Source organism: Pipistrellus hanaki, assembly GCF_964339955.1.
Source record: "Pipistrellus hanaki genome assembly, chromosome: 6".
Classification (NCBI taxonomy): Eukaryota; Metazoa; Chordata; class Mammalia; order Chiroptera; family Vespertilionidae; genus Pipistrellus; species Pipistrellus hanaki.
The window spans coordinates 63,545,942-63,616,090 of record NC_140508.1 but is presented as its reverse complement, the minus strand read 5'-3'; the positions used below and the strand labels follow the sequence as shown (position 1 = coordinate 63,616,090).

Genomic DNA, 70,149 nt, shown 5'->3' with positions numbered 1-70,149 from the left:
TTGGGTCTTCCCCTGCTGAAATCAAGGCCCTGGCTGGGGCTGTGGTCTTATTTGAGGTTGGGCCCTTCTCTAAGCTCCCTGGTTGTTGTCAGTCCTGCAGTCCTTGCAGCTGTAGGATTGAGGTCCCCATTTTCTTGCCGGCTGTCCATAGGAGAGTCTATGATTCTAGAGGTCACCCTCAGACCTTCATCATGCACGCGATGCTCTACCAACAGGGAAGTTCACTCCTTTACAGCTAGCAGGAGAGCCTCTCTCAGGTTGGTAGAAAGGACAGAGTTTGTTAAAATGCAGTGTGGCCACAGGAGTGATGGCCCCATATATCTCTTTGCCATATAATGTAACCTAATCGAGGCAGTGGCTATCCCATCCTGTTCACAGGCCCTGCCCATCTTCCAGGGAACACTATTACCCAGGCAGTATGCCCCTGGGACGGGAATCTTGGGGCCATTTAGAATTCTTCCCACCATAGTCTGCAGATGCCTCGGCATCCCTGAGGGCTTCCAATCAAGAGCCCTGAACTCTTCATTAATTATGAATTTTGCCTAGCAACCATTGCCAAGCAACAACTCTTCAGAAAGAGATACTCAAAAATGTTTGGTTACTTCACCGTAGGGATGCGGGAATGTGGGTCAGTGGGTTCTGGGCCCAGGACTCCATGCGGACGATCCTCTGTCCAGGCGACTGGGTGTCAGGAAGTCTGGTTGGTTCGCTGACCAACTGGGTGAACTGGGCAAAGTCACATGACCCCTCCAGATGTCAGGTTCTGGTCTGTCAAACTGGGATCACATCTGAGCTGCTTTTCTTGAAAGGATGCAGGAAATCCTAGCTGCTTGGATCAGGACATGTATACTTCTAGAGCCCTCAGATGCTTTGGTGACATACAGGAGGAGCTCTGAGAGGGTTTCCCCAGGGGTACTAAGAGAACGGTTTGGTGCTACAAGGAATGTTCTTCCATTCAACACTCAGTCAGCACCTGCTTTATGTCTGTCCTGCTGCTGGGCCCTCAGGCCCCAGGAATCCTTCACGCTGTCACTTATTTCTTCTCTCATTCAATGAATTGCTACTGAGCACCAGCTGCGCGTCAGGCACTGGGGCACTGTCACATTCTAGTGAGGGGCATGTGTAGAACAAAATTAACAAATAATTGTATTGTATATCAGATGGTAAATGTTCAGTGAAGATAATTAAAGCCAAAAAGGGGGAGAGGGCATTATCAGGGAGACTGGAGGAGGTGGTTATCATTTTAAATGGAGTGGTCAGGAAGGTCTCAGGGGAAGAGAGAGCATTGAGTAAAATCCAGAAGAGGGTGAGGGAGCAATGCATACAGGGCAGGCATCTGAGGAAATAACTGCAGGGGAGAGAGTAAGTGCAAGGGCCCTGAGGCGCAGGTGCCTTGCCTGCAGGAGCCGGCCAGGGCTGCAGACATGCCCACAGCACATGTGAAAAGAGCTTCTGTAGAAAGAGCCCCCGGACAGCCTCAGGGAGAGCTGAGCCTCATGCAGTCAGCAATGGCCCAGGAGCATCCATCTCAGCTTGAGAGGCAGCACCTGACTGGTTCCTGCTGTCACGCCGGCCCTCTCTGCACTACATACCACAAAACAGCTCGAGTGAGCTCCGTAAAATGCACGCTCCGTCTACCCCGCCACATCCCCTGACAAAAAGCACCTACCAGCCCTGACTGGTTTGGCTCAGTGGATAGAGCTTCAGCCTGCGGACTGAAGGGTCCCAGGTTCAATTCCGGTCAAGGGCATGTACCTTGGTTGCAGGCACATCCCTGGTGGGGGGTGTGCAGGAGGCAGCTGATCAATGTTTCTCTCTCATCGATGTTTCTAACTCTCTATCCCTCTCCCTTCTTCTCTGTAAAAAATCAATTAATATATTTTTTAAAAAGAAAAGCACCTACCACTTCCCCTGGTTAAAGTGCAGGGCCCTCACCATGGCCTTCACATCCTACTCTCAGCCTGGCTGCACTGGGACCCGGGCAGCCTGCACCTGCCATTATTAGCCTTGGGCTGTAAGGGCGGAGGCGCCCCTCCCATCAAGACTACCCAGCAGACCCCAGGTGGGAAGAAAGTTGTTCAGTGGGAATGGAAGAGAGCTGGAAACAGATCCACACGTCTTGGAAGCTTGATTTACTAGTATAACCAACGTGACCCGGCAGGTCAGAGGGAAGCGGATGGACTAGTCAAACAACAGGATGTGATCACTGGTGATCCAGCCATAGGAAAGGCATGAATAAAGTGAGGAGCCTGCCTCACACCCTACACAAAACCCAGGGAATCAAAGGCTTAAGTGTGAAACTACAAGGAAACTCTATGGGACAACAGCTTTATGACTCTGGGGCTAAGAGTGAGGCCTTCGACAAACAGAAAAAAGGAAAAGATGAAGTCAGTTATATTAAAATAAAGAATTTCTGTTCACCAAAAACCCATTTAAAAAAAAAAAACGAAATCACCAGTCACAAACTACTAGAAGGTATTTGTATCAGGATTCATATTAAACATATATAAAAGACTCAGAGTCAATAGAGCAGTGTAATAGAAAAACGGGCAAAAAGGTATCAATTAGAGTCTAATTATTAGACATTTCACAAAAGGAACATCTAAATGACTAATACACCTTATCAGTAACCTGGGAAAGTCAAGTGAAAACTACAGTAGAATCCATTTCACACGCACCAAATGAGTAAAACATAGAAAATGGGGAGGGAAATCAAACATTGGTGGGATGTGGAGGAGAAGGCATGCTCTCGGGCTAGCAGGGAGTGAATGGCCATGGTCCCTGGGGGAATGGTCTGCTGTGATCTGGAAAATCACACACAGAACACTGCCACTGGCGACTGCGCTTCTTGGGAAGGAAGCCAGGAGCACCAGGGCTGTGTGGGCTTTCATCGCAGCCCTGCTAACATCACCGAGAGAACGCGGCCGAGTGTCCGTGGATGTGGGATTGGATATGGGATTCGTGGGCCATTCATACAGCAGAGGCCTTCCCAGGACTGCCCGTGCCATTGCCTTACAGGAGCCTACACTGCACCTCCACACCAACACCTCCAACCCTGGTGCTAAGGAGAGGCGATCACAGAAAATGCACAAGTGTGATTCCATTTATGTAAGTTCAAAACTGGGCAAACCAAACAGTATGTTGTTTAGGGGCGAAACCATCAATAAAAGAAAATACACCTTCTAGAACAGGGAGTTACTTTGGGGAGTCGGGTCTTAGAGGTACTTCTTTTTTTTTTAATTTTAAAAATACTTTTTTAAAAATGACAATAAATAAACATGGCACTATTAAAAATAGTACAGCTCATTATTTGGAAAACATGTAATTTTATGTCTCTAACATCAAGAAAATTTATGTAAAATTCTCACAGTAAGTTTAACAAGTGTCTTTTTTTTATTTTATTAATTTCTTTATTGATTAAGGACATATTTGTCCTCAATGCCCCGTTCCAATCCCCCACCCCACCCCACCCCCCTTGTGCCCCCACCTCCCTATTGTCCTTGACCACTAGGGGAAATGGTGAACAACATAGACTGATGAACAAGAACAGACCCAGAGATAAGGAGCCATGGGTCAGACTGCTGGACCTCAAAGGGAGGGTGGGGATAAAAGGGAGAAATCAACCAAAGGACTTATGTGCACACATATGAGCCTAACCAGTGGTCAGGTACTTCTTTTTAAAAATATAATTTTTTTATTTATTTCAGAGAGGAAGGGAGAGGAAGAGAAAGATAGAAACATCGATGATGAGAGAGAATCATTGATCGGCTGCCTCCTGCACGCCCCACACTGGGAATCAAGCCCATAACTCAGGCATGTACCCTGATTGGGAATCAAACTGTGACCTCCTAGTTCATAGGTAAAGCTCAACCACTGAGCCGTGCCAGCCTGGCTCTCATTAAGGTACTTCTTAATGACTATCCATGTCACCTTTGGTAACTGATGAAGTGCATAGGCATTTGCTTTGCTGTAAATGTATATGTACACATACATTTTACACACCCTCTAATGTGTGTGACATGTTACGTACTTTTACAAAAGCAATTTAGAAGAAATAGTATTATCATGTGTATGTGATATATTGTTTGGGAACCTTCAACTCTGCTGGAGAAAGTAAGAAACAAATGGGGTGAGTGAAATTCAAGATGAAGCATAGATAAGTAGTTAATGATCCATGACACATGCCAGAGAACACAGCACAAGTGTGGTAGCCATAGATTAAAAAGAGACCGAAGAACCAGTCAGGCACTAAGTATCCGTGATACTAAATATGCAACACTGAATATACATGATACGCTAAGCCTATGAGTCACGTCATGTTTGAGAGGTCTTCAATTGGTCACCCCCTGGTGACAGCCATTCAGGACCCTCTTGTCCTCTTCCAAAAGCCCATAGCTGTGCCCTGGCAGGCTGCTCACTGGCGAGTTTGCATGTGAAGCTCACAGCCAGGCACGCTTGCTCTTGCGCTGCTGCCAGAGAACGCGCATGTCCTTGGCCCCAGGAGCCTTCTGTGTCAGACCCCTGACTTGCCTCAACTTTGGCCCTTATAATGCCCCATCGGTGGGAGGGAGCCTGGGCCCTCACCCCTGCACCTACCCTCTTTATCCACCTGCTTCTCGCTGTGTGTTTGGGCATCGGAGGTGGCCCATGTAGACTCCTGGGGGTCCTGTGAGGGGCCCCGTAGCCTCTCCATAAATTCTGGTTCTGCTGAAACCGGTTTGGCTCTGTGGTAGAGCGTCGGTCTGCGGACTGAAAGGTCCCAGGCTCGATTCCTGTCAAGAGCATGTACATTGGTTGCAGGAACATCCCGGTAGTGGATGTGCAAGAGGCAGCTGGTCGATGTTTCTCTCTCATTGACGTTTCTAGCTCTCTATCTCTCTCCCTTCCTCTCTATAAAATATCAATAAAATATATTTTAAAAAAAACAAACAAACATAAATTCTGGTTCTGTTCAAATCAGCGTAACTGAAGGTCCCAAAGTCAGAAACACCGAAGGCCCACTCCCGGAGCCTGGCTCATAATAGAGAAGCGTCCAAGTTTGCACACCCCGCTCTGAGGGAACATAAGAAGTCTGGGAGAACCAAGCTGGGTACAAGCGACAAGGCCTGAGCTGTCCATGTTGATGGGGCCACTCGGCTGCCCACGGAAACAGACTCTTAGTGCTGGACTCCAAGATGGCACATACCAGTAAGTGGCTGGAGGAAGGCAAGGAGACCTGGACTTCTTGCCCGGTGGGACGTATTTAGCTTGTTGGGATGTTTCAGGGCATCTCTGGAGCCCCAGGCATGGTGGGGAGTTGGTTGGGGAGGGGGTGTGTGTGAATGAACTGCAGTGTCAGAATGTTTGGATAATGAGCTTGTCATCAGGGGCCTCGGAGGGGCAGGAAAAGGCTGGATCAGCTTCAGTGGGAGCCGGGGAAGTTCAGCACACAGGGCCAGTATACCGTGAGGGGCAGTGTATGGGGCATCGTTTTTCCATCTGGGAGTATACTCAGATCCTTCCCTCTCCCGGAGCCTGGCTCATCCCACAGCAGGAAATGGTGTCCTAAGTGACCGAGGGAGACGGCCCAACCAGCTGGCCAGCATCTTGGCAGTTTGACTCCAGCACCTGACAGACATGAGGACCTTGGAACCACCAGGGCTTTTGATTTCAAGCAACAGAAACTCCATGAATTGATGCCCAGAGCTAGCAGCCGGCTCTCCAGGAGGCCTGGAGGACAGAGGGAAGGGGAACAGAGCCAAAATCACAACCTGAAGCAACTACATAGGACGGTCCGAAATGAAAACGTATCACCTAAAAGCAGTTCGTGTCAGGGAGTCACATCCTAGGCTGGTATTTTCCCCCGACAAAGGTCTATCTTCACTGAGCCTGTCGGTTGTCTTTTTCCCCATCTATGGTGACATACCTGATAACATACCTTTGGAATATCAAAGTAATTTCCTTTTTCCCCAGATCTTTCGAAGCACAACCAATGCACCAGAGCAGAGACCACAAACCCCTCATTGTTACCATTATCATGTTAATTATCAACCGTTAGCTATGCTATACCCACCATGTAAAAGAAGCAGGTGTCTATGCCTCTTACTTTTTATCCAGCCCCAGAGATGTCCCCGCCTTGCTTTCTAGCACCAGTGGATTTCATGAAACCCCCTTACCTCTTCCCTTTGATTCTGATGTATATATAAAACAAGTGGTAAAACTGCCACATTTCGGAGCATTTTTCTCAGTCCGCTGAGATTTTGCTTCCCGGCAATTGTTGTCAGTTTGGCTTAAATTGACTCATAAAAAAATTCTTACAGGTTTGGACCGTTCTTATGTTGACACAATACATAATTTTCTATTGTTTACCTGACATACAAATTCAACTGGGTGTCCTTCACTTCAAAAGCAACCTTCTGCTTAACAAACCACTCCGAGCTCCCTGGCTTAAAATTGCGAACATTCATTACCGTTCACAGGCCCACAGGTCGTACGCTTAAGGTCAGCTGGTGTTGGAGGGCCGGGACAGCTGGCCTCCACGGCACATGGCCTCCCGTCCCCCAGCTGCTGGGCCCAGTTGTGCTCCTGCAACCCCAGGAAGAGAACGCCTCGAGGTCTCCTGAGGCCCAGTCTCCGCACCGGCACACCAGCACTTCAACCACCCACGCTTTGTGGACCCCGGTGAGCTGCAGGGGTGGGGGAATGGCCCTGCATCCTCTTGGGAAGAGCAGCACAGGCCGTAACGGGGAGAAAAAAGAGCCACTTTTGCAATCAATCTCCCTGGCAGCCTTGGAACTCCCCAGTGCTGAGCCCGAGGTGGCTTCTTCATGGGGTGTGGAGTGAAGTTTGAACCAGAGTTCTGAGGGCAAGTCAGAGTTGGGAGCATTGTTATGGAGGAGAAATGGTCCTCAGTGTAAGGGGCACAAGGGCTCTGCTGGGGGAGGAGGAGGAGGAGAGGGGAATGATCAGGGTCCTGCAGATTCCTGGAACAGGCTGTGGAGACAGCTCATCCTTCCTTGAATGGGTGACAGCTGTTCATCTGCAGGAGAAATGGTGCCGATGCCCCTGGCTAAAGACGGCGAGGATGGCCACATAACGGTGTGGGCCATACCGGTGCAAAGACCAGGCAGCCATTACCACCCAACAGATAGTTCCCTTCACTGCTCTGGGGGCAGAAGACACAGTAGGGACCAAAGGCAGGAAAAAGCCCTGCCCTCACAGGGCAACAAACAAGACAACTAAAATGATGGTGCTGGGTGCGTGGGAGGAAACTGCAGCAGGATGGAGAGCGGGAGTCAGTGTAGGGGTAATGGCCATTGCAAATCACAGGATGGAAGTCTCACTGAAAAGGCAGCCCCTGAGAAAACAGGTGGAGAATTCAGATCCGCAAACCTTAGAATGACTAGGCCTCGATGCATATGGAGCTTCTGGAATCCAGTGGCCATAACCTGGGACCTTATACCAGGATGGCAGACCACATGTCCTCATGGCAGCCCCTCCCTGCAGATCTGCCAGCCCCCTCTGCACAGGCTGTGGGGACATAGCTTCTCCTGGCTTCAACTCAGTCTCTAGGCGGGAGGCGTTTTGAGAGTCATTTGCTATGGGAAGTATTTCAATTGGCAGGAATTCAGAAATCAAGAATGACTGCCTGTCTGCTTTCAAACCCCTCCTCCTCCCACACTGAAGGTTAATGGGCCTTTAGCAGGTGTGCTGGGAACACACCCTGGCTGAAGTGGCTCTGCAGCTTTGCAGCTCCTTCCAAACCCGGGACTCCCCACCATGAGTGATGGGTCAGGGGTTCATGTCCTTTCCACTGATGTCCAAGCAGGATCCCCAGGTTCCGGTGACCTCTGTGGGTGGAGGCAGAAGGGGGCAGTCTCAGCTAGTAGGAGGTTAAATTGAGGAACATTCCGACCTCTCACCAGCTCTGAGCAGATGCCCCTGATACCAACTACTGGGTCCTGGTGGCAGAGAGACGATGGAGGGGCTTCTATAAGTAAACCAGAGCCGGGGACCTGCTAGAAAAGAACCTCAGACGGTGAGACAGTCCAGCAAGGAGTTCCTTTGTAAGCTCCTCCCATAGAGTCTGGGGCTGGGGCTGTAAAATTTCTTGACAACATTCAATCCCTGGTTTCAGATCACCCACAGAAATAACCATGATCCCCTGGATGGCAGGCTCCACTGAAATATTATTCTCACTTAAAGAGGAAGGAAATTCTAGCACATGCTACAACATGGATGAATCTTGGGGGCATCATGATTAAGTGCAGTAAGCCAGTCACAAAAAGACAAATACTGTATGATTCCACTTATATGAGGTCCCTAGAGCAGTCAAATTCATAGAGACAGAAAGCAGAGTGGGGGGTGACAGTGGCTGGGGTGGGGTAGAATGGGGAGAATGGAAAGTTGTGGTTTGGGGAGAAAGTTCTGGAGATGAAGGGTGGCGATTGTTGCACAATCAGTGGGGATGTACAAAATGTCACTGAACTGTATACTTAAGCAGGAGTATGAAGGTAAAGTTTGTTACGTGTATTTTACTAGAGTCTTTAAAATGTAAAAATGAAGCCAAGTTTATCACCAGCTAACAGATTCAAAGGAGCTTGTACTTTGTATTCCTGGTGATTTCAGAGTTCCTTTATCTCTGTCTTCCCCAAGCACTGCCTTGCCTGCCAGCTCCAATTTCTCTCCCCTGGATTCCTTCCCACACCCCTGAACCTATCATCAGACTTCTCATTCTTCGGCTAAACGCTGAGCGTTTGAAAGACAACACCGGGTAAGTGAAAAGATAACCCATAGAATGAGAGAACATTTTTTTTTTTTTCCAAATTGTATGTTTGATAATGGACTTGAATCTAGAATATTTAGAGAACTTGTATAATTTAATAATGAAAAGACATATCACCAATTTTAAAACGGGCTAAGGGTCTGAATAGAGGTTTCTCAAAAGAATGTATATAGCCAGTAAGCTCATGACAAGATGCTCAGCCTCACTGATCATCAGGGAAATGCTAATCAAAACCACAATGAGCCGAAACCGGTTTGGCTCAGTGGATAGAGCGTCAGCCTGCGGACTGAAGGGTCCCAGGTTCTATTCCAGTCAAGGGCATGTACCTTCGTTGCGGGCTCATTCCCTATGCAGGGGTCTTCAAACTACGGCCTGCGGGCCACATGCGGCCCGCAGAGGAGTCTGATCTGGCACGCCAGGTTTTTTGGGCAGTGAGCTCAGCCGAGGTGTTACAGTAGGAATTAGTAGTTCATATAGTCCGGCCCTCCAGCTCTCTGAGGGACCGTGATCTGGCCCCCACTTTAAAAAGTTTGAGGACCCCTGCTATAGGGGATGTGTAAGAGGCAGCTGGTCGATGATTCTCTCTCATCGATGTTTCTCTCTATCCCTCTCTCTTCCTCTCTGTAAAAAATCAATAAAATATATTAAAAACAAACACAATGAGATACTGCTTCACACCTACCAGGCTGACTATAACCTAAAAGACAGGCACCAGTAAGTCCTGAAAAGGATGTGGAGAAAGTGGAATCTTCAGACCTGTCTAGTGGGAATGGAAAATGGTGCGGCCGCTGTGGAAAACAGTTTGGTGGATTCTTCAGCTGCCAGACAAAATTCCCATATGACTCAGCAACTGCACTGCTAGGTGTCTCCTCCAGAGAAATGACGCATACATCCACATAAACTTCTGTACACAACGGTTCACAGCAGCGCTATGCCTAACAGTCCGAGAGAGAAAACAACTCAAATGTCTTTCAACTGATCCCCTTCCTTTCCTCATCAATACCCATCGCCTTTGTCTCATCTGAACACTATTTGGGTTTCTGCCCAAATCACTGCTTTCCGAATAGCTGTTCTTTTTGTCACGAATAAATGCTTGTTGTCTCTCACTTTGGCCTTTTGTTTTCAGGTTAACAGCACAATGGAATGTTATTCAGGCATAAAAAAGGAATGAAGTGCTGATCATGCCACACACGAAAGAACCTTGAAAACGCTTTGCGAAGGGAAAGTAAGCAGACACAAAAGGCCCCATGCTGTGTGGTTCCATGTGTATGAAATGCCCAGAAAAGGCAGCTCTCTGGAGGTAGAGAGTAGATTAGTGGGGCCAGGAACTGGGGGGGAAAGGTGAAAGCGTTTTCTCTTGGGGTGATGAAAATGTTCTAAGGCTGAGTGCAGTGATGGTGTACAGCCATGCGGATGCTCTACAGAGCACTGACCCGCACACTCGGCACGGGTGACTACAGCTCCATGAAGCAGTTAGAACACAAGACACAGAGCGTTTTCTCTCTTCCCAGTTCCACCCAAACTCCCATGTCCAGATCCACCACATCCTCAGAAAACCAAGAACCCTGGTTAGCAGAAAGCAGTCTTCTCAGAAGCAGTTAGTGTTAAGTCAGACACACACACACACACACACACACACACACACGCGCGCGCGCGCAAACGCACACGCACATACAGAGGCATGCACAATAAAAAAGCATATTCTTTTATTCCTAGAAGATTGGTCTGGTCCTGCTCTGTCAAATAGAAACATAACATGAACCAGAAATGCAATTCTATATTTTCTAATAGCCATGTTTAAAAGTTACAAGTAAAAGGAACAAGTAAAATGAAACTTAATGACATAGTTAATCTTATCTATCCAATATACTGTATTATCATTTCAACATGTAATCAGTATAAGTAACTGTAATGAGATATTTTTCATCTGATGTGTATTTTATTTTGTGTGTGTGTGTATGTGTGTGTGTGTTTTCTTCTTTTTCAGATGTGTATTTTACACTCGCAGCACCTCTGAGTTCAAAATGGCCACATTCAAAGCTCTCAGTAGACAGTGGCCATCTCACTGAACAGAGCAGGTCTGCATCCTTGAAGCTGCACATGGCAGATTGATTTGAGCAAAGTCAGGGGAAGAAGGAATTGGTTTGTCTAATGCCGTGGTCAGCAAGCTGCGGCTCTCAAGTCACATGCGGCTCTTTGGCCCATTGAGTGTGGCTCTTCCACAAAATACCACACAGCCTGGGCGAGTCTATTTTGAAGAAGTGGCGTTAGAAGAAGTTTAAGTTTAAAAATTTTAGCTCTCAAAAGAAATTCCAATCGTTGTCCTGTTGATATTTGGCTCTGTGGACTAATGAGTTTGCCGACCACTGGTCTAATGTAATTATTATAAAAGCCAGAAGAGAGCTTGTCTTTAGGGACAGCTGCATCTTCCTCTCCCCTCGGACTTCTCTCCTCTCCCTATCTCCTCCCCTCTCCCCCTCTTTCTCTTTATTTCTCTCTCTCATTCCTGCCTCTTTTTCCTCTCTTTATCACCTCTGGGCTCCACATTCCTGTGATCTGGCTGCACTCCTGGGCAGGCTTCTAAAGTGGCTTCTAAAGCTTAGCTATTGGTTTACAAGCTCATCAGTAAAGGAGCATTCTCTCTTTTCAACAGTTTCAGGTGACCTGCTGAGCCTGGCAGGAGGAAGCAGGCTCTGATTGGGGTTAGGTGTCAGCGGGGGCGGGGCCGGCTGCCCAGCGTGGGGAGGAGGAGCAGTTCCCCAGACCCAGGCAGCGGAGCCCACAGACCTCCCGGGGCACCCAGCCAAGCACAGTCTCTCGGGCTGAAAATGCACACAGCTCCGCTCAGGTGTTTCTGGCCATGCAGCCTCTCAATTGTCTGTAATTCATCCGATCTTGCTCCTAAGCTTCAGCCCCACTGGGAAATAGGAACCAAACCTTACACTTTAAAAAATATCTCAATCTCATGCTATGTAATATTTATTTTGTTTTAACACAGTTTCCGCTGTAAAAAAAAATGTTGTGTCTCAGTCACAACTCAACTTCCTAACAGGGCTCTTCCTCCCTTTCTTCCTTCTTCCCAAGATGACACTGGGGTCTAGGGGAAAACTCAGCAGGCTTCCTGCCGCTGGGAAAGTGGGGGGCCCTTCCTCTGTCAGCCTGGGGGGCCAGGGGAGAGCATCTCACCACGCAGGCCACTCCATGCAGCCGGCAGCTTGAGCCCTGCAGAACCATCAGCATGGGCCATGGTGAGCGCTTCTCCCTAGCGTTGTTCGGACAACAGCCCTGCCCCCTGCCCCTCTGCCCCAGCCTCGGTCCCTGGGCTTGGGGACACGCCCTGCTGCTCATGCTCCCTCCCCCCAGTAGTTTCCTCTCCTGTCTTTAGACTTTCTGACCCCTAGCCTGCCCTTGGTGGCAGGGGCTCCTGAGTGGTCTCTGCATCTTAAAACTGCTTCTGGCTCTTGAGGTTTAGAAACCCCCCTTTGCACCAAAACCGGTTTGGCTCAGTGGATAGAGCATCCGCCTGGGGACTGAAAGGTCCCAGGTTTGATTCCGGTCAAGGGCATGTACCTTGGCTGCAAGCACATCCCCAGTGGGGGGTGTGCAAGAGGCAGCTGGTTGATGTTTCTCTCTCATCGATGTTTCTAACTCTCTATTTCTCTTCCTCTCTGTAAAAAAAAATCAATAAGATACATTTAAAAACAAACAAACAAACAAAAAACCAGCCTTTGCTCCTGTCCATTGGCTCACAGAGGAAGAGGGCGCTTTGGCCAGAGTGATGGGAGAGTTCCTTCGCTCCGGATCGTCATTCCCCTCCAGGTCCCAGTGTTAGGATTTACAGGCAGGAAAACACACTGCACGCTCCTCAAACATGCTTCCCGTTACTCTTTTTTTTTTTTTTTTTTTTTTTACACGTAGGTTATCATACAATTCTACCGTCAACCCTGACAGGCTGGTAGAGTTGTTCTTCCATATTACAGATGAAGAAACTGAGGATGAGGAAGAGACCAAGGCTTGCCCCATCACACAGAACTAAGCACAAGACCCAGGTTTCCAAGCCAGGAATGCCCCTTGCCCCTCTTGCAGACTGCTGGCTTAAAGATGCATTTGTATCTTGAAAATTACTTTTAAATCGTTCCAGCAGGAGAAATGAGACCTCTCTCGTTCTCTTTCTTGGACTGAAAGGGTTGCTGCACCCTCCCCTCTGTCCTTTCAGGCCATGCAAACATACAAAGAATGACAGGAATGTGGCACACCTGTGTGGGGCTGTTGCCAGAGAGACCAGGCCCGCAGGGAGACAGATGCTGCCCTGCTCACACACACACACACACACACACACACACACACACACACAGACACACACATGGGGAGGGGGCACTGCTGGTGGCTGGGGGAGGGCCCTGGGGGCATCCCCTGGAGGTGGCTGGAAGCCAATGAAAAAAAGGGAGAAAGGTGCAACTCAGACCCACAGGGCAGGAGCAGGGACTCACACTGGGGCGGGACCACCCTGCAGGTCCACTGGTGCCAGGCCTTTGAAATATGTGGGCTGCCACCCGCTGGTGAGTATTTTCGGCAGGACAGACCTGACCTTCACTGAAACTGGGGACTCTCCAGGCAGCAGCCCCAGAGGGAACTTCACAGCAGGGAGAGGCAGAGGGCAGAAGCCATGGCCACCCCAGGAAGGAGCTTCTGACAGAAACGGCATTGCTGGCTCAGAGGAGCTGGGCTGCCAGACAGTGCTGGGGTGGGGGTGAGGGGAGGAGAGTGGCGGGGGAGGGGGATTGATTGCAGGGCCCTTCCCTCCTCCCACCCCCGCCTCCTAGGGCGGGCTGCCAGCGAGGGAACCGAAAGCAGAGGGTGCAGGCTCACTGAGCACACAGCGGGGCTGCGTCTGGGTCCTGACTGGCACTCGGTAACTTAATAGACAGAAGGGCTTTATGTGTTCAACCCCCTGTTGCTAAAACTTTATCTTACTTTTATCTTACTTTTACTCCTACTGCACTATTTTTTTCAATCACCTATTTATGGCAAGCGATACTGGTCATCCACTTAGGATAGTGCCAGGAAGTTTCCCTTTCAAATAATTCCTTCAGGTTAGAAAGGAGAGAGTGTATTGGGAAGAGAGTTCCAGGCTGCTGGGAGGACCCCCAGTGGCCCAGGAAGCGAAAGAGGTGAGGCCAGGGGCCTGCCTACGTGGTGGGCCACCCAGGGGTGTGACAGGAGGGCATGGCCATTGCTGGTCCTGGCCGGTGCCCCTGGGGCAAGGGCCTGCTCCCTGGACATGGATCCTGAGTCCAGCCAAGCATCTGGAGCCAGGACTCCAGCCCCTAGGCCAAGGAGCACGTCACACACTGTGTCTGTCCCGAAGACAAAAAACGCTTTTTAAAAAAATATTTTTAAATTGACTTAAGAGAGGAAGAGAGAGAAACATCAATGATGAGAATCATTAATTGGCTGCCTCCTGCACGCCCCCCACTGGGGATCGAGCCCACAATTCAGGCATGTGCCCTTGACTGGAATTGAACCTGGGACCCTTCAGTCCGTAGGCCAGCGCTCTCTAGCCACTGAGCCAAAGCAGCCAGAGGAAGAAACACTTTTTAAAACAGCTCCTAGGTCCTCATCACACAAGCCCATCTGTGAAAATGCAGTTTTGAGGCAACATCTGATATGCAAATATTAATTTTATTAGTGCAATAATGACAAGGTGGTTAAATAAAGAAAAAAAAAAGTCATTATTCATAAAAACAGTCTCCTGAAGAGAGAGGTGTTTTTGAAAGCTGGGCTTGAGGACATTTCACCCGGGGAGCCCCGAAGCCCAGCAGGGGCGGGAACACACAGGACCACCCGGGGCTGGGTCACAGCTTCCAACTCCCACATCAGCGTGTGCCTGGTCAGGGTGGGGATGCCAAGGGATCTTCCTGTGGGAGCTGGGGCTTCAGGCTGGGAGGTGGGACCCAGGCGAGGATGGCAGCCAGGGGTGTGGGGTCGCCAAGTCCTTGCAGCCATGGTGTGTGGATGAGACCACCAAGGCCGAAGGGAAGAGCCGAGTGCTCCTGCTGCAGAATATCCTGTGGCCCTCTTGTCCACACAACACAGCTCAGACGCTTTAATTTATTATTATCGTAAAAGGTGGTGATATACACATAATGTAAAATTGAACATCTTAACTGCTTATTTATTTTTTATTTATTTATATTTACTTATTTATTTATTTGTTAAAGATATATTTTATTGATTTTTTACAGAGAGGAAGAGAGATAGAGAGTTAGAAACATCGATGAGAGAGAGACATCGATCAGCTGCCTCTTGCACACCCCCTACTGGGGATGTGCCCGCAACCAAGGTACATACCCTTGACCGGAATCGAACCTGGGATCTTTCAGTCTGCAGGCCCGATGCTCTCTATCCACTGAGCCAAACCGGTCTCGGCATGTTTATTTTTTAATTTCACATGAGGATATTTTTTTCCATTGCTTTTCAGGTAGAGTGAAAAGGAGAGAAGAAAGGGAGGGAGTGAGGGAGGGAGGGAGGCATCAATGTGAAAGAGACATTGACAGTTGCCCTGACTGGGGGTGGGTAGTGAACCTGAAACCCAGGTACATGCCCAGCCCAGGTATGACTCAAGCCACTGCCACTGCCAATCCAATGGTGGATCAGAACAAGTCACACAGCTCTGTTTTCAGAAAGTCCACGTGTTCCCACAGAATAGCACCATCTGATGGGCTTTAAGGGCTCCAGGAAGGCCTCAAAGGGGTACGTTGGGGCCAAGGTCGCAGGGAGTCTCCCAAATGGTCTCTGGCCCTCTAGTCCCATGGCCTCCAAATGCTAACAGAGCCCACCTCCTTGCTTCCCAAAGAGCTCGTCTACTGCTGTTCAGGCTGGAGGCCCCTGGACCCATCCTGGGTCTGGACAGCTGCTGCCTCTCCTCACACAGTGCCACCTGCCTCCTCGCCCCATTGCTCAGGCAGGCCCGTTCATTCGGCTCAGGGAGCGCTCTTCTGACCACCGTGGCCGGCCCCCCTCGTCCCTCAGGTCTCCACACCACTGGCCTCCCCAGCGGCCTACCCTGCCCCCCTGGCTGCCCTCACATGCGATTTCGATTTCTTCACGCCTGTGACCCAGATGCAGTTACCTTGGTGTTTATTCAGTCTGGCCTACTATTTGATGCCGTCTGCCGTCTCATCACAATGCAGTGGAAGGTGCTGGATCGCGGGCTAGCCTCACCCTCTGCCACCCGACACCCCCATCCACATGCCCTGCAGAGGCAGACAGGCCCCGTATTAATAGCTGATGGTTTGAATTCCCTCGGTGAGCCCCGGGGTCGGCAATCAGAAGGCGCCTGCCTCCTTACCGCGCTGTGCCAGCTGCATAATTACACTTGATCGCTGCACGGTGTGCGCTGATTGCAGCAGAGATGATCGCCGGCTTTCCGGCTGGTGGGCTGGGGCCCTGGCAGCCTAACGAGGGTAATTGAGGCAGAGCTGATTGTACCAGAAAGCTGGAGGGGACTGAGCCACGGGAACAGGCCACGTCACACCCCAGACCGGACCGCATTTGCTAAATTTGCTTCTGATGCAATTTCATGGTGATTATCCTGATTTCTTTTTAGTGATTGAGCCTGGCGCTGAGCGTGATGCCAGGGCCGGCTGTCAGGGCGGGCCCCGTTTGGGGCAGGAGGCATTAGGACGCACGGCCTGCTGTCAGAGCTCACGGGGGGAGCCAGTGTGGGAAGGCAGGCGGGAGTGCTGCCAGGCTGCCCTGGGAACCTCCCTCCTGATCCCTGGGACCTGCTTTCGGTCTGGCCGCCCCTTACCACGGGGCAGCCTTGGGCAACATCTGTGTGTCCTCAGCATCCGTCTATACGTTGGGGATAATAGCCCCTGTGAGGTCCAAACCAGTTGACTCACTGGCCAAGCTTGGACAGTGGCTGAACTACAAGTGAGCAATCAGCCTCTGTCATTGTCACTGTCTAGTGACAGCCTAAAGATTAATCAGGTAACAGAGCAGAACCAGATATGACTGTTGGGGACACATCACACGTGTGTCCTCCAGACCCCGGCTTGCTTCATCCCAAACGATCACATCTGACTCCCTGGGCAGGAAGGGCCATCCCTGTTGGGCCACAGAGAAAACGGGACCACAGCCAGCGAAGGCCGCACAACACCTTCACCATCGGAGACCTATGCCATCATTCCCATGGGATGGAACAGGGTTTGTGCTGGGAAAGGCCAACATCCCCAAACGGGCTTTCTCTGCTGCAAGGCTGCAAACAGAGCTCCTGGCAGAGAAGGCAGGGCATGCAGTGTTAGCCCCTTGCTGTTCAAGGTGGAGTCCAGAACTATGGCCTCAGGTCCCCGAGCTTGCTGGCCACAGGCATGGGGACTGCCCCGGGCCCTCTGTACCAGAGCCTGCATTTTAAAAGGCCCCCAGGGAACCACTTCTCTGAGCCACGGGTGCACAGCCCCGCTGCACAGGAGCCCCTGGGAGCCTCTGAAAAGCACACTGCAGGGCCCCCGGGACCACAGGCTCCGAAGGTTTCCAAGGGCCTCCAAGGCCCAGACACCTGCAGGCTCTTCGCCACGGGAGCAATGCAGTCCCAGCCTGGGCAGCACCCCCGGGGGGCGGCTGGAACCCTGGAGGCCAGTTGGCTCCTGTGGCCACCAGTCCTGGCACAGCTGACACTTCTGAGCAAGGATGTGCCTGCAGTGTTTGGCACATGCCACCCCACACCCCTCTCAGCAAGAAAAGCCCAGAGCCATGAGCTTTAGCAAAAATGTTTAATCTCTCCTTAATGTTTGTATTTACAAGTACTAAATCTGAAGAACAGTAAAATAGGAAACGACCGTGTATTTACACAATCTGTGGGCCGAGCGCCCCTGCAGCCACACTGCTCCTGGGAGAGGCCATGGCAGGGGCGGCTCAGGCCGCCGAGGGATTGCTCCTTTTGGGTGGGGGCCCTGTGGCGGTTAAGGACAGCTAATTGTGGGCTTCGTCTTAAAAATATCTCTCTGTAAATATATCTATTCTAGCGTGTGTAGCACCAACATGAGCCATCACATCCAGAACTGGGAGAACCAGGGCGGAGGCTCTCAGCAAGGTCAGACCAGGGAGGGGGGGACACCCAGGGCCCTCCGTCTTGGGGTGACCCTGGCTGCTCCGCCCTGGGTCAGGGAGTGCAGGGCAAGCTCGAGGTATATTGAGAGGCCAGGCTCCCAGACCAAGGCATGAGCCGTCCCCGGGCACTCCTGAGACAAGAGTGGGGAAGGCTGGAAGGGACAGCCGGAGGCAGGACAGCCATAGCAGCAGCGCCTGGGGGGGGGGGGGCGGTGTCCCTGCACAGCACTCCGTGCTGCAGCCCAGACTCCCTGGGGCTGGGCCTGCACAGGGGTGCTCCACCCCCGGGCTCCTGCCAGGGCCCCACCCCCCAGACCAGTGCCAGAGCTCAGGGTCAGAGCCCCTGGCAGGACAATGCTTGGGAGGTGGTGGTGCAGTGCCTGGGCCCAGCGCCTGGGGAGCTAGAGGTTGGAGGACTGAGAGCCACTGACAAAAACTCAGAACCTAACTCCAAGCTCTGGCGGGAAGGGAGGGGCGGGACCTGCTGCTCTGAGCAGACAGCAGGCTTAGAATCAGCTCGATCAGCTCACATGTAAACAGATATTGCTAAAGTGCTTGCGCCTGACAGGTGTGCGCTATTAGGTGGGCCTCCCCCCGCTCCCCCACCCCCCACTCCCCAGGAGCAGCCTCGGGAGGTGAGCGTGGGCTGTCTGCAGGCGGGAGGCCTCAGGACGCAGGGTTGGAACTGGATTCTGAGGAGGGCCGAGCAGGGGACTGGAAGAACAGGGCTTCCACTGGAAGCCAGCATCCAGGGAAGACTTTGGAGGAAACGAGGTCCACACCCAGGCACAGCCAGGCGGCATCAGAGGAGCAGGGTGCACCTGGGACTAGAATCCAGGCCGGAGCAGTGGCCACCCAAAAGCAAGCTCAATCCCCGGCAGGCCTCAGCTCCGCCCCCACGCCGGCCCAGGACGAGCCCGCGCGGTGTCAGAGGGGCTGCCTGAGCCCGAGCCTGCTCGTCACCCGCGGAGCGGGCAAGGGGAACCGTTTTCCCCGGTTCCAGTCGGGTTCTCGGGTTCCCCGCTGCTTCCCCACGCAAGGGGCCGCCCTGGGCCCATCTCCAAGGTGTGCAGCCTGGCCCATGCAGCTGAGCGGGGTCCTCCAGATGACGCTGGCCACAGTTAGCTGTCCCGTAAAGTCCTTGGGAATCTTTAGTACCGTCAAAAAAGTGAACTTGGAGAGGGGGCCGCTTGTCTGCTTTCACAAGTGACTAATTAAAAAACATTTTAAAAAGTGTCTAACATCTCTAGTATTCAACACTTGCAGTTTTAAAAAGATCAAGTCAGACTTAACGCTAGCACAGTCATGCAGGAACTCACAGCCCCTCGCCCTGGAAGCTGGGGGTGGGGGTGGGGGTGGGGCGCCAAGAGAGAAGTTCTCTCCTTTATACATCAAAACAAACAAACAAACGAACAAAAAAACAGGACAAACCACAGGTCGAGGGGTGGAGGCCTGGAGTGTTCCGCTCAGGGAATCTGGCCACTTGCTTCACGACCATTTGGTATTGCTTTCCCACTGCCTTAATTTCCTTATTCTAAATTGTTTGTAAAATTTCTCCTCCTCCAGTCAGCTATACAGGACCCCACTGGGGCTGGAGACGGAGGCTAGAGCCACATATATATATATACATATATATATATATACACACACACATATATATACTAATGTACAAGTTTTGTTTTAGTTAAAAATTTGTTCCCTCTTGCTCACTGAAGGCAGGGTGGACAGAGCCAACCCCCAGGCCCTCTGGTGACTGTGTCCTGCTCCCAGCCAGGCCAGTATGACCCAGGACCCTGCCATGTTCCTGGCCGGCTCTGCCATGTTCCTGGCCGCCCCGGCAGAGTGCGGCAGGATTGCTTTGTTCCCCTACAGAACAAGCAGCCCCAGACGTCCCATTGCGTGTGAGGGGCCGGCATGCTGCCGAGATGCCAGGCGGAAGCCGCTGGAGGTGGAAGTGGAGAGGGAGACAGATGCAGGGAGGGAATCGGACGGTCGGGCTGCTCCCAGGAGCTCCATGCTGGAGAGCTTGCCCAGAGCGGATGCGGTGAAGGAATAAATAATGGGAATGTGTGCTCATGACTGGAGCTCCAGACCCCAGTGGCCCCCAGAGGCACAGCCCTGAGGACACGGGGAGTCGCCGAGTCCTTCTGGATTCACCTGGGAGCGGGGAGCGCTGCCTCCTGCAGCCCCTCCACAGGAGGGAGCCGGGCCTCTCCGGGCGAGGTGCTCCTGCCTCCACCGCAGAGCACGCGGTGAATCGGAGGACGGTGGTGCGGTGCAGCAGCAAGCGTGAGGGTGGCAGGCGGGTGGCAACAGTCCAGACCGACTTCGGCTCACCTGGGCCAGGCCGGGCATTCAGCCTCCCCAGGCTGCCGGACTGGCCTCAGCCCTTATACTCTGCCAGGGAAGCCGAGAAGGCTGACCCCCTCCAGCCCCTCTTCCTGGCCCTTCTGGCCCCGCCAGCCTGGCTTCGAGGAGACAACCAGACGGGCATCCCTCCTCCCAGAGGGCCCAGCCTTACTCTCCAGGTCTTCAACAGTCTCCGGCGTCTCCAAGGTCTCCAGCTGCAACTGGAACCCCCTGCCCTGTGGCCAGCGGCTCTGGGCACAGAGGGTGCTGCAGGCACCGTCTCACGCACATCAGGAAGAACCAGGACCCCCAGCCAGCGGGGAGAGGCGGGGAGGACGCTGGCCCGCACGCCTGCCCCGAGCACACAGGCGCTCGGCACACGCGGGGGAAGGCTGCCTCCAGGGGCCGCCCAGCTCTGGCTGTCGTTGGAGGCCTCCCTGCGGCCCTCTCACTGATCTCCCGTTGGGCAGCGTGGTGGTGGCTCAGCTGCTCAGGGCCATCGTGTCCACCACCTGCTCCAGCTTGCTCCGGAGCCGCTGCCGGCGGGCCTGCTCGTCCTTCTCCAGGGCCATCAGGATCTGCAGGGGCAGGCAGGGTGTCAGTGAGCCTGGCGGGCTCGCGGGGCTCACGTGGGACCACCTCACAGAAGCCTGGAGGGTTACACTCACTGAGCAAGCGGCATGGCTGGGGCTGCCGGGGCTCTGCAGCAGATACCTAATTCCATCCCTTCCACCGAGCTGAGGAACCTGGCTTTCGAACCTGGACCTCCAGGTCACTGGTACGAAGACGGAGTCCCCCTGCCCTCTGGTCACTATTCCTACACTCGACCCACAAAACACCAGCCCCAACGGCTCTGGTCACAGCCAGCCCTTCATGCCCCCTTGGTGCAGTTCCCCGCCTGGCCACTGGGGACACGGCCATGCCGCCACCCCCGGGAGGCCCTCCCTGCAAGGCAACTCTGCCCGTTGCGACTAGTCCCCAGGAAGCAGGAGCACCCTAAGTCCACGCTCCTGGTTCCCACTGGTGCCTCAGCCTGCCAGCACGCCGCCTTCCACCACCTGTTCCTCTGGCCCCTTACGGTTCAGCTCCTCAGAGAACCTCCAGCTTCTTTCTCTCCCTCATGAGCCTGAGGAGGGCAGGCTTTAGTCCCCAACCCCCAGGCAGCGTCTCCAGGTCCCCCAGGATCTGTTGCTTATCCTTCTCAGCCCCAGGACATTTGCCCAACCTTACCTCCGAATACCTAGCCCCAGCTCTGAGTCTCAGCCCGTCCTCTTTCTGCTCTGGACTCATTTCTAGGGCCATCTTGCGGCTGCCGACCCCCACATGCTAACTCTGGAACCTGAGTCTCTCCCAAGTCCCAGCTCCACCTCAAACTTAAATAAAAATCCAAGGCGGATTCCTCGGACTTTGCCACCTCCTGTAGTTCATTCCATCTTGAGTCCGGAGTCACACCCCATAGCCAGTCTGATCAACAAGTCCTGATCCCTCCCACCCATGGCCCAGCCCTTACATGGTCCCTGACTCGCCCTCCCCCTGGGCACCCGACAGATCACAGCTCTGTCTCCAAACCCTGACGGCCTCTCACAGGAAAGCCCAACTTCCCCAAGGCCTGCACACCCCTTGCCTCAGCCTGGCCTACCGCTCCCCCTCCTCCTCCTCTCAGCCTCCTGCCTCCATGGCCCTGTAGCCAGGCCCACTCTGGCCTCAGGGCCTTAGCAATAGCCACGCCCATTCTGCCTCTCCGGCCCTGTATGCCCCAACCAGTTCAGGCCACGAGTCAGTCCTTCCTCAGGAAGCCCAGCTCTGTGAAGCGGATGACAAGGAGACCTGCTCCAGGTCAGCAGAAAATGCCAGAGGAGGAAGGCTCTGGAGATGCCGCCCAGCTCATCCACCTTGTAACGCGAGCAGGTCGAACTCGCAGCCTACGTGCCTCGTTTATTTAAGGAGGCATGCGGCCCACCTGCTGCGAGTTTGACATGCTTGTTGTAATGGGCCCTTGGAGAACAGTCATTCACCAACCCAAGTTCTCCACGTCAGAAGCCACTGCAATCTTCTCCCCTGCTCCCCCCAAACCCCCGTGCCCAGAGCATGCTCCCTGGCCTGCTGCAGCCCAGCGGACCCTGCCAGGTCTGATGGGCGATCAAACAGCGCTGTATCCCTGCCTCGGCACGTGAGGTGGCCAATGGGCAAGCAGATCAGAGGCAGGCACTGGACGTGGTTGGCAGAAGGCCCTGGGGAGGGAGCCCAGCTTGGCAAGGCCTGGTGTGCTCACCTCATCCTTGTACTTGGTGATGTAGGAGTAGATCTCATGCAAGGCGCTCATGCTGTTGAACTGGCTCAGGTGTAGTCGCGACTGCTCGGCCAAGTATGCACTCATGTCCTGGTCGCTGATGGCAGGCATCTTGGCAATATCAGCATAGTACCTGCAGGCAGACGGCAGGCTGGCGCGTGAGCTGGGTCCCAGCCCCCCGCTACCACCCAGCCCCTGCACACTCGCCGCACCTCTCCACCCAGCTCTTATAGTTGGGGATGTCCTTGGCGTAGAGCAGTTTGTTGGAAGGCGAATCCTTGCCCAGCTTGTGCTCAGAGGTGGAGCAGGAGTCCATGAAGGTCTGGGCCACCACCGACAGGCAGGCGTCCGTGATGCTGCTCTTGTGGATGTCGAACACGAACTGTGGGTTCTTGATCACGTTCACCCAGAAGCGCAGGGGCAGGCTGCGTGGGCAGGTCAGATGCATGGTCAGAACCCCTCCCAGCCGACCCGGCTCTGCCTTTCAGTGACCACGGATTTCCATGCAGATGGGGAAACTGAGGCCTAGAGAGGATTCTCAGGAAGTGAGAGCTGTCTCCTGCCACCCACACTACGGGAGGAGAGTCCTCCACATGGCCACAGGCTTACACATGCACTCACACACGATCACACGCCTGCTTCTGCCCAGGAATGGCTCCAGGGGACACATCCCAGACATTTGACCTCTGCCCAAAATGCCACCCCTAAAACAGCCATCAACTGGGCTAGTTGTGGCTGTTTAAATTGAAATAGACAAAGTTAAAAGTTCAGAAACTCAGCTGCAGAAATCACACATCAAATGCTCTGTAGCCATGTGGGGACACAAAACCACCACTCTGGATCTAGAACATTCCGTCATTGCAGAGAATGCTCCTGGATGGTGCAGACCAGACGATGCTCCTTCCATGGTGCCCATGGAACCCCTCCAAGGCCCATAGGCAGCACAGGCCAAGCCCGAGGCCCGGGGTGCATCCAGGTTTGGGAAGCAGAAGCATGTGGAGACCAGAGTGCTGGGAGGGAAAGGCTACCAGGGATGGAGTAGGTGGGGGTGGGGGCAGAGGCCCAGGAGCTTCTCTGAAATGGGCCAGATGCTGCGGGGCACATGCTCAGGCTCAGGGAGACAAAGCCAGGCTGAGGAGTGGGTGCTGGGGACGGAGTGCTGACTACCTGAGAGTCCCCAAGTGTTTGCTGTCACTACCACTGTTGTCCTCATCACTGCCGATGGCTGGCACAGGCCTGGTCCACCAGCTTCATTTCTCACAAAGCCCACACTCACTCCCTTGCAGAGCCATGTGCGCACACATGCAGGTTCCATAGCAAAGGGGCTCCTCCGAGCGGAAGCAGAGGCCATGCCCAGTCCCAGAGCTCGGGGGGCAGTGGATGGCCTTCAGATGGGTGAACTGGGAAGGCCCACATGACGAGGGTCTGACCATAGCAGGGCGAGAGCAAACCAGGCAGCCTCTCCCCTCACCCATCAGAACGGGGTACCCAGAGGACAGGCCTCTTGCAGCTGCTCAGCGCTGCCTCCCTGGCTGTGCCCCACCCGCCCAACTGCCAAGCCCGCTCCAAAGGTACCAGTTGCTCTTCCAGGTGTGGCGCACATCGGAGTCGTGTATCTGGTGCTGATCAGCCTGCTCGTCCAGGAAGTCGAACATATACTTGATGGCCAGCGGCAGGGCCGAGCCCCGGTGTGCCGTGCTAAAGATGGTCTCAAACAGGTCGTCCACAAACTTCTGCAGCGTGCCCTGCAGGCAGGCAAAGGCACAAAGCTCCAGGGCACAGCCCCTCAGCTCCCTGGTGGCCGGCAGCTGGCTGTGCTGCGCCCACGTCCCCACCGCCTGCCCATCCAGGCCTACCTTGGTGGCCAGCAACCGCGTCAGGTAGATCTCTGAGACCATCTTGCTGCCACGGTCACCCTCCCGCTGGTCCAGGTGGTCGTGGTTCTTCACCAGGTGCCACAGCTTGGTGCCGCTCTCCAGGTCGGGTGTGATCATGGGTGTGCGTGAGCGCAGGCTGTCGGGGCTGCTGGCTGTGCGTAGCATGCTCTCTGCGGGCACCACACAGTCAGCTGGCAGGCCCACTGCATCCAGCACCCACACCCTGCCCTGGCCCTGGCTGGGCAGCCTCGGGCTGGAAGCTCCTCTGTCTGAGCCTCAGTTTCCACTTCCGAAACCAGGGTCCTCAGCCCCCGCCCCCTGGGTCGTGAGGGACAGAGAATGACATGCTGTTTGTGGGTATGTGCTATAGAGAAAAGGTGAAGCCTCCAAACTGAGGGAAAGGCTGTGTCCAAGTGACAGGCCATGGTGTGGCCCTTCCAACCTTTGCACGGCCCTGCTGCAGAGGGGCCCAGGGTAGGCGTGCTATCCAGGCCAGTGAGCCCTGCCCGCTGCCCAACCCGACCTCTCACCGTATCTGCTCAGGGACTTAGTGAAGGTGGATGAGTTGGAGATGTTGTAGGCAGACGTCTGTTTGGGCACCAGAGCCACCGAGGACCCATCCGTCACCTGTGGGCAGAAGGCCGGGAGACTCATGACCCACCGCTGGGAGCTGTGGTGACACCTCCAATCCTTCAGGGCTGTGCTGGAGGCCATGCACCTCACACTCGAGCCTCAGTCAGGGGCAGGCCCATGGCACCCAGCACCAGCTATTTCCCACCGCAAAGGGCTCCTCTGAGCTGGAGCAGAGGCCACACCCAGTCCCAGAGCGCAGGAAGCAGTGGACACCCCTCAGACGGGTGAGTGGCGAAGGGCCACGTGCAGAGGGCCTGACCATAGCAGAGAGAGAGAGACCCAGCCTTTGGTATATCTCAGATGGGCCAGTCGTGGGTCTGGGAAGGCAATACATGTGACCATGTCCCTGTTTGTGCCAACATCTGCCACCCATGCACAGGGGCCGGAAACCAGCTTCCACTCTGCCCTGGAGCCTGAAGAGAGGCTGAGCCATGCCAGAGGGTGGGAGGTGCAGGGTCACCTGATAATGAGCCAGAGTATTCAGCCTCTTCCAGTCGTTGTCAATCTTGGTGGTGACATCCTCATCCTGCAGGATGATTCGCGCCATGCGGCCCTGGCGCCACTCTGAAGGGAGGAAAACGGTGAGTGCGGGGCCATGGGCAGGTGCCTCATTTGCCCCTTTCCGTGGTCTCCCTCTCAGCCCAGGAGCATCGGTGTCCCAGGGCACTTAGTGCAGAGCCTCCTCCCCCCTCTCCCCCCCCTTCCCTCTTTCCCAGCAGCTCGCAGCCTGGCTCAGAGCAGGAAGCATATGCCCCCAGCAGCAGCTGTCCCGCCCCAGGCAGCCAACCCCCATGCAACACCTGCCTTTGAGTTCTAGGAAGCTCTTCCAACTCCTCAGCCTGGCATTGGAGGCCTCCATGTTGGTGCCCCCACCTCTCCAGCCACATCCACGGTGAGACTCCCCATTCCCAGGCCTGCTGCTCCTCCTCTGCCACCCCGCTCAGCTCCGTGGGTTCCCCTACATGCCCAGCTCATGAGCCAGTGCCACTCCCTGCCCCAGCTCCCTGCCCCAGCTCCGATGGCCCACCCTCCTCCTCCAGTAAGTGGGAACCCCAATCCCCGACTCTTACCTGGACAGGGTGGCCCTCTAAGTGCACTCCCTGATTCCATCCTCAACCCCGCCTGCCTCCACCTTGCCCTGCCCACATCCAGAGCCGTTGGAATACATCCCTTCCCTCAAGCCCTCAACACCCCTCCACGGCCTCCAGCACCCTCCACCAGCAGCCAGGGCCTGGCCTGGGACAAGAGGCCCTGCTTGGGCTTCTCCAGCCCTTAAACCCAGCCCCTTGGCCCTGCCCCTCTCCTTGCACACCTGGGAGGCCGCCCTGGCAGGCCCACTGCTCAGGACCTCAGCACGGCCACACTGCCCGAGCGCACGGAGCCCCGCCCTCACTCACCCAGGTCCATGTCCCCCGTCTTGGGCCGCTGGGAGTAAGGCACACCCTTGTACACGGCGTCCAGCAGCTTCTCCTTGACCTGCGTCACCGTGTCGCAGTTCAGTCCCTTCACCGGCACCTCAGGTGCGTTCTCGTTCTCAGGGTTCACACAGTTCAGGGTCTGGGGGCAAGGAGGGGTGCACCATCAGCACTCACCTCTCGGGGAGGAGGCCGGTGGGAGAGCATGGGTGGGGGCGGGCAGGGCAGGGCGGGGCAGGGCAGGAGGCTGGGCCTGCGCTCACCAGCATCTTGTAGTCGATCTGCTGCCGGATCAGCTTGTCCTCACTCAGGGAGTAGCGCGCCTCACCCGTGATAGCGTCGATGGGGCCCTTCTCCATCTGCTGCTTGATGGCGCAGTACAGCATAAACAGAGGCTCCCCTGCGCACTCCTGTGGCAGCAGGCAAGTGGGGGGTCAGGCTGCAGCCAGGACCCCAGGGGCTTCTGCCCCTGCCCACCTGCCCCCAGTGCCTCTGCACCGTTCCCGCGAGGGGAAATCAGCAACATTTTCAAATTCTTCTAAGAAGGCACGCAGAACCCTGGTTCCAGAGCCCAACAAAGACTGCAAGAGAGTAAGTTAGACAGACACGCTGCCCCTCTGAATGCTGACGTGAAACCCCAACGCGACCTTAGCAGAGTGTCACGAGTACATGAGAAAACGCGATGTGGCCACGTGGGCTTCATGCCAAAGAAAACTACAGCTCAGGCCTCAGCGGGTCCACTGCCCCAGTCCCTAGCCAATGCCCTAGCACCCCACTTACTGGAGCCTGAAGTGCCAACACTGCATTCTGGACCCCCATGGACCACAACGTGGGCAGACCCTGTGCCACAGATCACCAGGCATGACCTTGATTTGCTGGCTGCCAGGGCGCTCCTGGCTGGGACCCTGCCACTGCACGGAGAGGGCTGCCCAGCTCCGTTACTCACGAGGTGCGGATGCACTGACACAGGGCAGTTCACCAGCACTGAGGGCACGAAGCCAGAGCCACGGTGCTGTGGGGCGGCCTCTGGGCATTCTGTGAAGGTCTGCTCTGCTCCCACCCTGACCGCTGCCCCCAGCTACCACACAGCAGCCACGAAAGCTGTCTCCTGCTCTTCCAAACACCTAGTTCTCCCCTCAGGGCCTTGGCACTGCTGTCCCTACAGCCAGCAATCTCTCCTCAGGTCGTCACTGGCCCTTCTGGACTCCACCCAACCTGCCTTCTCAGAACAGCTCCCCAGGCCAAAGCTGCTGGCCCTCATCACCATCAGGACCCTGCCACAACCTCCAGCTTCTGTTGCTCTCTGTGAGGCCCTCTCCCAGCTGGAATGGAAGCTGCCTGAGGGCCAGAGCACAGCCGGCTCACCCACATCACATCCCAACGCCTAGCACGGAGCCGGGGTATGCCTGGGGCTCCGGACACTGCTGGACAACAAATGCCATGAGTGAAAAGATATGTCGAAGGAAGGGGCTCATGTCCTTACAGCAAAGTGAAGACAGTCGACGTCGGAGCTCACCAGTCCTGTCTGTCCTAGGCTGGCCCTGACCACACGAGCCACACCTCAAGCTTGGGGCCTGACTTGCTGTGCCCCTTGCGCAGGCAAGGCCCAAGTTTGGGCACAGGCTCTGGTATTGCCTTGGCGCCCAGAGGATGGAGTTTAGGAATGTGCTCCAAGAAGGCAGCACACTGGCCTACCCCACCCACTCCGTCACCAGAAGCAGCAGCTCTGCCCCATAACCAGGCGCTCTGGGCACCTTGTCAGCATCTGCAATCATGAAAGAAACAGCCCTAGACTCCCAACACGTCTATCTCTGAAATTATGTTTCATTTGCAAACTTGACTTCATTAAGTCAGCTGGGAAGGAGGCAAGAATGGGTGCACATTAGGATGCCCTGCCATTAATAGCTGCCTCTTCCTGCAAAACCCATCTGGAGAGAGTGGCTGGGGGACAGACCAAGCACCCGCCCAAAGGCTCCCCTGCTTGCACGGCGCAGGAGAAAGGGGTATTTCTAAAAGTCAGAAGGAAGAGGTTACTGGCACAGGGTTACACAGTGAATATGGGGAAGCCAGGGTTCTAACCTAGATCCATGTCTTTCTAAAGTGCCTAGCCCAAATGCCAAATGTGCAGAGGGTGCAGGTTGAGCGGGCTATCTATTTCTGGTCCAGCCAGCAGGTTCCCCATTGCTGGCTCCAACCACTCGTGCAAAACCTGCTCAGATGGGGCAAAGTCGGGATGGAAGATCTAAGGCCAGGAGACAGGAAGGCCCAGAACTCCAGGACCCATCTAGTCCTACCCTCCTTGGGCCTCAGTTTCCTATAAAGTGAGGGAAAAGGATGTCTCAAATGCCTCCCAGCCCCAGCTCTGAACATGCAAAAACTACCAATGAATTTTCAAGAACAAAGATAATACAAATATAGTCTATTCTATAAATGATGTTAGGACAAGTGTTTCTCCATTTCAGAGGGGGGAGGGGGAATCAAGTGTGAACCTCCCTTACATAGTACACAGAAATCATTTCTATGAACAACACAGGAGCTATACAAAATGGAAACTTTGTATTTTTTTTTTTTTTTAAAAACCCTGTATAAACTACTAGAAGAAATAACCCTAAAAAAGCAATTAAGGACTAAAAAAAAAGAGACATTAAAAAATAGAAGTGACCAATCAAACAAAAAGATGCCCAAGTTATTAGAGAAACAGTAATTAAAGCAACAAGCTGGCAAAGATGGGGGGGGGGGGAAGCTGATAAAGTAGGTATTATCCAAAGCCTGGGTAAGATTCTCAAACACTAAATCGGTGCAACCCTTATTTGCAAACAACTTGGCAGCATATATTCCAATAAAAAATGAACATGCCTGATCACCTACAATCATCGTTCTGGATATCCACGTAAGCATTAACACGGCGAGCAACGATCATTGGATCAGCACGCTGGCCGCAGTGCAGGCCACGGAGGGGAAAATGCAAGCTCTCCCACCACCTCCAGCAGTGCAACACTCACACTGAGAACATTACGCAACTGTTCACAAGAAGGAAAACCACCTGCAAAGGTGGCCACCACACCTCTGCCTGAGGAGGGGAAGTACAGTGCAGTGTGAAATGTACAGCCCTAGAACGGAAAGAACCTGTAGTGAAGAAAAGGGTATAACACTAGGGTTTCTTCTTAGAATTTCTTCTTATACATGCTATTTATAGATATTTGCTTCACAGTTCAGAAACCAGCATGGAGGACACACATCAAAACACTGATGGTGGTCACCCTCAGTCTGGGAGGACAGCTCAGCACTTTACTCACTCTGTGCTGTTTAGGTATGCTAAAATGAACAGGGGTTACTTTCCTAGTTCATTTTTTGTTTCTTAAAGACAGCAAAGAATGACAGGGATTTGGGGTGTTTAAAAACAATTTAGGGCACACTAAAAAGAAATGCACTTTCAAGCCATGGGAAGACACGGAGGAACTTCAAGTGCATATTACTATATGAAAGAGGAGTCTGAAAAGGCTACAGACTATATGATTCCAACTACAGGACGTTCTGGAAAAGGCAAAACTGGAGGCAGGAAATTATCAGTGGCTGCCAGGTGAACAGGTGGAGCATAAGCATCTTCAGGGCAGTGAAGCTAATATGCAATGGTGGGTACAAGTCACCGCCATTTGTCCAAACCCAAACGCACAGCACCTGGGGGAACCCTCACATGAACGATGGACTTTGGGGGATGTTATTTCAACTTAGGTTCTTCGATTGTAACCAACGCACCACTCCGGCGGAGGATGCAATAATGGGGAGGCTGTACGAGGGCACGCGATATATGGAAAATCTCTGTAACTTCTGCCTGATTTCGCTGTGAAACTAAAATTGTTCTAAAAAAAGTCTAGCAAGTCGAAGTATGGACCAATGGAGAAAAAAGCTGTTATCATGAGAATTTTTATTTATTTATATGAGATGGAGATCTTACCTTTGTGATAATCATTTCCCAATATATGTAAATCAAACCCTTTCGTTGCATGCTTAAACTTACACATTGATATATGTCGATTGTTTCCTGCTAAAACTGAAAAAACAAAATAACAAAGTGCACTCCTCCCTCAGTACTCCCGGTGACTGGTTCCAGGACCTCCCCATAGCAAACCCCACAGACACTCAAGTCCCTTATATGAAGTGGCAAAGTATCTGCAAATAATCTACAGACATCCTCCCACTTACTTTAAATAACCTCCGGATTACTTATAACACCTAATTCAACGTCAACACTGTGGAAATCGTTTTATACTGTACTGTTTAGGGAACAACAGCAAGAAAAAAGTCCGTGCCTAGTCCAGAGTAGATACAACCATCATAGGCCTAACTACATGGTAACACGTCAGTGACAATGTAACGTCTTTTTTCCTGAAAATTTTTTATCTGTGGTTGGTTGAATCCATGGATACAGAACCTGCAGTCACAGAGGAGTGACCATATACATTAAAACCCCCCAAACAGTTGTGGCACAAAGTCAGAGGCCAGCTAATGTAGACGGGAGGAGCCTGAGCCAGTGTCGGGCACCCCTCCTGCAGATCCACATGGCTCTGGGCCAGTGCCTCCTGCCCAGCACCTCACACATCCTTCGTGAGGGGCAAACATGGTTTGTGAGTAGAGGGGTGCTGTGAGCAGATGGAAGCACACCTTGGCCCTGCTCAGCTTCTTCAATGGAACCCTGGAAGGGTGGGCCAGTCAACTTGGCCTGTAGTTTCCAACACTGCCTTGCCGCCGCTCCCTTAGCCAAGCCTGGCCTCCTCTCCCTCTACCCGATACCCGATACCGACCTGACCCGACCTCCATGAAGTGGCCCCACCTTCGAGCCCACAGCACCCACAGCTTCCTGATAACAGCACCCACTCAACCGCTCTGCCTTCAACCCTCTGCGCCGGCCCCACTGGCCTACTTCCTGCAGCCTGACCCTCCACCAGGCATCACACAGCACACACCCAGTCCAGGCCTCAGGCTGGATTTCTCAGCTGTGGAGACTCAGGAGCAGACGGGCCGATGAAGCTAAGGCAGCTCGGACCCAATAGCTCATGTCCTCTAAACTTTGCTTCTCCTGATTCCAGAGTGCAATTCAATGAGCGTGTAAATACATCACCGTCTCACCAAATTTTACAGGAAATGCACAACTTTTCATTACTGGCTCCCAGCTCAGCATAACAAGAACCCCAGCATTTGCTGGGCACTCTCCACAGGCCTAGATTTTCCCAGAGAGCCCTGTCCAGCCTGTCTTCCCTGTCCACACAATACTTCACCCCCACCTCAGAGCCGTTACTCCCTCTGCCTTGCTAAGCAACTCCTTCCCTTCCTCAAACCTCACCTACTCCTTGACATCTGCCCCTTTTCACATGTCCTGATTCCTATTTACCCTCTCTCCCCAGCCAGGCAGGACTCTGCTCTGGGCCCAACAGCATTCTGAGTGAAGGGCTGAATCTTGGGTGTCCCCGATTCAGTAAGGACACAGGAAACCTTGGCTAAGAAGCAATCACGGGGATATTCATAATAGGCTCCACTGCCCATTATCCTGGCCGTCCGCAGAGCGCCTACCGAGGTCAGAGAAATGAGCGGAAGCACGAAAGAACATACAGCCTGGGCCTGGTCTGGGACCCACTGTCCCCTCCTCCTGAGTGTGTCTGCCAAGCCTTCAGATTTCAAGGGAAAGCAGATGCCTGGGTCTGAGCGATCTCCCACTCTCTACGTGCAGCCCACACGGGATCCCCCTGGACCCATATCTGGCCGGGGGCTGCAGTTTGTGCCCTCTGCCTCCACCCCTTCTGAGGACGGCACGGGTCAGGGCCTGTCTTCCAGGGGTGGGGGCTCTCCCAACCCTGAACAGGGGCTTGTCTGTGCAACTTCTCCCCACAACGGGAGCCATCAGGAGGCCCCAGGGGTCTCCCCAGGCTGGCCCAGTGCTGGGGACGGGACACACAGACTCCCCTGCCAGGTCGTCCCCCCTCATCCTTAGCTCCAAGCCATGGGTACAGCGCAGAGACCTGGGCCTGTACTCAAACTCCAGCTCAGCTGCACACGGGCTGAGGCCCAAGACAGCTTGCCTCAGAGCTGGGGTGGCCATTCCTGCCTCGGTGACTGGGTGAGGCCTGTACAGCCTCATAGAGACAGGAGAGGGGCCAATGGGTGCATGTCCTGCAGGAGTCCACTCTGAGCCACTCTGGGCTGAGACTGCATCTCTGACCTCTTTCCCTCACACCCATTCATCTGTCCCCAGACCCTCTTGCCGTTCTCTCCTCCCCAGCCCACCTACCTTGAGGAATTTGTACAAAAGGAAGGTGAACCAGTTGGTCAGCATCTTCTCTGCTACTGACTCAGTCCTGGAGACAGACAGAGGAGGGTGACATAACTCCCACTGCCAGGCCCACACATATGCCCACCCTCACCCTCACCCTCACCCCTTCCTATAGCACTAAAGGCACTCACGGCTGGGGAGCTGCGGTGGAGACCCCAGCCCTCAGCCCCAGAGGAGGCCTCTGAGCATGTCTCAGGCCTGGCACTGATGGTCCTAGAGTGGAGACCCACGCCCAACACCTGGTCCCCACTACCAATCTCTGGTCAGAGGAAGGCGGGGCTTCCTCTAAAACCGCTACAGTGACGCCCCAGGCCGAGCATCCAGCGGGCCTTGGTGTCTGCAGGTGGGAGGGTGGGCTCACCGCCGCAGCAGCAGCTTGGGGTGGTTCTTGCTCTCGAGGTTCTTCTCAATGAGGTCGGACAGCAGCTGCTTGAGCACGCCCGTGGCATACTCCATCTCGCCCTGCAGAGCCGTCATGATAAGCGAGGCCACATTCCCACGGTCGCGCATGGAGAAGCTGCGCTGGGCCTCCAGCGTGCGGATGAAGGTTAACAGGAAGTGCTTCTTGGTCAGCAGCTGCCCAAACAGTGTCAGTGATTTCTCCACATTGGCCTGAACCTGGAAGGACAGGAGCCTGCTCAGACCCACAGCAGGGTACCCAGGACTGTCCGGGGGGCGGGGGTGGGGAGCATGGGCAGGGGGGCAGAGAGGGAAGAGGCCAGAGGGCAGGGCGAGGCTGCAGAGGTGACACTCTGACAGTGTCCAGGCCTCAACAGTCCTCAGCAGAATGGACGTAGCCTGGCAGCTGCCAGAGACACCCAACCAGGCTGAGACCCAGGCACACCAGCGTTAGTAAGGGGTGTAGAATGGGGGCCTGTTCCTGCCACCATCTAGCAGGCTGGAGGGAGCCCAACCCAACACCCCATCTGCACATCCATGTTTTCACTCTGCTCTTGCCACAACCATCAACCCAGAAACTTCACGGAAGATGCCTGAAGTCCAGCGGGGGAAGCAGCTTATTAGAGCCACGTGGCATGGAGGTGGGATAAAGAGGTGGGATGCAGGCATGGCTCGCTCTTATCTGTACCAAGGCTTGTCAGGCAGGAGGCTCCCCGCTACTGGGCTGTGCCAGAGGCCCCCAGTAACATCTGGTTCCCAGCTCAGGAAGACAGATGGCAGGTCCCAAGAAGAACACACAGTCACAGCTATGAAAGCAGCTGGACTAGCACAGCAGAGAGCAACATGAGGAGAGAGACCTGACAGAGGACACGGAGCTCCCAGCAGGCAGCAATCCCAGGGAACACCTGGGCCCAAGCCAGAGTGACAGGAAATCTTTCAGGTTCAGTCTAAGAGGAAACATCCCACCAATGGAACCGCACAGGTGAGCAGGCCCCAACATGCGAGGTGTGCAGAGAAGGGATGCCCTCGGCTAGAGAACAGACAGAGCCATCTGCAGGGCCTGGCTATTCCCAGCTGGGAACTGGGCTCCTGGCCTGCCATGGAGGCCCCTAAGGTGTATTGTGCCAACAGCCAGGACTCTGACATCTTCAGAGAAAGGCCCAGCTCTGATGGCCTCCATGCTCCCTTGGTCACGTGCTCCTGCCCCAAACAGCCACAAGAATTTCAGCTGGGCACTCACACCTCCCAGCATACATGGACCGGGCTCCTGCCCAGTGAAGCCTGGCATTCAGAACCACCCAGGAGACAGACCAGGATGAGCTGTAGGGTGTATGAGACGGACTAAAGGGCTCCACAAAATGAAGGCGGCCCCAAGGAGCCCAGTCACTGGGGGGGGTTTGCTGGGTTGTGACTCTCCCACCCCAGACTCCTTCCTGACCTTCCTCCTTGCTTCCCAGCTCCCTTCCTGCAGGTTTAAGCCATCCATCAGGACCCTCCAGCTGCCCACCAGCACCCCAGGAGCCCCCCCCCCCCCAAGATGGATGCGGGATGAGCCCCGACCAGCAGCCCACCTCCATCTCCTTGAGCACGGGGTGGTCCTCAATGCCGGGGAAGAGCACCCGCATGGCATATGTCCTGTAGTCGAGGAAGGGGATGCCAGCACCATCCAGGTCATTGGTCAGCTCGTGGATATCCGTCTGCAGCTCTGCAAAGGCTATGGGCAGACCAGGAATCAGGGCAGGTGCCCCACTGGCCTCCAGGCTCCCGATCCCCACTCAGGACCAGGCTTACACCCTAGCTCTGCTGCTCACTGGTGGGGTGACCTTAGGAAACTACTGCCCATGCCTCAGTTTCCCTAGTCCTAACACAGGAATAAAATCCCTTTATTTCTCTGAGTCGTCACAGGATTAGCCAAGATGAGAGCTAATTTGTACAAGATGAGAGCTAATTTGTGTCCCATCAGTGGCAGGCGGGTTTGTCAGGGAGTGAGGAGACTCCCAGGACTGGCAGGTACTTAGCAAAGGGATACCTTGGTCCCTTTCAAGTTAACAACCTGATGACAGGCTCATTTTGACCCCGAGGCCCTTAGGCCCACCCTATCACTTAGCTCCTTTTCTTCATTCAAAATTAGAACACTGCTATTGTCTGCCTTCTAGAATTGTGAGCATTCACTAGTCAATATCAGCAATATGCTATGGTTGTGCCTAGCACCTCACAAACATTCAATAACTGGTGATTATCACCAGTGCTGCTGTCACCCTTCATAACAGATGTGTGAGGTGTTGCTCAGAGACATGCACAGAGACCATGAGTAGGTAGGGGCTGGCCTGTTGCTGGGGCCCTAGCCCTGAGGCATCATCTCATACCCAGCCAGGGAAGTCGGCCATCATGGTAGCTGAACCTAACCCTCAAGTGACCACTGTGCAGCCCATCGCCCATAGCCCCAGCCCCCACTTCCCTGCTGCCAGTACTCAGTCCCACTCACACAGCCAGCAGCATTGCCCTCAACTCTGCCAGGGATGAGCCATGGCACCTTGGGCACACTGGCCTTCCTGAGAAATATCAGGAAGTTCCAGCTTGCTGACCCGCTAGCCACTGCTCACCCAATTCCAACATCTACAGCCTCTGCCTCCAGAACCCACCCCATTCTCTGGACCACCCTCACCTGCCCTTGGGGTCCACCCACTTTCCATCAGGGGCTTCAGGGTCACAGACTTGGGGAGCATGTGACCAGGTGTAACATCAGGAGTTGGCTGGAGTTGGGCACAGCAGGGAAGCTAAGCTCACCCACTATGGCCATCTTGTCACCACCGAGAGCGAGGAGCCCCAAGACGAAGGGATTCCTGACAGGCATACATTCGGAAGCCAGCGTACTCTGCACTTGCCCTGATTTCTGCCATTCACACCCCAGGGTCGACGTACACATGCCCATCCCAGAGGACTACAGCCTGACTCCCTGAGAAAGGGCTCCTCAAGGACTAACGGCCACCAGGCCAGGGTCTGCATGTGCTGAGGGGTAAGGAAAAGGCCCCACTCAGCTCGATGCTTGGCCACAGGCATGGAGCCACCACGCTAGCATGAGCATGCATGCAGCACTGCCCTGCAGGCTCTGCACAGGCCATCTGGACACTCACAGTGCCCAGTGAAGTGGGCACTGGCACTATGCCCATCCTACAGATAAGGAACCGCGACACCCACGATTATGTGTCTGCCCAGTGTTCTACAGCCAAGATGGGCTCAGATGGCTAGAGTCTGCGTTGCAAGCAGCATCCTACAGAAGCCATATCTGCCCCAAGGGCCTAAGGCCCCAAGGCCCCAGGCCCCAGTGAGACCCCTGCCTGCTTCACTGGGAACAAGCCCAGCATAGGGAGGCCATCAAGAATGTTGCAAACTGAGTGGTGAAGTTGGCAGGCAGACAGTCCCTGGCTCAGAGGTAGCAGCACCCCAGCATGCCCTATGTCCCTGGAACCGCTCATGTTTCTCTGCCCATAGCTCCAACAGACCTTCCTTGCATTCGAGGGCCACACGGGACTCCAGGTTGTCCATCTGGAGCTGCAGCCGCTTGAGGGTGCGGTCAGCATCGCGAGATTTGCGCTTGTAGGCAATGAGCACCGCCACGATGACAAGCAGCAGGAGGCCCCCACCCCCGCCGATACCCACGATGGCGGGCAGGGTCAGCAGGCTGTCTGAGTACATCTGCAGCATGCCCGGGGAGAACTCGAAGCCACCAGCCCGAACCTGGAGGGGAGGGTACAGACTGTTCAGGTGACATGCCCACTCATAGCTCCTGGGCCCACACCCTCAAGATCCCCACAGCATCTGCCTCTGGCCTGGACTGCTCAGTGGGGACGGGGACCCTGGGGACCCAGGGTAAGTGCCAGGCCACCTGGAGTACATGGATTGGATGAGGGCCAAGTTAGGGCTTGCCTGGAGCTGGGCTCTGTCACAGAGTTGGGGTTGTCATAGGTGGGACTAGGTCAGCAGGTCAAAGACAGGAAGGACCCAGTAGACCAGAGCCAGGGCTGAGGCACAGGTCACCGGGCTATGGACATACCGTGACCTTGTGCTGCCCCGTGAGGTTGGGTGACTCGCAGAGGAGCTGCGTCTCCGACACTGTGAGGATGCAGGGCGTGGAGCCGATGAGGACCGTGTAGTTGAGCCTTGAGTTGCCAGGTGCAGGTGGTAAGAGATTTCGGCCCTGGGGGTGGAGGGTGCGGATGAGCTAGAGCCCCAGTGGCCCTTGCCTCACCTGTACCCCCACCCCTGCCCGCTGAGTGAGGCCCACCTTGAGGATGAGTGGGGAGCCGGGCTTCAGCTCCAGGAGGCCCGTGGGGCTAAGTGGCTCCAGCACGGGGTCGGGAAAGTAGAGGAAGGAGGAGGAGTTGAGCACAAGCAGGGCACGCACGTCATCCATGACAAAGCCCAGCTCTTGAGGCCGCTCCCCCTGCTCGGCCGGGCTGCGGGAAGGGTTGTCCACCGACGGGGCCAGGCACACCATGGTGGTGTCGTTGTACACCAGGCAGTTCTGGGGACACAGGTGCGAGGACATTGGGCCAGCTGCTCTGCACAGGGAGCCCGGCCCTGGCAGGGCCAAGGGGCTGCCGCCGCGTAGGCACACCCAGAGGCCAGGGATGGCTTCTTTCCCCGGGGTCTCCAAGCACAGCAACTGCCAAGGCAGCTTGGGCTGCACAGGAGGGGGAGGGGTACAGGGAGGGGCAAGAACTCACGTTCTCCCTTTCAACGCCTCCGTACTTGGCCCGGATGCGGGGTTCTCGGACAGTGGCCAGGTTGGTGCCTGTGACTGTTAGGAGGGTCCCTCCACTAGAAGATGAGGGGTGAGGGAATGAGGGGTCATGGGTGAAGCTCTCCATCCCAGCCCTGCAAAAACAGGTGGGTCCAGACACACCACCCAGCTTCCCAAAAGACACAAGCAGGTTACAATCTTTCAGCACCAGAACTCAGATTAAATCAACCACATCTGCGGACAGGGATCCATTATCCTGACAGCTGTGGCTGGAACATCTTCATTCTTGTTCTTTTTTTTTTTTCTTTTTTCTTTTAAAGAGTGCAACATCAGAGTTTAGAGAAATTTTTGTGTAACTTTCCATGTTGCTGCATCTAGAGCAGGGGAGTGACCAAAGTCTTAAACTTTGTTAGTTCTACTCCCATCCACAGAGACGGACGCGGGCAGCACAGGAAGGGTGTGGCCACACCCTGCCCAGCTCTGCACAAGGCACCACCACCGTAAGGAAACCACCAGAAATACAACTGGTCCCTCCAAACAAAACACTTGGTGGCAGGACCACACAAGGAAGAGGAAGAGGAGAACCCGTCCTCACAGCATCCCAGGGGACAGGGGGGACCCCTGAGGCTCAGGGCAGGAGGGGGCAGCCCCACCTGTTGATGCTCCACTCGGGATCAATCTTCAGGATGGTGGGGTCCTCGGTGTAGTTGTACTTCACCTCAGGGTTGGTAAGCTGAGCACGGTTGATGTTGATGACAATGGGGGCGCTGCCAGGGCTCTGCCCGGGGGGTGTCTGACACCGGATCTCCCGGGAACTCCTCCTGGAGGGGCCCCATGGGACAGTGAGGATGTGGGTGCTACAGCTCACCTCCCAGGTTCCATCAAAAACAGGCACGTGGGCAAGTTACTCCCCAGGCCTTACTGCCCAGTTGTAAAACGGGCCACACCAGGACCTGAGGACTGTTACAGCCACTTTCCCATCAGCCCCTCCAAGGGGTCAGGCGCTTATCTGCCCATCTTGGACCCCATCCTGGCCCTCTCCTTCCAAATTGCCCCACTTGGTATTCGAGGCCCTATCTGACTGGCTCACCAGCTAAGGGGCAATCCTGACTCATTCCCCAGGTGACCCAGCCATGCCCATGCCTGGGCAGTCACCACAAGCAGGCTGCTGAGTGGTAAGGGAACTCAAGGAGGCCCAGGGATGGCTGGCGAGACAGAGACTGTGGAACCCTGACCTTCCCACCTGCTGTGGCACTGCCTCGACTCAGCCTGTGGCTTCTGCTGCCAGGAGAACTAGAGTGCCAAGCTCAGTGCCAACTCTTGCTACATGAGTGATGCACACGCCTCCCGATGTGAAACTGGGGCTAAGCCTGGGCCTGGAGTGCGTAGGCAAAACGAGCTGGCTGGAATGGGGGAACTGGGTCACCCGCACTGGGCAGCCAGCCAGTCGCTACCTGCACCTGGGTCCCCAACTCCGCAGCTCTTTCAGCACAGCTGGGAGGCCCGCAGCAACCAGGCCTGCGAGTGCAGCAAGACTGCAAACACCAATAATTAGTCTGATAACGGGTAATTACCACAGGAAAATATTTAAAGGGCCGCTCCATTATCATCCCTAATCTAAAATTATCTATTTCAAGCCTCAGGGCTTTTGTTAGCATTTTTTCTCTTAAAAATTTTTAAAAATACTTATTAATGTTCCCAAGGGATCCCTCAATCCCAGGACAGGGTGGTTGTGCCTGCCCCTTGAGCCCAGGCCCTGCCCACCGGTCAGCCCAGTCTACCTGCCCTTCCCATTCTGAGGTAGCCTGTCTCCATGGTAACCTTCTTACCACTAGTTTCCATAGTGATCACCCTGGCCAAGGCTCTCCAGGTTCCCCTTGTTTCCCAGGCAACAGGAGGGGACATGCAGCCTTCTGAACCAACCACCACGAGGGGAAGGTGGGCCATACCTACCCCCCAGCCCCAACCCCATCCACACCCCCTTACCAGGAGAAGGAGCAGGGCCGGCCGCCAACAGACACGGCCACATCACTGCCTGCATTGAGGTGGCTGCCCTCGATGCCAATCCAGGTGCCCCCCGAAAGAGGCCCCCGGGCAGGACTCACGCGGTAGAAGGTTGGAGTCTGTGGGAAGAAGGAACTTGCTGGAGCTCCAGGAAAGACCTAAGCCCCTGGCCCAGCGGCTTGCTTGCCATCTCCAGCCTTGCCCGGCCCTGCGCTCATGGACTCTCAGACGGAGCCCATAGGCAGGGCCCCAAGTCTACAAAGGCATCTGGAGTCAGACCCAGAGATGAGGAGGGGAGATGGCGACTAGGAGCAGAGGTGTTGCTGCATGCAGGGGCCCACGAGAGGACAAGGAGCCCCACACCTGAAATAGCCTTTGGGCCAAGCCAGGCCCTGCAGAGACAGGCCTCACAGCCCCGAGGCCTCATGGGAAGAAAGGGTTCCAGGCTGAGTGGGGTGGGGCTTACCACGAAGGTGAAGCGTTTAGGCGACAGGGCCCGGAACTGGGGGGAACAGTCCCGCACGCACACCTCCACCAGGGCGTCGTGGGCCCGCACCGTGCTGGCATCGCCGATCTCGCAGACGATCCTGTGGGGCACCAGAGGCCTCAGCAGGCTGCAGCGCCCAGCTGGGCATCGGGGCCCCCCCACCCGGCCCGGGCTGCACTCACTGCTCGGCGCTGATGTACTCGCTCTCCACGGGGCTGCACAGCACCTTGCCCACTCGCACGCCCAGCCGCACGTCCTCGAAGCGCAGGCCCAGGTTCTCACCCGTGATTGTGAGCCTGGTGCCTCCCTGCCGTGGGCCTGTCTCTGGTGACAGCTGTGGGGAGACAGGGTGGGAGGCCAGCAAGGGCCATGAGGAGCTGCGCAGGGAGGCAGCGAGGCAGTCAGAGACCCCATTCCCCTCGGTGGCCCAAGAGGTGCACCTACTTTGTGGATCTTGGGGTCGGTGCAACGGCTGCTGCCATGGCGGGCATGCATCCAGGCAGCAGGCACGTCAGCGGGGCAGTGGGGACGCAGGGAGCAGCGGCGCTCAGCCACGCACCAGCCGCACTCGAAGCGAGGGTCAGCTTTGAGGCAGAGGCCACAGCTCTCCCGCAGGGCCGGGCACTTGTAGAGGTGGGCTGTAGGGGGAAACACAGTCAGCTGGGCCAAGCCACGGCCCCACCCCCCGTGCCTCCCCACAGGCTCACCCTGAATGTTCTGAGGGTTATCAATGATGAAGTTGCCGTTCCACACCACCGACAGGTTCACAGGCAGGTCGCTGATGTCATTGCCCTCGTAGGAGTACTGCGGACAGTATGCAGTGCAGTCAGGCCAAAACCCCGGGAGGCAGGTCAGGGCTTGTGTACCCCTCCTGGCCACGGCTGGGACTGGATGCTGGGAGCGAGCTTGGTGGGGCAGGCTCTTGGGGCTTCGCCTGTCCAGACTGGTGTTTCCAATCCAGAGCTTGGTACCCAACAGAAACACCTGGCCACCAACCAATCTAAGGACTAATCCTCTCCTGCCAGACCCAGCTCTCCCTCCAAGCCCTAACTCCAGGTCTTCCTTCCCAGGGGCCCTGGTCCCTGCTCTCCAGGCAAACCTCTGACCCTGCAGCATATGAGGTGTATCCTCCAGGATGACCTCCCTACTTCCCCCACCAGGACTTCCTAGCTGGACCCCCAGGATGCCTGTCAGGGATGCTCTGTGAATTGAGGTACAAGTTGTGTGCCCCCATGCCGTGGGCAAAGGCTGGTAAAAAGCACTGCCAGGTGAGGCTCGGCCCTCCCCTCCCGGGAGCTCAGGCCCAGCACTCCCCGCTGTGCCCCACTGTCTGCAGTTGAGGCCCTCCACTCCATCCCAGAGCAATCCATCATCATTTTATCTGCAGGAATTTAGCTGGATCTTATCACATTCCCTGATACTCCTGTCCCCTTTAAAAATGGTGACAGAAAAGATAAATGTGGGCCTGGTGAGAGGAGAGGCAGAGGGGAGGAGTGCAGGGAAAGAGGTGACAGAGGTTTGGGGATGGTGAAGAGACAGAAACAGAGAGACATACACACAGACGGCCTTAGATGGAGAGGAAGGAGAAGGTGGACAAGGCTAGGCCAGGGAGCCACAGAGATGCAGGTGGAAGGTGTGGCTGGCAGAGTCAGTGATACAGTAAGGGAGCGAGAGAACTGAAAGGACGGGACAGCCAGCTGGCTGACCTGGCCCCAGGAGCCTGTTATGACCCCCAGCGCACCCTGCTACGAAAAGGAGAGGTTGGGGAAGGCTCTGCCACCACTGGCAAGGGGCCCTTCCCCTGGGATTCTACAGGGTGGGGGCCAAGCGCAGGCCTTTGCAGAGAACTCAGAAGCCACAGGGCCTTGGCCACCGCAGGAAACCCTCCTCTCCTGCCTACAGTCTTCCTGAACAGAGGGGAAGACTGAGGCCTGCCAGCAGTCACAGAAAGAGCTGGAAGAGGCCTCTCGGGACCCCCACTCCCCCAATCCACAAGGAAAGGGTTTGAGTCTACAGAGATCACAGTTACTAAATTCACTAAACTTGGTAACAAGCTTTGAAAATATCATCCTATTAGATTCAAAGCTCCCAATGTGGCTGCTGCTTGGCACTGGGGCAACACCTGCCTCCTGGTGTGCAAACGCACGGGCCACTATGAACGGTTTCTGTGTCTGGCCACAGGAGATATAAAAGGAGCTGAGTACTTGGGCACAAATCCCCCTGCCCCTGGCCCTCTGGAAGCATTGGGTAATAACAGCATGTGGGAGTTTCCACCCCCCCAACCTGGCCTCCTCACCCGCGTCCCCAAGACCCCAGGCAAAGCCCTGTCTGCATATCTTGCCACATCTAAGTTGCCCATTTCCACTTCTGAGATGTGCTCCCCCCAAACATGTGGGTGGCTCTTGGCAATGCCCCACCCGCACACCCAGGCATGGCAGACCCCTGGGAGCTCGCAGAACACCTGACTGTGCCCTATCCTTTTGCCCAGGAGCAGAAAGCAGATCCTCAGGCTGGGAGTGTGACCAGCCCAGGCCAGCAGAAGGAGTTCCCCACGCCCCCGGCCAGCTCCACTGGCCTTACCGAGGAGTTCTGGCATTGCAGGCTGGAGCTGTTGAAGCGCAGAGCGTTGACACGGGCCGGGCTTCCCGGGATGTGAAAGAGGCACTCGTACCCACGCTGGCCTGACTGTGGCTGCGGCAGGTTCCGGGCAGTGAGGGTGATGGGCTTCACCACGCCCACTGGCACGTAGATCTGAGTGGAGGGCAGGATCTGCGGGCAGTCCTGGGGGTGACAAGGCTTCAGCTGAGCGTAGAGGGGGCCAGTGAGCAGGGTGTACCCCACTGTGTCCCAGACTGTAATCTATGTGCAGAACCCGTGCTTCTCCTGGGCAAGCACCACTGTGCCCACTTTATACACTGGAAGACTGAGGACCTCAGAACAGCCAGCTGCTCCAGAGGCAGGAAGCCTGGGTTCTACACTTGCCAGGCTGTGTGGCTGTACTCTGTGCACTGGGGCAGGCCCTCCCGCCTCTGGGCTCAGTGTACTCTGTCTAATGTTCTAGGACCCCACCATTCAGCAACCAAGAGGTCCCATCTGGTCCACAGCTGAAAAAGCCCTTGAGACAGAAGCAGCCAAGAGTGCGCGCTGGGGCTATAAGCTCTGCCGGAGGCCCAGAAAGCATGTAAAAATAGTCAGGCAGAAAAACAGCCGGGGCCCCCAGGGCCAGCATTTTGGCAACAATAACTGATGCAATAGCCCAGCTCCCTTGCAGCACACTGGCAGCAGCCACAGGAGGAGACAGACCCAGGGGCATGCCACTGAGCTGGGCTTTAAATAGAGATGCTGAAAACAGGCCGTGATCCCCAAGGCCTGCAGTATCTCCCAGCGGAGTGTGGGCCCAGGCCTGGCTCTGCAGAGGTTTTGGGGGCCTGTGACACTGGGGGAGCAGAGCCAGGCAGGCTGACCACTTCCCTTAGGTCTACAGGGTGACCCCATCTCCACTAGGGAGAGGCAGATGATGGTGACGCGTACCAAGGGCCACCAGCCCTGCACTCAGGGGCCCTCACTTATGCCAGCACTTTCCTTGCGATTTGTAGGGGTGCCCAGCCCAGCCACCAGGCCCAGGCAAACCTCTGACCCTGCAGCATATGAGGTGTATCCTCCAGGATGTATGCCTCCCTAGACCTTGTCTGTCCCTGCTGGACCCCCCAGCAGCCCTGGCTCGTCCTGGCCACCAGAACTGTTCTCACTGTTCCCCCGCCTCACACCTCACTCTGTGGACACTATCTCAGCCATTGTCAGTCTCAGAGTGTAGGCCCTGAGATCCCCAGCTCGTCTCTCTGGCCGGGCCTTGGCACCTCAGCCATCGAAAGGATTCTGACATTCCTTTCAGACACCACCAGTGGCCTGAGGCCAAGCTGAGCTGGAAGAAAGATACGTAATGTGGACCAGAGCTCTTCCTTACGGGGACCCATCTCTGCCCATTCAGGGGACTCTGGGTCTGTAAGCCGGCTCAAGTCTACGGAGTGAGTGAGGAGCCACAACTGTTTATACGATTCAAGTTAGATTTTTAGTCACCTGACCTAGAACTCTTCTGCCTACACACAGTAAGTAAGACTTTAGGAGTCTGCCCTTCCATTCCACTTCTGGGGACGCCAGGGCCAGGGCAAGTCCCTCCTGGTAAGGAGGCCACCAGGACAGAAGGCACATGACTCCCCTATGCTGGCCACCCCGCCCATTCCTGGAGAAGCCAGACCCAGCATTCCTAGCAGAAAGCCCTAGCTTCTAGGTTTGGGTTCAGAGTGCACGTGGGCTCAGCTTCAGTGGTGCTCTACATGGGACCCCTGCCAGGCATTGGACCTGCACCAGCTGCCTCCTCACCGCCCTTCCCTAACATGCTCTGGTGGCTTCCACTTCAAACAACCCAAGCAAACGTGAGAGTACAGGGACAGGGCAAGTAGTGGGGTTCTTGGGGACTCCTCCCAATGGAGTAGGGAACCAAGACACTGCAGAATGAGCAAGCTCCTGAGTGAAGGGCAGCCCCAGAGGAGCCAAATCCAAACAAAAGATGGAAGGAGAGGCCTGGGCTGGGAGCCCAAGTCCTTCCAAACAATAGGATTCGTTGTCTGCGGATGTTACACTCCCTATAAATGTACCCATAAAACCTGGGACTACAGCTTATGACAGCATCTCTGTGGAATAAATCCATCCCCCAATAACCCTCCCTGGACCCACAATCGCTCCCCGCTCGGCCTGCATGAGCAGATTCTTCAGGACGGATCTGCACTTGCTGCTCTATTTCCCCTGGCCATGGAGGCCCACAACAGCCCACTGAGGCTCCTAGACCCCATAGTCCCTAACCCCCTGGAATCAGCCCCACTAGCTTCCTGCGGCCCCAGGGTCCCTGCCCACCCCGATACCTTAGCCCATTTCCTCACACAGGCCAAACGCCCCGCAAGCTCAATGCCCACCCTCTACGGCCCTGGCCCTCACACGCTCACTCTCACAGACACTGTCACGTCCAGATGCCCACAGTCCCTGCCTGCTCTTAGCCTGCCCCCTACTGCAATCTTGTCCCATGGTGTGCAACAAAGGTCCAGAGGGTGATGTGAAGGGTAACCAGGGGAGGCTCTGTGGGGAGAAGCCCACAGCATGGCAGGGGCCCTGTGCGTGATGTGTTTCCTCTGCCCTGGGACTGTTCATAGAAATTCAGGCCACGTGCCCCATGGCCGGCAGGACACACACCCTCTTGCCCTGTCCCACCAACAGGCATGGTGTCGCTGCAAAGAATAGAACCTTATTTTCAAGTTGTGGCTCTGCATCTGCGGGCTGGACATGGAGACCCCTGGCCACTCCCTCCCTGCCTAGCAGGTTCCAGGTCTGTCCATCCTGGTCCTGAAAGCCTGGGTTCAGGAGTAGTGACCATACTGCTCATGGAGTCAGTACCTTGCTCAGACTCCAAATAATTATGAGCTAATTACCATCAGTTACCACCCAGGATCTCAGATGTCTCCAAGGAACTGACTAGCTCCTTATAGATCAATCTGACATGTCCCCTTGTCCACATGGACTCAGGGCACTGAGCCCACCTAGCCAGATATCTGACACTCCAGGCTCCCATTGTCCTGCATGGTGAGACCCCTCTCCACATGGTGCCCCATGTGGTCTGAGGCTTCTGCAGCTCCCCTAAAGGTCACAAGAGACTCAGTGACCACCAACAAATGCCACTGGCTGGCCTCCGGCCAGAACAGCCATGAAGGATGTCCCCAACCTCACAGACCTCTTGGTTGGCATCCCAGCTGCCCACAGGTGCTCTCCCAGGCACACCTGCAGGCAACACCTGGTTGCGACCCCCCTCCCCTGAGAATGCCTTACCTCAGACACATTGACGCGGCCCTCCAGGAAGGCGCAGTCGGCAGCATTGTGTGTGCACACGTGGCGGTATTTGCACCAGTGGCAGGGGAAGGAGCCATTGACACACGACAGGCAGCTGCAAGGAGGGAGTGGGACAATGAGGCCAGGCATCACCTGCCTCCACCAGTTGCCATACAGGGCCACACCACAGCATCTCCCTGCTGTTCCTCCTGTGGTTGATCATGGGGCCACCCCAGGGCCTTTGCACTGGGTGATCCTCCACCTGCTCAGAGAGACCTTCCCTGTCAGCTGGTCTTACCCACTGAACTGTCTGGTGCTCCCTCCCTCCTTCACTGCTCTTCCCTCAGACCCTCAATAACCTGACAGTCCACCCGAGAACCAGCCTACAGAGCCTTCCTGATGACAGACACATTTAAAGTCTGCACCATCCACACTAGGACATACATGACCATTACCACTGGAAATGTGTTAGTGACACTAAGTAAGTACATTTTCAATTCTGTGTTGTCTTAACTTAGATTTAAATTTTGGTGGATAGAGCTATGGAAGATATCCACCACCCTGAAGGCTCCGCCTGGCAAGAGCTTGTCCCATTCATTCTGAAACGTCCCCAGAGCCTGGACAGGGCCCTTTCAGTGCTCCACCCCCACAGTGTATGACCTGTACCTCGTCTCTTCCGCCTCCGTGGCCCCCTTCACTACCACCCCGAGGCAAACGCCACTGGCTCTCTGAGAACCTACCAACCTGCAGCCGCTGGGCTTCTCCTGAGACCCTCTATCCCCTCCAGTTCTGGAGAGCAGCCCCCTGCCCAAGGATCCCGGCCGCCCAGAACAGAGAGGTCATACCCTGGTACTAACAACATCCAAGCCACATCAACAAAGGCAGGCACAGCTGAGGCTGAACCCAACCGTCCCCACACCCATGTTGGCCCTCCCAAGGCCAGGCATCCTCCAGGCCATGGATGGGGCCAAGAGCACCCCTCTAGGTCCAGTGTACCGGCCCATGGCAAGACAAACAGTAGGTCCTCAGCTGCTTCCATTCTTCCTGCTACTCACAGCTAAGATAGGCAGCAGATAACACCAAGCCAGCACCAGCTTTTATTCTGGTTCTCTGTGCCTCAGCCTCTCCATCCCCCATCCTCCAACCCACATCTGGGGCAACATGAGGTAGAGAGGACCTGGACTGCTACCTGTCCCAGAACAGCAGGTACTGAAGAGCCTGTCCCATGGCACACCATTGCCCATCTTGACGGCCTAGCTGCCTCCTCCCCCCGCTCCGGAGCTCCCTGCCTGCTTTGGTGCCCACAGGCCATTCCTCATACCAAGGCTAAGACTCTCCAAGTGTGAACCAGTGCAGGTCACCACCCGCCCGCTCTGACTGCTGCCCCTGCCTCAGGTCCATCTGGCCCCTCTGCCCAGGGGGTGCTCTCACAGCAGAACTCGCCTCCCATCCTGACCACTGCACCACGTCCTGCCCGTGCACAAGGCTCAAAACACTCACGACTGGTGGACACTGCAGTTGTAGAAGACGAAGTCCACAGATGCAAACTTCTTGCCCGTCTCCTTAGACTTCAGGTAGAGCTTCACCACCCGCTGGTCTCCTGTAGGGCAGCACATGCTCAGATCACCAGGACCACCCATGCAGGCAACCCCCGCACAGGAAATCTCACCACAGACCATCCCAACCACCAAGCACACAGCCCCTGGCTGCACCTCAGCCCCTCAGCCTGATGGACACCTGAGCTTACCAGGTGGGTCCCTGAATCTGCACCTGTCTTTTGTCTATATACTGCTCCTTTTGGCACCTTTACCTTGCCATCCTCCTTGGTCACCATGCAACACCCTTTCTCTCTCCTCAACAACAGTCCACCTCCCCAGCAGGAGACCCCTTCGAACGCTGCCCAGACCCAGCTGCGACGCACTTACCCTGGCCCTGAGTGATGGGCGCCACCTCCCCCGAGGACGGCGAGTGGCAGTGGATACGGCCGTCCTCCAGAATGCTCTCAGACTCAGTGAAGTCCTCGAAGGAGCAGTTGACACCGGCGGAGAGGTCAGGCACATTCCAGGCCTGCAGCACCAGCTAGGCCACCCAGGGCAGGAGGTGTGGGTGAATGGAGTCCTGTCACCTCTCCCCCCCCCCTCCCCCCCCCCCATCCCTCGGCCCAAGCCGGGTGGCCACACTCACCGGGACCTGGGACATGGTGACGGAGACATTGCGAGGCTGCACAGTCAGCTGCACGCACTGCAGCAGGTCTGAGGCAAAGCGCTGAGGCTCATCCGCCCGCTCACAGGCATCCCGACGGGAGCAGCTACAGGCAGAGGCTGGGCTTAGCCCAAGGAGCAACCCAGCACATAGCCCATGCTCAGCAGAGCCGACGCCTGTACTTGGGGAAGCCCACCAGCTTCACGGCACCCTGTCTTGACTGGGATGTGGCTGGACTGGCCGTCACTCAGCTGGTCACAGGAAACTGCTAAACCCATGAAGACCCAGAGGAGCTCGGAGGTGAGCTGTGACCACCTGAGCTGCACAGCAAGGCCATCTGGGGCCCTCCCAGGGTCCTCCTGCCCACCCTACTCCATCCAGACTCACATGCTATGCAGGACACACCAGCCGCAGTGGGGATCCCGGGAGCCCAGGCACAGCTCACATGATGTGTACTGCACACAGCTCTCCACAGGCACTCGTGTCACCTGGCAGGAGGGGACTCTGTGTCAGGCTCCATCAGATCCATCCCAGGGACCACTTACCAGCTTCACCTCCTCAGAACTACCATGTGCCCCTCTGACCCCATAATCCAGGACACCCCCATCTTGGGAGTTCCTCCAGCTAGATCTATTCTGGGGGACACAGCCTTGGCTGAGTTAGCCCTCTCTCCTGGGAGCCAAGGATGGTGATGGCCAGGGAGTGAGCAAGTGGTACAGGTGAGTCATCCAGAGAACCGACTGCTCCAGCCAGAGTTACTCTCCCATCTGCCTGGACTCCAAGGCTCCAGGGGATCCATGGCTTGTTGACCCACATCTTAAGCACAGAGGAAGTTGCCCCCCACCTGCCCCACTTGGGGGCCATGCACAGCCCCCAAGATACCCCACCCACATGCATCTATCAGTGTAGCACCCACCTGCTTTTCTGTCATGGCGTAGAGGTACTGGCGGTCAGGGCTGAGGACCAGGTCACGAAGGATGGGGCTACCTTCTTGGGCCACCACATTCTCGTAGGCCAGGGCTGGCCGGCTGCCAGGGTTGGCCAGGTCCACCAGGATCTGTGGCATTGAAGGCCTGAGAGAAGCTGTGCCGATGTCTTTGTGCCCCAGTCCTACACCCACATAAAGTGGGGGTCCCAAGTCCCTCCCCTAGCCATCCCCCAAAGCCCTACAAGAACAAGGCTGAGGCCCCACCTCAACCCAAGCGGCATGCGCAGGACATTTTAAATACCGGTAAGCTGTCCTAGCCTAGACCCTTCTTCAGTCAACAGAGGCCACAGCCCAGGGTGGAGGTCTTTGGGGATTGGAGAGAACCACAGCCCCCACCCCTCACTTAGCACGGAGCCGCACATCCATATCCAATGCAAAGGTGGCAGGTAACCCCTGAAAACACACCACCTTCCCTGGGACAGACTGGACCTCCCGGAGGAGAGGCTATTTGGGAAGGAGGAAAAGAGGGGCCTGCAGGGAGCATGGGAGGTCCCGTACAGCTGAGAAGGCTAAGAAGTGAGACCCCTGAAGCCTCCAGGGTGAGGAGACTGCTTGAGTGTGAGGGGCTGTGCCCCAGGGCATCCTGGCGTTGGGGCTCACCCTCAGAGGAAGCTGTATTTCAGATACCAAACAAACCAGGCATTAATTAGCCAACTCTTCTCTGCAGCTTGCAATGCTACAAGTATTTTTAGTTGCTTTTACCAAACAAATGTATTTAATTAACAGAGAGACCCCGGGGGCCTTCCAGAGCTGGGACTCATGGGGCAGCGTCAGCCCAGCTCAGCTGGTCTGGGCAGGCTCCCAGGGCACAGGGCTTCTGGCTCTGCGCAGGCCCCTCCCAGCTTTGGCTGAACCAGGGCCCACCTCTCCACCTCCACCTCAGGGGCAGGGCTGGGGCCGGGGCTCAGTCCCTGTTTGCACCCCCACATTGATGGAACAGGATGGGCCTGACTGACTGGGGTGGGCTTCGGGGCAGGGAAAAGCTTCGACAGGGGCTGGGCAAGGGTAGCAGCCAGGGTGTGGCGCTGTGTCTCCGGGCCAGAGGCTGCTGGCTGTGAGAGACTGGGAAGGCCGCATTCCTAAGAGCCCAGAGCCACCCCCCTCTTCTGCTCAGCTGCACATCCTCTCAGCAGCCTCCCAGCCAAGCAGGCAGGCTTAAGTCAAACCAGACCAGGAAGAGCAGGGCCCAGTGCTGGGCAGGGGGTGATGAACCTGGGGTGGGTCTGTAACTGCCCAAAAGGCTCCAGCCCAGCTCCTACCAAGTGAGGGGACCTTCATCCTCAGAGCCCCTATTTGTGGACACTAGACAGGACCCTAACCTACATCCAGCCTACTCCCACAAGCCTCCTGCCCTGTTTGGGTGGGTGGCCTGCAGGCAGACACTACTCACTGCTCTTTGAGCTGCCTGGGCCCAGAAGAGACATCAGAGGGCCCAAGAAGCCGAGTCCTGTCTCTGGACACACACTGGTTGGACCCAAGCCCTGGCTCAGATACCACCCTATGTGTGACCCTGGTAGGGTGGTGAATCTCTCTCAGCCTCAGTTTCCCTCCCTGTCAAAGGGGAATGACAACCAGCCTTCCCCATACCAAAGGTTTTCTGAGGATTAAGTGAGGGACAAGCCAGTGTGCCAAACGGGGCCAAAAGGTAGGCCCCATGACAATCACCAAACCTTAGAAGCCAGTCACACAGGCTTGACAGAGCCAGCCTGGACAGCAGCCAGGGAGCAAGACAGGAGGGCAAGACAGGGCCCCAGTGGAGACCCTGAGCTGTCCGAGTGACTAGAATCAGGACTCTGGATTTCTCCCCAAGGCCTGGCACTCCCCTGCCCCCATCCCTGAAGATGCCTCTAGCAGCACTCTGAAGTCCAAGCCCAACCCCATCGCTCAGTGCCAAGCTTTCGGCCTCTCCGTCCAATACCCCAGTCAAGTCTCTCACTGGGAAACACCTGCCCCCTGGTCATTGGCAGGGGATACCCTTGAACCCCACCTTCCCTCTCAGGGGTGAGGGTGTGGGCTGAGGCATGGCTGTCACATCCAGGGGGGCATATGAGCTCTGAGTCATGGTAGGGAGCGAGCTGGGCCTCCTCCCAGGGGTCCTGGAGAAGGTGGGAGAGGGGAGGCAGGCCAGGCATGGGTTCTGGAATGCCCCCGCCCCTGGCCGGCAGCATGCCGACTCTGACAGGTGGCACCAACAGCTGCGACGGAGCAAACACATCATCTGTCTGTCCACCTGCCCGACACAGCGTCTGCCCCAAAAGTGGGAGGATAGGTGCAGTGTGCCACCAGGAGTGCATTCCAGGGAGAACGCGCATGCAGGGCAGGCAAGGGCCAGACCTCTGGCAGGACATCGGGGAACATGCCACCAGCAGTGCACATGCCAACACCACACCCACACCCACAGCTGTCCACTCTAGGGCCACCTACTTGGAGGTGGCCCACCCTGGGACAGCTGGGCCTGCGAGAGCACACAGGAGACTTCCGGAGTCCCCTGGCATTTCCCCCCTACCTCCAGCTGTCACCTCTGTGCTTGGCAAACCTTTCCCGAGAGACCACCAGACCTTCCAGGACTGGCTGCGACCGCCCTCCCTTCTGTCTCCCACCACGAAAAACTCAGAGCCCAAATCCAGCTCTGCCATAGAGGTCCCTCTGCCTTGGTGCCCTTCCCCGCCCTTGCTGAGAAAGGAGCCCTCCGTCTACCCAGATGGCTTTAGCAGCGCTGTCCAGCTTCCCTGAGCACATCCCAGGCTACACCTGGCTTAGTTACCCACCTACCCACCCACAGCTCTGTCCCAGAGGGGCATAGCTCCAGCCTCTGCCTGAGCTTCCCAGCCTGTCCACTTCCCCCTCAGTCTTCCCTGTCCCTCTGAACTGGGGAGTCGCCTGGATTCTGAACTGAGGCAAAGGGCTATCGGCACCCCCAGACACCTCTCGTAGCCAGAGCCAGGCAAGGCACTGATCATGGGCTGAGCACCTAATACCAACACCATTGGGACATCGTCTGCCCGCCCCTCAGATGGGCCAGGGAACAGGTTCACCCTTTCACTCTCAGGTCCCTGCAGACGGAGCCCTGTCCAGGGCCAAGGGGAGGCAGCCAGGGGCAGGCGGGTGGCCCCTGGCCCTGGAGGCCCCAGACCCAGGCTGGCCCAGTTGGCTTCCCCTGCACTTATCACTGCATGGCCCTGGCCAACTGCTGCAGGCAGGCAGCTGACAGCCCGACCAGGTCAGCTGTCTGTCCAGCCTGAAACCAACAAAGGACCCATTCTCCAGGCTGAGGGCAGGCGGGGGCACTGGGTGGATTTCTGGGCTGCTCAGGCTGCTTGCCAAGATCGGCACGCGCCCTAGCTGCCCGGAGGCAGGGGACTGCCCAGCTTAGCCCAAAAGGAAGGAAGAGAGTTCTCTGCTATGCCCACCCCCAGATGCAGCCCTTATGTCTGTGCAGTGAGGGTGCACTGACTCAGCTGATTCCTGGTCTCCAGATGGGGGTTGGGGGTAGAAGAACAGGACCATGGGTGGGAGGAATCAGAGGACAGGGGCAGCAGCCAGCACACAGGGCTGGGACCTCACAGGCATCCTCCTCCTCCTGAGATGCAGCTGCCAAGCCTGTTCCCAGCCCCCTGGGAGGCAGGGTGGCCGGAGGAGGGGCTGTGCAAGGAGGGGGAGCCTCTGCCACCCTCTCCTGGACGATTCCCCAAGAAGCAGAGCTTGTCTTCCCTCTCCTTCCCGATCAGGGCCAAATGGCTACGGTCCTGACAGACACAAGCTCTTGGACCATTCTTCCCCCTCATGGGCTGTCATGGGATTCCCTCCTCCTCTGGTTGGGGTAAGGTTCCAGGCTCCTTCCTGGGAACATTCTCAGAAAGACTAGGAAGAATTTGATACTGGAAAAGCAACTAGCAATTTCCTCTTGGCAGTAACTGAATAATTAAAACATGATTTGAAAGAGACCCGATGGCTGTAAATGGGCCAGACACACCTGGCAGGAGTGTATGTGGGAGAGAATCCCAGGAATCTTATCTTTCCCACCTCCCAATTCACAGACGGAGAAGAACAGGGACCAATCAACACAAGCATTGGTCCTCCATGACCCTCAGTCTCACCTGCCAACAGACAACCACCTCTAACAGGGTTAAGTGAAAAGGTTAAGGTTCCAAAAGTTGGGGAGGCCAGGTGGCTGGAAGCTGCCTGGAGACTGTGCTCCTAACACTCAACCCTGCCATAGGGCGGAGGTGCAAAGCTCTTCCAGAGAATCTGCAGCTGCTGTGGAGCTGCACAAAGCTAGGCCAGGAGGCAGTGCAGATAACATGGCCTTCTATCACACGGCCTTCTATCTGGGACTGTCCTCAGCTGGGATGTGGCCAGGGTGCCCACCTGCAGCCTGAAATTTAACACCTGGTGCAACCAAGGTTGCTGTGGCAGGCAGCAGTGACTGGCCCAAGGTCATCTCAAACTCCAAAGGCATTTGTTGCCCACCCTCCCATTTATGAGGCCAGAGCTCCACAGAGCTGGGGCCCTTACAGATCCATATTACCCACCCTACCCCACCTGCTGGGTCCCCAGCACAAGCAAGTAGACACAAGCCCTTTCCACTTTCTTGTAGCCACCCCAATCCTCTGGTTCCCTGCCTCCACCTAGGCCAGCACTCCAACGTCTCAGAATCCTGTGGGATATCTTCCTGCCCCCTCGACGCTGATCACTGCAGGATCACCAGAGAATTGGCTACCACATATAGAATAAGAGTTGCCTGAGGCATCACCTGACACCTCTTTTTCCTCAGGCCCCTCAGTTCCCAGCATGCACTAAGGCACCCTGAGTTTTGGCCATGCTGTTATCTCCCTCCAAACACCCCTCCCAGCAGGCTCCCAACCCCCTGGACTATTCCAGCCTCTGTACCCATCTCCCTGTGCTGCCAGGGCTCCCACACTCTGACCCCCAAGAGGACATGTCCTGGAGGGCAGGGCCCAGTCTACCATGGGTGGGAGGGTGGGGGGAGACTGCACATTGTGGGCAGCAACCTTGGGCCATCATGACGCTGCCCCCAGGCAGGCCTTGGATATGCTAAGGAATGAGCACAGGGAGGCCAATGCTAGCCAGCATCTGCAAGAGTCATACTTCTCAAAGGTACCTAGGTGCCCCTGCCAGGACTGAGGCCTGATTAGCCAAACCCCACCAAGAGGAGGGCCCGGAGTGCTGGGCCATATAGCACCCTCCATGCACATCTGTGGGCAACTCCACTGGCCACCACCTGATGGTAAGCAGAAGCAATGCTTGTGTGGCATGGGCTCTGGGACAAGGAGTTGGGACGGCATCAGACAGTAGGATGAACGAGAGGTCCCTGTGCCCTTCTGGCTCAGCACACCGTGGCCAGCTGCACCAGGGGAGCCACAAAGAGATGGTCACACGCACACATCCACAGAGCACACAGATATCTAGACACAGGGCACAATGAGATGCCACCCAAAGATTCTAGTGACTACTGTCCTTGGTGGACAGAGGCAGTACACCTGTGGGGCCCACAGGCACAACAGCTAAGACAAGGAAGCTGGCAGCCAGGGCCGATCCACTCCCTGCCAATAATCCCCAGGGGAATGACCACCACCAGGACCAGTAACCTGGCATGAGCATGAGTGCATGCTGACCAACCACCCTCACAGGCTCTGCCACACATCCCCACCTAGTCTTGGAAAACACCTGGAGGTTCAGGATGTAAAAACCACAGCAGATCTGGCAGCCCAACTCCCAGGGAGAAGCCTAACAGAAACACGGCTCTGTGGTCACGGAAGCCTAGCACAGAAACTTGTGAAACAGCACTCTGTCACAGACCCACGAGGAACACACCACCACGCCCTCACAGTAGAACATCATGTACACATGTGCGGAGCACATGCCACCACCACAACACAGAGCCACTCTGGCTATCCACACAGCAAGGTCGAGTCTCACAAACAGCGCTGGGGCCTGGTCCTGCCCAACATCTCTCTTGGGGCCAGTATCCCTGTTCACCCCTGCTCCCAACCTCACAAAGCTCCCCAAACTGCCTCCTGCACAGACCTGGGCTTTGGGGAACAGTGGTCCCTGATGGATGCACCAAACAGGTTCTCAGCCCAGGGCAGGGAGGACCTGCACAAAGGTTCTGAGAAGAGATCCATACTGGCCACCCCAGCAGCAGGAACTTGCTACTCATCACTCCACATAGTCTTGAATGCGCCACTTGACTTTCAGGATTTCTGACTCTCTGAATTTCAGAATCCTGTCGGAGGGGTGGGTCCAGGGGAATGGAAAAAGGAATTTACAGGGAAGTTTTTAGAGATGTGAAAGCCTTGGGAGGGTAAGAGGTGTCCCTGTCCTAGCTCTCCAAGCCCAGTAAGAGCTGTCTTTGTCCCCAGCAGTCTAGACCCAGAGCAGCAACCACAGGCAAAGCAGTGATGCCCGAGGGCAAGGTGAGAACAGGCAGCTCCAGGTGTGAGGCTATGTGCATAGGAATGGCAGCCCAGCCAGTCTGGCCCAGGCTCGGGGGGATGAGTGTTGCAGCCACAGCCCTTGGTCTCTCCTTCATACAGGGATCACCACAGAGGAAAGAATATCAACATGCCCACGGGCCACCCAACAGCCAGGGGAGGCAGGGCCTGCCCAGTGTGGAGAGAAGGAAACAGAACCTGAGAGAAGGGGGCTTCACTCTGGACAGGAGCAGCCATAGCGCCACCTGGACAGCCGTCACTTGAGCCTCACTCCAAGGCCTACCCATAGTACCCTGGTGCCCACAATGCCATGGCCCATATCCCCCAGCTACAAACTGTGGCTCACAGCACCCTTGAGTTGATCTATGGCACTTTCTAAAAACGTGTATTAGTTGCCAAAACTTAACCATCAAGAGATCTCACACAAAATACAGATTTGGGAAGATAGGGCCCACAGCTACCAGAATGGGCAAGGCTGCACTGAGGGTAGAACTGAATTCCTCAGCCAAGTCTTGATAGGGCCTGTGCAGGGCTGGCCCCAGGGCACCCCTCACCAGGCCCACAGGACTTGGCAGAAAGGGAGAGTCAGAGAAGGCCACCAGGCTGGGGAGGGGGCAGGGTGCAGGTACTGAGGTGACTATGAAGAACTCAAACCAGGATCTACCTTGGGAACTCCTACAAGGCCAAGGAGGTCCCCAGAGGCCACAGGAGGGGTGAAGGTGGGAGGGGCTATATGCAGGGCTGGGGCTCTGGGGGCATGTCAGCCCAAGAGGGGAGGCTGCCTAAATGGGGGTAGCAGGTGGCAGGCAGGGCCTCTAGGGAAAAAGAGGGGAGTTAGGGGGCACCCCAGTAAGCCTTGACCAGCTGAAGTTTGCAGGTATCAAATTAATCAGCTACAATTTTATACAACATTTGGAAGAGTCTATCCTAGGTGCCAACCACATCCCTGGAGCTTTCCAGTCGCTTCTTAAAACCCAGGAAGGCCCTGACCAGGTGGCTCAGTTGGCTGGAGCATCATCCCATGTACCAAAAGGTTGCTAATTTAATTCCCAGCCAGGGTATATACCTAGGTTTTGGGTTCAATCCCCAGTTGGGGCATGCATGGAAGGCAACCAATCGATGTTTCTCTTCCCCTCTCCCTCCCTCTCTCTAAAATAAATAAAAACATATCCTTGGGTGAGGATTAAAATTTTAAAAAGAGCCCAAGAAGGACCAGGGCTGGGGAAGGCAGAGGTGTGTCCAGCATAGAATGTGCTACCCCTGGGTTAGCAGCGGGTGGGGACCCCAGGACCCAGCATGAGGTGAGAACAGAGGGCAGGAAGGCAGTGCCCACTGCACTCACACAGTAGGGCCAGGCCTGAGGTCCCACCTCCAGGGCAGGAAGGGCCCAGCCGTCACTAAGGCCTAGAGGAGAGGTGGCTGGGTAGCTGGGCAGCTGGGCAGGAAGGTGGCACAGCACTGAGCTGGGCTAAACAGAAGGCATCTGATGGCCCTTCCTGCCTCGGCCCTAGCCCTTGGACCATAGCCACCCCCATGGGCTGAGGCAGGAGAGGGAATTCTGCTGATGCTTGCTGGTCCCTAGCCCAGGAGGCATGTGCCAGGGAGCAGGCATCCTTTGCAGTGGGTCAAGGCTAGAGGCCCAGCATGGGAACACAGGGGAGGTCTCAGAGTGGGACTGGAACCCGAGGTGAGGAGCAAAGGGGGGCACCCTTTCCCCCTAGCCCCACCACCCTATGCTCCTGTCCTCCACCTGTAGATGTGCTCTGGGGCGGGATCTGAGCCAGTTTCTATGAGGCTGGGGCAGACAGAGGAAGGCTGGGCCACAGCAGCTGGAGCTCAGCCTGGTCCTCAGCTGATGCCATGGGCTGTGGAAAGAAAGAGCCCTGTAGGCTGGCGGCTCAGGGCAGGAGCAAGGAAGGGGAGAGGGGTGGAGAGAAGAGATGTCCCTGGGAGAGGGGCCACCTTAGGCTCACTCAGAGCAGGAAAGGGTCACTAAAGTAGGGCCCCCCATTTTCTGTCCTCCAAGGACCCATACAAAAGGTAGAGAGGCTGAAGTCACAGCTAGGACCCTGGAACCAATAATCCTGGATGCCCGCAACTTCCACCTACATGCCTCAGTTTCCTCATCTGTCAACCGGATGATAGGGTTGCTGTGAGGACTCTGAGACGCCAGCACACAGGCACTCACTGCATGTCCCAAGTGAGAGTGGGAGCACACCAGGCTCTTGGCCTGCCTGCACATGCTCTCCTCGTCTCAGGCTGCACTCAGGAAACCATGGCTCAGAGGAGCTGGGCTACCCAGCTCCAGGTCACACAGCTGGTGAGGGGGAGAGCAGAGAACACACCACGCTCAGCCATTTGTGCAGGACTGGGGTGTGAACAGCAATGCAACAGCCCACTGAGCCGCTCTCTCCTGGGGCAGGTATATTGGGATGGAAGGGGTGCAGGTAGTAAGTCTAGGGGTGAGGCAGGGGCACACTTCTGAGAGCCTCAAAATCAATGCAACAGGATCCCCAAACTTGCAGACTGTCACCAGTGGGCGGACAGCCTGGACATGACTGACCCCACATACAGAAAGGGCACTGTCCATTCATGGGCAGTGTGTGGTGCCCAGCTGATGAGTCCATGGGTGAAGAGCCAGTACCCCTGGGGCTCTGAAAAACAGGTATAGGGGAGTGGTGGTGGAGGTGGGGGGGGCAGAAAAGGAAGAAGGGTACTTCTGGCTGTGGCTTCCCAATGCCCAATTAAGCCCCTTCTCATTAATGGGCCCAAGTCCAACTCCACAGTCCACATGCTGGGTCTCAGTTTCTCCTCTGTGGGAGTGGCCAGAGACACAGGAGAACATGACTAAATGGACTCAAAAGCTCCCACCCAGATCCCACCCAGAAGAGGCCCTGGGGCACAGAGAGTGAGGAGTGTATGTATTGGGGGGGGGAGGGGGGGCAGAATAGGGTTGGACCAACCTGTTCTCCCAGACTTGCAGGGTGGTCTGTGGGCATAGACAGCACCTCAGCCAGCTGCCTGCCAGCCACCAGCCATCAAAAGACTGAGAGAAGCATTCCCAGCCCTGGGAGCCTGCCTTCCTGCTGGGTAACAGGCTCTGGGACACCATGTGGAATGTCTCCAAGGGACTCTCCCAGCATCCATGCACCCACCTCAGGGGGAGTCCAGTTAGTCCTGCTCTCCTGCCTCTTCCTGGCCCCTTCCTGGCACAACCTGTGCAACACACCCCACAGAGGCTCTGATGGCCCCCTCCCCTGCTCCCCTAGGCCTGTGTGCCCTCCCTGGGGCAGGAAGGAGTGAATGCTGAGTGGGGGCCTCACCCCTGGGAAGGCAAAGGGCCCCTCACTCAGGCTACAGGCAGTACCCTCAACACGAGGACATGGGGGCTTACACAGAAGGTGGCAGGGTCTGCACTGGCCCCCCTGTGTCCCCACTTGCTAGTTGGGCAGGCACTTAGCCTCACAGTCACTGTGAGCAGAAACCCTCAGCACCCCAGGGTGTCTTCAGTCAGCAGCCCAAAGCTGGGGTGGGGGTGTCCCTTCTCCGAGGTCACAGAGTCTGTGAGGAATGGAACATGATTCCCACCATGCAGACATGGGGAGACCTCTCCTCCATACCCCACATGGGAGCTGAGAGCACGGGCAAGCCCAGCCCCCAGCCATGTGCACAGCAGGGAGCTGTGTCAGCAGGAGGCCACGGGACAGCTATTATTTCATTCGCCAGACTCCGCCCCTCTGGGCTCCCAGGCACCCCCATCCTACAGATGCCCTGGTAACTTCCTCCACAGCAGGCCAGCCCTACCGGGGTCCCAACAAGTCAGCCTGAGGAAGCCCTCCCAGCCCAGGTCCATAACAGCTCCGCTCAGCCCAACACTTGCTGTTAAAGAGGAAACCTAGAAACACCAGACAGGCCCTGCCCCACAGTACCGCCCTTCTCGTCCTGAGAAGCCCAGGGGATGGTCCTAGAGCTGGTCCCTGTCACTCTGCAGTGAGCCACCACACTCCACTCACCCAGCCAATGGCAGGTGGGGGTGAGGGGCATTACCCTTGCCCTGCCCTTGGCCTTCCTGCCTCCTTAAAGGGTGGGGGAGTGGGGCTCCCACACAGCAGAAGGCGGCCTCAGCAGACACTGGACTCCCAGGAGGGGAGGGGGCCCAGGAAGGTGTGCCTGCCCCCACCACCCATACACACAGACTTCCCAAGTTATCTGTGTCCTTAGCAAGCAGGGCCAGCATCTCAGGACCCAGGAGGATGGTGGGATGGCTAGGCCTCTCACAAACCCTGATCCGTCCAGCCAAAGCCTTTACAGTATCAAATGCAACACTGACCCACAGGAGGAGCAAGGGAAGGCAGGCAGGAGCCCACTGAGGCACCCTGGCCCACGCTTACCCCTTGTCTGAGTCCCTATGCTTGTCAGCCTAACACAGGGGCGGCACCCCCACCGCTTCATACATTGGATCTGGCCTCCAGGTCACAGAGCAATGCTGTCTCCTCCCTCCAATTCCATCCACCCCATTATCCCACCCCACCTCCACTCCCAGGCCTGACCTTTCGAATGCGGCCACTTCGGGTGCCAGTGAATACCACGGTGTGGCCCCGGTAGTCATAGGCAGCCACGGCGGTCAGGCCATCCTCCTTGTCCACAAACAGGGGCGTGCCCTCTATCGTGACCGTGCCTCCCAGCGGCTGGTTGAAGTCCTGCCCACAGAAGTCGTCGTCGATCTGTAGGGGCTGTGGGAGAAGAGAGGTGAGTCTTTAGGTTGCTCAGTTTGCCCCAAACACCTTCTCCCTCAGTGGGGCCTCAAAGCCAGGACCAGCCAGCTCTACTAACTGAAGGGACTCACGGAGGGTCCTCCTAGGCAAGCACACGGCCATACAGAAGCGATGTGCCCCAGGGCACCCCCACACAGATCTGGGAGTGGGAACCAATTCGACAGATGGAGAAACCAAGGCTCCTTGAGGCCCAGCAAGCCCAGAGCTAGACCCATTTCTCACATGCACACTACACACAGGTCCCACACCCATTCTGGATCAGGAGGCATGAAGGAGGAGGCAGCTTGGGGAAGGTCAGGGAATAGTCAACCAGGAACCAGGCCCACTACCCCAGTGATAGCCACACAGAGACAGGGGGCAGCCCTGGAGGGGACTGTGGACCACATACTGTCTTGTAGGGTTTTATTCAAGAGAGGAGACAAGGGTCAACCCAAAAGGCAAGGGGAGGGGCCCAGCTGAGGAGGTGACTGAGTGTGAAATTAAAGAGAAGACCAGAGGACAGGGAATGTGTGAGCTGTTCCAAGGCAAGAGGGAGGAGGGCAGAGTGAAGGAGGCAGGTTCTAGGTGGACAAAAGGGGATAGCTGGTCCCCTGGTAGCAGGCTCAAAGTCTGAGCTTTGTAGGGGGAGAGGGCCACCAGGGCTGGGAGCTAGAAGGAGATGGGCAGAAGGAGAGGCAAGGTCAGGACTGGGCTGGGGTCGTGGAGGGGATGTGAGGAAGTGAGAGCAATGCCCAGGAAAGGGGCAGACCTGGCCATGGGCACAAGGAATGAAAATCACAGTGTGACCTCAGCAGGCACTGCCCCTCCAAGCCTGTTTCTCCATCTGTACAATGGAGACAGAGTGCCTTCCTTGAAAGGCCAAGAGGAGAATGAATGATGCATCTGCCTAGTGTACCCAGAGCCTTGATGTGGAGGGTGACCCTTCACGAGGCCCCCACTGCCCTGGACATGAGAAGGGGGCCCTCACCATCCCACCTGCCCTGGAGACAAACAAGTGCCACTCCCATTACAGATATGGGAAAACTGAGGCCAGAGTGGGGCTAGGCTTTCTCTGGGCCACCAGCAAATCCCAGGCAGCAGCAGTGGGGCTGAGGCCTCCTGGCTGTGGAAGTCCCCAAACTGGGTGAATTCCCGGCTCTTTCACTTGCAATCCTGAGCAAGTTCTGCTCTAAGCCTGGTGTCTTCCTCTGGAAAGTTGTTGCTACGACTGGGCACACGAGATGCTCCCCAAAAGCAGCTGGTCCCAGGCCGGCCCCGTCAGGGCCTAGAGACAGGAGCTGTGGCTGCCAGCTGAGCTCCCAGTCTCCATGTGCTCAGGCGGCCCCAATGTCAGTGCTGGTGTCATCAAATCCCACATGGCCAGGCACCCAGGGCAAGGGTGAGCAGAGCTCTTGACAGGGTACTATGAGGGGATATGCTGTCTGGTGCTTCATCTCCTGAGCCTCACAGATCTCATCTGTAAAATAGAGACTAGCAGGGGCCAGCAAGCACCCAGAACAGTGCCAGGCACGTGGTCAGTACTCTGTCCAACAGGGACTTGTGGACTGAAGGACATGTCCTGTGCCCCCCCCAAAACACACACACACGCACACGCACACCTCCTAAAAGAGGACAGCCTAGAGCTGCAAGCAAGCTCTGAGGCCGACCACTACCCTCTGGGAAACAATGAGCAAGCGGCAGCACCTGGCACAGGGCAAGTGGCACATTGCTATCCAGAGGAGAATGGGGTCGCACCACGGAGCCAAGGCTGTCCAGTTTGCGAGGCCGGCAGGGCGGGAGCGGCCACCCTAAGGGGGCAGAGTGCCCACTCACCGAGTTGATGCAGCCCAGCTCCTTGTTGAGCAGCCAGGGCAGAGAGAGCTTGCCCTCGCCACGGTAGCAAGACTGGATGCGCTCCTTGATCTTCTCCTTGATGGCCCTGAGCGTGAACAGGCACAGCACCGACTCCTTGGGCGGCTTCACGCGGTTCTTCTGGCCCTGAGCGAACACGGTGAACAGCACATCCTCGTTGTCGGCCAGGCCTAGCTGGCGCGCCAGGGCGCTGCCAGGCCGGCTCAGGTACGCGTCCTGCACCAGGCGGTACTCCACCCCCGCCTGCTCGCAGCCGATGGGGAACTCGACGTACGAGTAGAACTTTGGGTCGTCCACACACAGCCGCACGATCTTGGAAGTGAAGAAGTGCTCGCCGGCGGCGTCGGGCGAGGTCAGCTGTGTGTCCAGCTGCAGCGTGAGGTAGTACACAAACTGCTCACTGCGGAAGCTGTACACGTAGTAGATGTCGAAGGCCGGGAACTTGGACAGCGTGTCTGAAGGGATCTTGAGTTGCGACGACACGAACTCGTCCTGGTACACAAAGCTGAACATGTCCGCGTCCTCCTCGTTGGCCATGAGCCGGCGGCTGGACAGCGTGGGGAAGTACTCGGACTTGCCGTCGATGGGCGTGCCCACAAACAGCTTGGCCTGGGCCTGGCCCGGCGGCCCGGCAATGAGCACACCTGCCATGCTGCCCGCCTCACGCACGCTCGACAGGTAGTGCTCCTTGCGGTGGTGCGGTTCGCCCAGCTTGAAGAGGTCGTCCAGCCGCAGAAACTGGCAGATGCCCTGGGAGGCGCTGCCACAGGCTAGCAGGCGGTTCGCAGCGTAGTCCAAAAGCAGCAGCTTGTTGACGTTGTTGGTGCTGCCCAGGCCGTGCGGGCATGACTGCACGCTGGGCGGTGGGTAGCACTTCTCGTTGTCCTCCACGGGGCCTGTCACGTGGGCCCGCAGCAGCGTCAGGTTCCCCGACAGCTTGTAGATGCGGTTCACCGCGCCCACGTACACCTCACCCGTCTGCTCGTGGACCACCAGGTGGGTGAGGCCCCAGTCGCTGGCTGAAAAGGTCCGGAAGACAGGCTGACGGCCCCCGCCAGCCCGAGTGGCGCCCGCCACGGCCCGAATGACCCCCAGCAGCAGCAAGAGCATCAGGAGCACCCGCGGGCTCAGACGTAGCAGTGGCATGGCAGGCCTGGGCCGCAGGCCTCGGTGCTCCGGTCCTGCAGGGATGTGCATCACGGGGCCAGGAGCCTCAGCCCTGTGGGGAGAACAGTGAGAGAAGGTGTGAGTGTGGGTAAGACCTTACCTCTACAGGGCAGACACGCCCACACACCAGCTGCTGAGCTCTCTGGTGTGCCTGTCTAGGGCATCCCATCCTCCATCTCCACAGGCGCAATCTAACCCTGGAGAAGCCAGAGGTGCAGAGAGGTCACCTCCCTGGCCTAAAACCCTGCAAATGCAAGGGGAACACCAGAACTCATTAAGACCAAGCCTGTGACCCCAACATGTAGCACAGGACTCCTGCCTGGCTACCAGACACACACCATGAATGCCTAGGCCTACCACTGCCAGCAGGTGGAAGAAAGTGGACCCAGGAACCAGGAGGCAGGTGAGAAGGGTTTGGGGGTCTAGACTGGAGCCATCACCTCCTGACTCAGAGCCTCCCCATGTCCTAGGGGCAAATCCCCCAAACTCCAAGCTCCCAGGGTGGGTGATAGCCTCTACTCAAGGCTCTGGGGACATGTGCTCCCTTGCAGGCCCTGGACAATCCTACTTGCAGGCACTACCCCACAGCAGACAAGGACATACGGGCAGAATTCTCAGTGAGGGCAGAGGGCAATCTGGATCACCCTGGCTCTGGGGCCAGCCCCTTACTAGACCTCCAGCCCCTGTACTCTGAAGATTGATCCAGAAACCAAGCTGTGTGCATATCTCATCTACCATCCGCACCCCCAGCCAACAGGTGCCCCCGCCTAACCCTTCCCAGATGTCCCCCCCTAACTCTTCCCAGATGCCCCCACCTAACCCTTCCCAGATGCCCCCACCTAACCCTTCCCAGGTGCCCCCCACCTAACCTTCCCAGGTGCCCCCGCCTAACCCTTCCCAGATGCCTGCCTCCCACCTAACCCATCCCAGATGCCCCCACCTAACCCTTCCCAGGTGCCCCCCACCTAACCTTCCCAGGTGCCCCCCACCTAACCTTCCCAGGTGCCCCCACCTAACCCTTCCCAGATGCCCCCACCTAACCCTTCCCAGATGCCCCCACCTAACCCTTCCCAGATGCCCCCCACCTAACCTTCCCAGATGCCTGCCTCCCACCTAACCCTTCCCAGGTGCCCCCCACCTAACCTTCCCAGATGCCCCCCACCTAACCCTTCCCAGATGCCTCCCACCTAACCTTTCCTAGGTGCCCTAGTGAACTGCCTCTGAGTTCCCCTTCAAAACCCTTAACCCAACTCCAAGTAAAGAGAAATTCCTTCAAAGATAAGAGAAAACAGAGGCTCCCTGAACCTTACCTCTCAGCCGTGGCTCTCTCCCCCCAACCTTCAGCCCTTCTACCCCAACCCAGACCCCAGCCCGGCCAGCCATAGGCTCACCTCCACCCACCTCTCCTCCCCTACCTCATCAGCTCCCAGCACCACCCCCTCTCATAACAGGCCCAGGCAGACCATGATCCTCACCTCCATCCCCAGGTCACACCCACCCCTAAGCCTCCCCTAACGTGCCCACCCTCTCCCACATGGAGGACCATCACACATGGCCCCTCTGCTCATGTCCACCTGCAGCCCAGTCTCCGCCCAGCAGCCCAGGCCACGTTTCTGAACCACATTTAAGGTCACCAGCCCCCTCCCCAATTCTGCTATGGTACCCCCCTTCCTCTGGAAAAGCCTCATCTCCCCCCAACCCAGAAGTTTACAGTCAGGTGCTAGTCTAAGTCCAGACTCCGTGGCTGTAACCATGCAGCCCCATTTCTCCATTTGTAAACTGGGAATGACAACAGTTTCTTTCTCAGGGGTAAAAGGGGAAGGTCAGGGAACGCCCACAAGGTGCCACCAGCAGAGCACCCTCTCCGTGCCAGCAAGGGCCCCACCCTGGCTCGGCCAGATGTGCTGGGACCTCTCACCCAACTCCCATCTGGAGAATGAAGGCAGAGATGCTGATCACCAACTGCAGGCAGGTGCTGGCGAGAGCTGCATACATCCTTTGCTCCCAGAGGATGCCTCTAACATAGGCTGACAGCCCCATGTTACAGATTGGGAAGCTGAGGCCCAAAGGACCCTCTGCCAAGACCATGTTGGGAGCTGGGCACAGGCCAGCTGATGGCCAGACAAGGCCCAGAGACATCCGTGTCTGCCTTCCCCTGGGCCCTTGGACTTGAGTCCCCTCCCCTGCTCCCACACGCCTGCTGTCTCAGCTGCCTCCCCTAACCTGCTAGCTAAAGGAAGCAACTGCTTCCTCACAGCCAGTCACCCAGTTTGAACTTGCAGCACAAGGCTTGCTAATGGCTTTGTTACTTACTGTTCCCAGACACTCTCCCCACTAGAATGACAGTTCCCTGTGAGCAAGGCCTAGCTCTGTGATTTGCCACGGTATCCCCAAAGCTGACCCCAGGAGCCAATACTTCTGAATAAATGAATGAATGAATGAATGGGTCCTGGACAGAGCAGGACTGGCTCCCTCACCTCATATCCTCTGCCCAGTGAATGCCCACACCCACTGCTCAGGTAGGGAAACTGAGGCTCAGGAAGCGAGAGGCATTAGCCAGGATCCCACTAGCAAGAAAACCAGGCTGTGCTGCCTTGCAGGACCCTCCTAGCAGGATGTCAGCTGCCTCTCCTTGAGGATCTCTGCCCAGACATAGCTCCAAGAACTACAGTCACCAGGGACCTCTGCTGGCAGCCAGGAGAGGAGTCCCCATCTCTCTGCACCCTGCCCCCAGCTCAGAAGCCCAAGGCAGACCGGAGAGGAGCTTCTCACAGTGGCAGCGAGGCCTGGGCTGAAAGCTGAGTGCATGTGAACTCCAAAGAAAACATGAATCACTCACCGTTTATCAGTTCAAAGCAGACCTGCAATTACCAGGGGCTGGGCTCTCCCCTCCTCCGGGATAATTATACACATCTTAATGCAATTACGGGCCCTACTTTTTATATTAAACAGGAGAGACTCAGCTGAAGAAGCCACCATCCAAACCCTGGGCCCACACCCCATGGGCTCATCCCCCTCCTCTCCCACAACAGAGACCGCCCAGAAGGGAAGAGAAGGGACAGGCCAATGGGATGGGGCTGCCAGCCAGGAAAAGGGGATCCAGGACCCAGGGCTGGGTCCCTCATGACCACCATCTCATATAAGAGCCAGCAAGCATGTCTGGGTCACTTCTCCTATCTTAGAGATAGGGTGTCCAGGGCTCAGCGAGACCAAGGTCACCCAGCTAGTCCAGGCAGGTCAGGGACGGATTCCCACGCTCCTACAGAGATATGGATAGCCAGCAGACTTGCTGGGACTCCCACATACCTCTGGTCTGCCCAGGGGGGAAAAAAAAAGCATTCATTCCGAAGCTGCCTGGGTGCTGGGGAGGACCATGCTAGGCCAGGGGAAGGGAGCACCACACGTGCTGTGCCCTGCTGCTGGGAGGGAGCAGAACCAGCCGCTGTGGCCTAGGGCAGCTCCCCATGGAGCCTATTCACTGGCTCTAGGACCAGGCACAGGGGGAGCTGGTCGGGGAGCAGGTGTCCTGGGTGTTGGACAGCAAGAGCAAAGGCCTGGGGTGGATCCTCCTGGAGGGGGCAGCGAGAATGGCTGCAGTTTCCTGGGCCCCAGTCAGCGCCAGACGGGAGGAAGCGCCAGTAGGGTGTGCCAACTGGGGGTGAGCAAGGGGGAGCGAGGCCAGGACAGAAGCAGGCAGGCCTGGCACAGCATGCTGCACTCCTGGGCAGGACAGGCTCAGCTATGCAACAGAGCAATGTCCCTCTCCCAGTAGCCCCTCCACCACTCTTCCTCACCCCGAGAAACAAAGACCCTCACTCACTCAGAACCTTCTTCACAGCGGGAGAGCCCCAGCCCCACATCCCTGGCTTTGGTCCTTCTGGGGCTTGGACAGTTTGGAGCAGGGAGGGGACTGAGACGACACTGCCATCTTACCCGGTGGTTCACCATTACCAACCAGGACAAAGAGCGGCCTGCCACCCCACCTCCCCTAACAGGGACCCGGGGAGGTGGTCCCGAGATGCCCTGCTCTCCCAACAGACCAGCCCTCGGGAGCCAAGACCTACAGCGATCTGGACAGGGCACTGGAGTCCTGCTTCTCAGAAAAAGTGCCCACCGCTTGGCCTCCCCCGGGGGGTGGTACCCTCTCCTCCTGGCAGACCCAAACGCAGAGGCAATGACCTGGGGGCCCCAGGAGGCCAGAGAAGGGTTATCTGCTTTGTCCGCCGCTCCCAAGCACACACCTCCACACACGGGGGCTTGTGAAACCTCTGTCCATGCCGTCACCTGCCTGAAATGCCCTTGCTGAGCCTCCCGCCCTGGCTGAAGCAGAATGGGCTGCCTCTAGCACTGGGACTGGGCAGAGTCTTGGCTGCCTGGTGCAACACCTGGTCTCTCCTGCACACCCCCAAACCCACAGGGAGCCGAGGGTTCTGAGGGTGCTCCACAGGGGCGAGGAGCAAAGGCTGAGCCCTGCCCCCTTTTCCTGCGCAGACCCAGAAAACCGGCCCCAGCACACAGGAGAAGGTGCCCCAGCTAAGGCTCAGGGAGCAAAGGCATTGTCCACATCACCCCCAACACACACACACACCCCTTTCTTTCAAGGGGCGTGGCCCCAGCACCCCACAAAAGAGGAATGGCAGCTCCTCGGGGCTCTAAGCAGTCACTGAGCCCCTCTCACCCCCCTTCCCCGGCTGCACTTCGGATCTCACAGCAGGCAGGCAGAGGACTCCCTGGAGCCCCGCTCCCCTTCCCAGAGGCAGCCGGCGATCGGCCACGCTGCCCCAGCCTCGGTGCCCTCCAGGCCCGGACCCTTCAGGAAGCGATCGGAAGCCTCCGAGGGAAGCGGGCTGACCCCGGAGAGGCCCCGAGAGGGGGAGTCCTAGGAGGCCCGAGCCAGCGGGCGGCCGCCCCCTCCCAGCCGGGGTGCGCGGCCCTGCCTGCGGGCCTTGGGCGGACGGACATAGCACCCATCTCCCGGCGCCCCAGGCCAGGGAGAGCAACGGGGAGGGGGGGTGGGGGGGTTGTGGGTCCGGAGGGAACGGTTCCAGCTTCCACCCCGGGGCCGTGAGGGCCAACTGGGGGCGCAGCCCCGCACGCCCTCCTCCGGCTCCCGCGGCCCTGCCGGGGCCTGCCTAGCCCAGCCCGGCCCGGCCCGGCCCTGCCGGCGGCCCGAGGTCCGACCGACCGCGGTCCAGCCCCGGGAGCGGCCTGGGCACCCACAAGGGCCCTCCCCGCGGGGCCGCCGCAAACTTTCTTTCCTGCCTTTGAGGAGAGGGCGGCGCGGCCCCAGCCCCGGCGCCCGCCCGCACACAGCGCTGCCTCCCGGAGCTCGGCGGGCCGGGCCCGGCCGGGGGAGAGGCCAGCGGCGCGAGGCCTTGGGCCGGGTCCGACTCCGGGCCAGCGGGGACCCGATGCGCTCAGCGCCGGCGCCGCGGCCGCGCCCGGACACACGCGGGCGGCGGGCCGCAGCCGCAGGGACACGCGGACGCGCGCGCCGCAGTTCCCCACGCACACCCCCTGCCCGCCCGCCCGCCCGCCCGGGCGCACGCCGCTGCCCAGCGGAGGCCGCGCCGCCGCGGCCCGAGGGCGTCTCCTACCCGGGAGCCCCGGCCGAGACCCCGCGCCCCCCGCGCCGAGGGGAAAGTTGCGCTCCTACTCACCAGCTGCCCCAGGGCACGCCCCGCCACGGGCCATCGCCGCGCCCCGCCGCCCGCGCCGCCGCCGCCTGCCCCTCCGCGGGGCCGCCCCAGCCGCGCAGGCCGCCCAGCCCCAGGCCGCCGCCGCCGCCGCACCCCGGCTCCGCTGCGTGGCCGCGCCGCCGCTGCCCAGCATGAATGGGGCGCCGAGCGCCGCGCGGCTGCAGACCAGCCTCGATCTCGCCGCCCGCGGAGCGCCGCGCGATGCGCCTGCGCGGCCCGAGGCCGGGACGGGGCTGGCGGGGGCGGGGCCGGCACGGGGGCGGGGCCACGCGCGGCCTCCAGGGGGCGCTCTGCCCCGCGCCGCTCGCCCGCCCGGGCCCACTGCGCGCTTTCTCCCGGCGATGCAGCTGCTGGCCTTAAATGGCTCCGTGCGGGGGCCGCCGCGCAGGACGTCCCGGCTAGCTCCCGGGTGTGGGCTGTCCCGAGTCCGCCTCTCCGGGGACAGGGCCCGGCCTCCGTGGGCCTGGGGTGGGAGCACAGCCTTCGTTTCCGGAAGGGTAAACCAAGGCCCGAGGAGGGAAAGCGCCCTGTCCAGGGTCGTGAGGCTCCGTGTGTCCTGGCTCTGGGCCTCCGCGACCGCACCTCTTAGGTGGGATGGGTACTCTCTCCCGTGAGCAAAACGGAGCCCTCAGCCGGCCGGTCCACAAGACCCGCCCACCCCTCCCAGCTGCGCATTCACTGATGGGGTGGCGACCCTGGAGGAAAGTTTAGTGCCAGGGTCCTGAGGTGGGGCTTGG

General features: G+C 56.9%; 1 protein-coding gene across 1 annotated transcript; it reads right to left on the bottom strand.

The window, feature by feature from the left end:
• Window positions 1-17,527: 17,527 nt before the first annotated feature.
• On the bottom strand, window positions 17,528-69,618 carry PLXNA1 (plexin A1). The gene is made up of 32 exons (XM_084887355.1): window positions 69,374-69,618; window positions 62,508-63,765; window positions 60,471-60,653; window positions 49,394-49,534; window positions 48,865-48,965; window positions 48,460-48,583; window positions 48,201-48,354; window positions 47,776-47,875; window positions 46,276-46,390; window positions 42,982-43,182; window positions 41,109-41,205; window positions 40,846-41,039; window positions 40,584-40,735; window positions 40,381-40,501; window positions 39,897-40,033; window positions 38,564-38,731; window positions 37,894-37,987; window positions 37,452-37,691; window positions 37,221-37,364; window positions 36,670-36,904; window positions 34,738-34,880; window positions 33,129-33,385; window positions 32,726-32,792; window positions 26,706-26,852; window positions 26,425-26,584; window positions 25,488-25,591; window positions 24,925-25,021; window positions 24,374-24,564; window positions 24,093-24,262; window positions 22,730-22,942; window positions 22,500-22,650; window positions 17,528-20,805 (listed from the first exon to the last, which is right to left on the bottom strand). The coding sequence occupies exons 2-32, from the start codon at window positions 63,741-63,743 to the stop codon at window positions 20,710-20,712; spliced, it is 5,733 nt and encodes a 1,910-aa protein (XP_084743481.1). The 5' UTR covers window positions 63,744-63,765; window positions 69,374-69,618; the 3' UTR covers window positions 17,528-20,709.
• Window positions 69,619-70,149: the final 531 nt, after the last annotated feature.

Bases quoted from the DNA above. Each gene is read 5' to 3' on its own strand.
- PLXNA1 (XM_084887355.1), bottom strand. From the start codon at position 63,743: ATGCACATCCCTGCAGGACCGGAGCACCGAGGCCTGCGGCCCAGGCCT. The intron at 41,206-42,981 runs GTAAGGCCAGTG...TACTGTCCGCAG, and splicing joins TGCAATGCCAGAACTCCTCG to TACTCCTACGAGGGCAATGA. The intron at 20,806-22,499 runs GTGAGCACACCA...CTGCCCCTGCAG, and splicing joins TCACCAAGTACAAGGATGAG to ATCCTGATGGCCCTGGAGAA.